Here is a 60,948-nt window from a genome sequence, read left to right as displayed (position 1 = left end):
GTGCTACAACTAAGACCAAGCACAGCCAAGTAAATAAATACATATTAGAAAGAAAGAAAGAAAGAAAGAAAGAAAGAAAGAAAGAAAGAAAGAAAGAAAGAAAGAAAGAAAGAAAGAAAGAAAGAAAGAAAGAAAGAAAGAAAGAAAGAAAGAAAGAAGGAAAGAAAGGAAGGAAGGAAGGAAGGAAGAAAAAGATATGAGAATTCCCTGTTGATTTAGCAGTTAGGTCTTGGTCTTGGTGCTTTCCCTGCCAATGGCCAGGGTTCCACACCTGGTTGTGGAACTAAGATACCACAGGCTCCGCGGCATGGCCATCATAAACCCAGAAAGATCATTGAGGAGGAAATAACTCGGAAAGTTTGAAAACTAAGCAACATAACTGGAAACACGCTGAGGATAGAGTAAGGATTGCTAGGAACCCAAAGTACAAAAGTGGAACCTCTGTAATTCACAAGACTATTTAATGTTGTGGTTCAGGCTCCTCCTACTCCTACTTCTGAACCTAAATAACTTGTAGCTCCTAAGAAACATTGTTATGGAAAAAAGAAAATATTTGAACTGAATGATATTGAAAATAGCATTTTTTTTTTTGAGACAGAGCTAAAGTAGTTTCATGTGTTACAGTGCATTACGTTTGAAAAGAAGAAAGGTTGGCTAAACAATGCTCTAAGTCAGTGCTATTCATGGAAGTTTCTACAGCAATAGAAATTTTTAAAATCATTACTACATGTATTTCTTAATAGGGACGATTGGCTTTTCTGAGAGATGACGTTTATATCCTTTATCTGATCTTTCAGATGGAGTGTTCACCTTGTAGGAAATTTTTTTTTTTTTTTTTGGCCATGCTGTGAGGCTTCTGCCAGACCTCACCACCATGACCCACCCATCTCGAGTGGCCCTACAGGGCATGGCTTAATTTCATTGAGTTAGACAAGGCTGCGGTCCTAAGTGTGATTAAATTGACTAGTTTTCTGTGATTATGGTTTCAGTATGTATGCCTTCTGATGCCCTCTTGCAACACTTACCATTTCACTTGGGGTGCTCTCACCTTGAATGTAGGGTATCCCTTCACGGCTGCTCCAGCAAAGTGCAGCCACTGCTTCTTACCTTGGATGAGGGGTATCTTCTCATCACTGCCCCTCCTGCCCTTGAACGTGGAGTAGCTCCTCTAGACCCTCCTGCGCCTGCACAGCCACTGGTCCTTGGACATAGGGTTGCTCCTCTCAGCTGCCGCCCCTGACTTCGGATGTGGGGTAGCTCCTCTCCGCTCCTCTGTCAGAGCTTCTCTCTGAAATAATGTGGTCCACTGAAGAAGGGAATGGCAAACCACTTCAGCATTTATGCCTTGAGAACCCCATGAACACTATGAACATGCAAAATGACAGAATACTAAAAGAGGAACTCTGCAGGTCTGTAGGTGCCCAATATGATACTGGAGATCAGTGGAGAAATAAATCAGGAAATAATGAAGTGATGGCATCAAAGCAAAAACAATACCCAGTAATGGATGTGACTGGTGAGAAAAGCAAGGTCCGATGCTGTAAAGAGCAATACTGCATGAGGACCTGGAATGTTAGGTCCATGAACCAAGGCAAAATGGAAGTGGTCAAACAGGAGATGGCAAGAGTGAACATCGACATTGTAGGAATCAGTGAAATGAAATGGAATGGAAATGGTGGATTTAACCAAGGTGACCATTATATCTGCTACTGTGGGGAGGAATCCTTTAGAAGAAATAGAGTGCCATCATGGTCAACAAAAGAGTCCAAAATGCAGTACTTGGATGCAATCTCAAAAATGATAAAATGAACTCAGTACGTTTCCAAGGCAAATCATTCAATCTCACAGTAATCCAAGTCTGTGCCCCAACCAGTAAAGCTGAAGAAGCTGAAGTTGAATGGTTCTATGAAAGTCTAAAAGAACTTTTAAAACTAACACCCAAAACAGATGTCCTTTTCATTATAGGGGACTGGAATGCAAAAGTAGGACGTCAAGAAACACCTGGAGTAACGGGAAAATTTGGCCTTGGAATACGGAATGAAGCAGGACAAAGACTAATAGAGTTTTGCCCAGAGAATGCACTGGTCATAACAAACACACTTTCCCAACAACACAAGTGAAGACTCTACACATGGACATCACCAGATGGTCAACACTGAAATCAGATTGATTAAATCCTTTGCAGACAAATATGGAGAAGCTCTATACAGTCAGCAGAAATAAAAGCTGGAACTGACTGTGGCTCAGTTACCAAATTCAGAGTTAAACTGAAGAAAGTAGGGAAAACCACTACACCATTCAGGTATGATGCAAATCAAACCCCTTATGATTATACAGTGGAAGTGAGAAACAGATTTAAGGGACTAGATCTGATACATAGAGTGCCTGGTAAACTATCGACTGAGGTTCATGACATTGTACAGGAGAAAGGGATCAAGACCATCCCCATGGAAAAGAAATGCCAAAAGCAAAGTGACTGCCTGGGAGACATTACAAATAGCTGTGAAAAGAATAGAAGTGAAAAGCAAAGGAGAAAATGAATGATATAAGCATCTGATTGCAGAGTTACAAAGAATAGCAAGAAGAGATAAGATAGCCTTCCTCAGCAATCGAAGCAAAACACACACACACAGACACACACACACACACACACACACACACACACACACACACAGGAAACATCAGAATGGAAAAGACTAGAGATCTCTTCAAGAAAATCAGATATACCAAGGGAATATTTCATGCAAAGATGGGCTCGATAAAGGACAGAAATGATATGGACCTAACAGAAGCAGAAGACATTAAGAAGAGGTGTCAAGAATACACAGAAGTACTGTACAAAAAATATCTTCATGACCAATTTAATCATGATGGTGTGGTCACTCACCCAGAGCCAGATATCCTGGAATGTGAAGTAAAGTGGGCCTTCGAAAGCATCAGTATGAACAAAGCTAGTGGAGGTGATGGAATTCCAGTTGATCTGTTTCAAATCCTGAAAGATGATGCTGTGAAAGTGCTGCACTCAATATGCCAGCAAATTTGGAAAACTTAGCAGTGGCCACAGGACTAGAAAAGGTCAGTTTTCATTCCAATCCCCAAGAAATGCAATGCCAAAGAATGTTCAAACTATTGTATAATTGCACTCAGCTAACAAGCTAGTAAAGGAATGTTCAAAATTCTCCAAGCCAGGCTTCAGCAGTACATGAACCATGAACTTCCAGATGTTCCAGCTGGTTTTAGAAAATGCAGAGGAACCAGAGATCAAATAACCAACATCCACTGAATCATGGAAAAAGCAAAAGAGTTCCAGAAAAATATGTATTTCTGCTTTATTGACTATGCCAAAGCCTTTGACTCTGTGGATCACAATAAACTGTAAAATTTTTAAAGAGATGGCAATACCAAACCACCTGACCTGCATCTTGAGGAACCTATATGCAGGTTAGGAAGCAACAGTTAGAACTGGATGCGGAACAACAGACTGATTCCAAACAGGAAAAGGAGTACATCAAGGCTGTATATTGTCACCGTGCTTATTTAACTTCTATGTAGAGTACATCCGAGAAACCCTGGACTGGAAGAGGCACAAGCTGGAATCAAGATTGCTGGGAGACATATCAATAATTTCAGATATTCAGATGACAACAATCTTAAGTCAGAAAGGGCAGAGGAATGAAAAATCCTCCTGATGAAAGTGCAAGAGGAGAGTAAAAAAGTTGGCTTAAAGCTCAGTTCAGTTCAGTTCAGTTCAGCTGCTCAGTCGTGTCCGAATCTTTGCGATCACAAGAATCGCAGCGCTCCAGGCCTCCATGTCCATCAACATCTCCCGGAGTTCACTCAGACTCACGTTCATCAAGTCCGTGATGCCATCCAGCCATCTCATCCTCGGTAATCCCCTTCTCCTCATGCTCCCAATTCCGCCCAGCATCAGAGTCTTTTCCAGTGAGTCAACTCTTCACATGAGGTGGCCAAAGTACTGGAGTTTCAGCTTTATCATCATTCTTTCCAAGGAAATCCCAGGGCTGATCTCCTTAAGAATGGATTGGTTGGATATCCTTGCAGTCCTAGGGACTCTCAAGAGTCTTATCCAGCACCACAGTTCAAAAGCATCAATTCGTTGGCCCTCAGCCTTCTTCACAGTCCAACTCTCACATCCATACATAACCACAAGAAAAACCATAGCCTTGACTAGACGGACTTTTGTTGGCAAAGTAATGTCTCTGCTTTTGAATATACTATCTAGGTTGTCATAACTTTTCTTCCAAGGACTAAGAGTCTTTTAATTTCATGGCTGCAGTCAACATCTGCAGTGATTTTGGAGCCCCCCCCCCCAAATAAAATCTGACACTGTTTCTACACTTACCCCTTCTATTTCCCATGAAGTGATGGGACCGGATGCCATGATCTTCGTTTTCTGAATGTTGAGCTTTAAGCCAACTTTTTCACTCTCCACTTTCACTTTCTTCAAGAGGCTTTTTAATTCCTCTTCATTTTCTGCCATAAGGGTGGTGTTATCTGCATATCTGAGGTGTATGATATTTCCCCCGGCAATCTTGATTCCAGCTTGTGTTTCTTCCAGTCCAGCGTTTCTCATGATGTACTCTAAATAGAAGTTAAATAAGCAAAGTAACAATATACAGCCTTGACTTAGTCCTTTTCCTATTTGGAGTCTGTTGTTCCATGTCCAGTTTTAACTGCTGCTTCCTAACCTGCATACACATTTCTCAACAGGCAAGTTAGGTGGTCTGATATTCCCATCTCTTTCAGAATTTTGCAGTTTATTGTGATCCACAGAGTCAAAGGCTTTGGCATAGTCAATAAAGCAGAAATACATATTTTTTTTCTGGAACTCTCTTGCTTTTTCCATGATCTAGTGGATGTTGGCAATTTGATCTCTGGTTCCTCTGCCTTTTCTAAAACCAGATTGAACATAAAGGAATTCACGGTTCACATATTGCTGATGCCTGGCTTGGAGAATTTGAGCATTATTTTACTAGCATGTGAGATGAGTGCAATTATGCGGTAGTTTGAACATTCTTTGGCATTGCCTTTCTTTGGAATTGGAATGAAAACTGACCTTTTCCAGTCCTGTGGCCACTGGTAAGTTTTCCAAATTTGCTGGCATATTGAGTGCAGCATTTTCACAGCATCATCTTTCAGGATTTGAAACAGATCAACTGGAATCCCATCACCTCCACTAGCTTTGTTCATAGTGATGCTTTCTAAGGGCCACTTGACTTCACATTCCAAGATGTGTGGCTCTAGGTGAGTGATCACACCATCATGATTATCTGGGTGGTGAAGATCTTTTTTGTACAATTATTGCGTGTATTCTTGCCATCTCTTCTTAATATTTTCAGCTTCTGTGAGGTCCACACCATTTCTGTCCTTTATCGAGCCCATCTTTGCATGAAATGTTCCCTTGGTATCTCTAATTTTCTTAAAGAGATCTCTCGTCTTTCCCATTCTGTTGTTTTAGATTTAAGGGCCGAGATGTGATAGAGTGCCTGATGAACTATGGAATGAGGTTCGTGACATTGTACACGAGAAAGGAATCAAGACCATCTCCATGGAAAAGAAATGCAAAAAAGCAAAATGGCTGTCTGGGGAGGCCTTACAAATAGCTCTGAAAAGAAGAGAGGCTAAAAGCAAAGAGAAAAGGAAAAATATAAGCACCTGAATACACAGTTCCAAGGAATAGCAAGAAGAGATAAGAAAGCCTTCTTCAGTGATCAATGCAAAGAAATAAAGGCTTAAAGCTCAACATTTAGAAAACGAAGATGATGGCATCCAGTCCCATCACTCCATGGGAAATAGATGGGGAAACCTTGGAAATAGTGTCAGACTTTATTTTGGGGGGGCTCCAAAATCATTGCAGATGATGACTACAGCCATGAAAATAAAATCCCTTAATCCTTGGAAGGAATGTTATGAGCAACCTAGATAGCATATTCAAACCAGAGACATTACTTAGCCAAAATAGGTCTGTCTAGTTAAGGCTATGCTTTATCCAGTGGTCATGTATGGATGTGAGAGTTGGACTGTGAAGAAAGCTGAGCACCAAAGAATTGATGATTTTGATCTGCGGTATTGGAGAAGACTCTTGAGAGTCCCTTGGACTGCAAGGAGATCCAACCAGTCCATTCTGAAGGAGATCAGCCCTGGGATTTCTTTGGAAGGAATGATGATAAAGCTGAAACTCCAGTACTTTGGCCATCTCACGTGAAGAGTTCACTCACTGGAAAAGTCTCTGATGCTGGGTGGGAAGAGGGCAGGAGGAGAAGCGGACAAGAGAGGATGAGATGACTGGATGGCACCACTGACTCATTGGACGTGAGTCTGAGTGAACTCCAGGAGTTGATGATGGACAAGGAAGCCTGGCGTGCTACAATTCATGGGGTCTCAGAGAGTCGGACACCGACGGAGCGACTGAACTGAACTGATGTGCTTGGAAAAGACTAAGCAAATAACACTCTCTGATTGCTGATCTGTTAACCAGAACATGATCATGAAAACTGGTTTCTATTGTATTCGATGTTATTTTATTTTGTTCTGTTTGATACAGCATCTCTGTATCAACCTAGAGGGGTGGGATGGGGAAGGAGATGGGAGGGAGGTTCAAAAGGCAGGTATGTATGTAGACCTATGGGTGATTCATATTGAGGGAAATACATAATTGATTTATTTTAATTGGAGGCTAATTACAGTATTGTGGTTGTTTTGCCATATATTGACATGAATCATCCATGGGTTTAAGTGTGCTCCGCATCCTGAAAATCCACCGCCCCCACCTCCCTCCCCATCCCATCCATCTGGGTCATCCCAGTGCACCAGCCCTGAGCACCCTGCCTCATGCTTTGAACCTGGACTGGTAATCTCTTTCACATTATGATGATATACATGCTTCAGTGTTATTCTCTTTGACCATCCCACCCTCACCCTTTCTCACAGAGTCCAAAATACTGTTCTATACATCTGTGTCTCTTTTGTGGTTTCATATATAGGGTCATTGTTATAATCTTTCTAAATTTCATATATATGTACTAGTATACTGTATTGAGGTTTTTCTTTCTGACTTACTTCACTCGGTATAATAGGCTCCAGTTTCATCCATCTCATTAAAACTGATTAAAATGTGTTATTTTTAATAGCTGAGTAATATCCCATTGTGTATATATGTACCACAGCTTTCTTATCCATTCATCTGCTGATTGACATCTAGGTTACTTCCATGTCCTGGCTATTGTAAACAGTGCTGTAATGAACATTGGGGTACATGTGTCACTTTCAATTCAAGATTCCTTGAGGTGTATGCCCTGTAGTGGGATTGCTGTGTCATATGGCAGATCTATTTCCACTTCTTGAAGGAATCTCCACACTGCTCTCCATAGTGCCTAAAGTAGTTTGCATTCCTCATATTCAGGTTGACAGAAAAGAACAAAATTCTGTAAAGCAATTATCCTTCAATAAAAAAAATTAACTTAAAAAATAAAGGAGGAACTTCCCTGGTGGTTCAGTGGTTAAAAAAATGACTTTGCCAGCGCCAGGGACATGGGTTCGATCTCTAGCCCAGGAAGATCTCATTTGCCTCGGGAGACGAAGCCCATTTCACAACAACTACTGAGCCAGGCTTAATCGCTAGTGAAGCCCACTCAGCCTAGAGCCCATGTTCCACCACAAGAGAAGCCACGACAGTGTGAATCCTGTGGGCTGCAACTAGAAAGCAGCCCCCACTCACCACAATTTAGAGAAAGCCAATGCACAGAAGTGAGGATACAGTGCAACCAAAACTAAAATGATTTTGCAAAATTAAGGAGCTGCCGTCTTAGTGAGCAGGTGGTGAAGAGGGAAACCAGGGAAGCTTCTTGCGTCCGAGGGCTCTTTCTTGGTCACGTGGAGCTGCACACGCCTTCTCTGGGAGGGGAGGAGAGCCCTTTTCTAAAAGCAACTGTGGAATAGACGCCCATCTATGTGGCACCAGGCACAGCTAGCGGGGAGCAAATGGAGAGCAGAGAGACCCTCTGCTCATCCTCTCAGACTCGCTGCCTCCCTGGAAGTGTGCCTGCGCTGAGTGGAGGTGGGATGCTGAGCTCCTTCTGGATCGTGGCAAAAATTGATTCTCGGTTGGTATGACCCCGCTGCTGAACTTATATTGACGATTTTACTTTACCTGGAAGCACATGAAAGAGCAGGCTCTTCTTGCTTTTTGGAGTGAAGACATCAGCATGTTAAATTTGGTACCACGAACTTGGTGGCCACTAAGGAAGTCATTCAGTCATGTGTAACTCTTTGTAAACCCATGGGCTGTAGCCTTTAAATTAGCTTAAAACCCAACATTCAGAAAACGAAGATCATGGCATCTGGTCCCATCACTTCATAGCAGATACATGGGGAAACAGTGACTTTATTTGGGGGGGCGGGGGCAGCTCTAAAATCACTGCAGGTGGTAATTTCAGCCATTAAATTAAGATGTTTACTTCTTGGATGAAACCTTATGGCCAACCTATAGAGCATATTAAAAAGCAAAGACATTACTTTGCCAACAATGGTCCATCTTGTCAAGGCTATAATTTTTCAGCTGGTCATGTATGGATCTGAGAGTTGGACTATAAATAAAGCTAAGCAGAGAATTGATGTTTTCGAACTATGGTGTTGGAGAAGACTCTTGAGAGTCCCTTGTACTGCAAGGAGATCCAGCCAGTTCAGTCTAAAGGAAATCAGTCCTGAATATTCATTGGAAAGGCTGATATTGAAGTTGAAACTCCAATCTTTGGCCACCTGTTGAGAAGAACTGAGTCATTTGAAAATACCCTAATGCTGGGAAAGATTGAAGGTGGGAGAAACAGATGACTCAGGATGAGATGGTTGGATGACATCACCGAGTCAATTGAAGTGAGTTTGAGTAAACTCTGGGAGTTGGTGATGGACAGGGAGGCCTGGATTGCTTCAGTCCATAGGGTCGCAAAGACTTGGACACGACTGAGCCACTGAAGTGAACTGGACTGTATCCAGAAAGACTCCTCTGTCCCTGGGATTTTCCAGGCAAGAATCCTGGATTGGGCTGCCATTTTCTTCTCCAGGGGATCTTAATAACCCAAGGCACTGCAGGAAGAGTCCTTATTGTCTGAGCCACCGGGGAAGTTGGTCAGTAATATGTGTTAAACAAACCCTTGTGAGATAGCTAAGCTTTAAACATGTCACATTCTTTCTCCCAACACAGGACAGCCTTGTAGAGCAGGGGTTCTCCAATCTCCAGGCTGACGACTCTGTAGGAATCTCCTAACCACCTCCCTTGGCCACACAACAGGAAGTCAAACAGAACAGGGGATGAGACAAGCAAAACTTTATCTGTATTCACAGCCCATCCTCATCATCTGCATTACTGCCTGAGATAGCAAACAGTGGAAAGCCTGAAAGGATGTTTGAGACAACTTCAAATATCTGTATATACTAGATTCAAGTCAAGGTGGAATATCCTGAGATTGCCACAAAAGGACTGAAGGGCCTGCTTCCATTTCCAACATCCTGGTCTTTGTGAAGTAGGGTTTTCTACAGTATGTTATGTGTGCTCAGTCATGTCTAACTCTTTGTGACCCCATGGACTGTAGCCCACCAGGTTCCCTCTGTCCATGGGATTCTCCAGGCAAGAATACTGAAATGAGTTGCCATACCCTCCTCCAGGGGATCTTCCTGACCCTAAAGTTGAACTGATGTTTCTCCTGCATTGGCAGGTAGATTCTTTATCAATGAAGAACCAATTGCAGCAAAGGAACATTATGGAGTGTGTGAGTGAAAGTCATTCAGTCATGTCTGACACTTTTTGACCCAATGGACTATACAGCCCATGGGATTCTCCAGGCAATAATACTGGAGTGGGTAGCCTTTCCCTTCTCCAGGGTATCTTCCCAACCCAGGAATCAAACCAGGATCTCCTGCATTGCATGCAGATTCTTTACCAGCTGAGCCACCAGGGAAGCCCAGTTATGGAGTAGACTGGACATAAGCAGCATCCTTCAGGTGTCTATGTCTCCCATCGTTCCCCCAGATGGGACCATCTAGATGCAGAGAGGTAAGCTCTTGGCTCCCACTGATTGGTACAAATATTTCCTTATATATCACAAGGAAATTTTATGGTACAAATATTTACTTTATTTATCACGTGGGATAATTACAGAAATAAAGTGCACCTTATATGCTGTGTGCTCGAATCAGCCAGAAACCATCCCCACACCCGCTCCCCTTCCCACACCCACTCCCATCCCCACCTTTTAGTATATTGAAAAAAATGTGGAGGACTGTGTTCTGGGAGGTTCTGCAGAGTATTATTGTGGGGTGGAGCCTGGTGCTGTAACCTCTGGCATCCTCCCAAATCCCAGCCTCCTCCTGGCCACCTCTGCCTCTGCTTGGAGGAGTTGCTGTCAGTTGGTTACTCTGACCTGCAAGCTTGTGTTTTGTTGGGACACATGGGAGAAGAAGGGGGGGGGTCATAGTGGAGACTTAAGAATGGATCCTTAATTCCAGTAACAGTCAGAAGGTGAAATCTGTTTGAAATCATGCTCTTTAGGTAAAAATGTGCTTCCATAGTAAATCCATGAACACTGTTAAGTCCAGCTGAGGGTCATCTCCCTGTACAACTTCCCCTGAGAGGTGGCATGGTGTTCAGAGCCTGATGTCAAGTCTTCTTTTTTTATTAATTAATTTTTACTGGAGTATATTTGCTTTACAATGTTGTGTTAGTTTCTGCTGTACAGCAAAGTGAATCAGCTATGTATACAGATGCAGATGGATATATGTGCTGTCTTTAAAAAATTTTCTTCTCATTTAGATCTCCACAAAGCACTGAGTTCCCCGTGCTATACAATAGGTTCTTAAGAATTACATATTTTATACATAGCATCAATAGTGTGGCTTCTCTTGCGGCTTAGCTGGTAAAGAATCTGCCTGCAATGCAGGAGACCTGGCTTGGGAAGATCTCCTGGAGAAGGGAAAGGCTACCCACTTCAGTCTTCTGGCCTGAGAATTACATGGAATGTCCATGGGGTTGTAAAGAGTTGGCCATGACTGAGTGACTTTTACTTTTCCATTAATACTGTATGGGCTTACCTTGTGGCTCAGAGGGTAAAGAATCTGCCTGCAACTTGGGAGACGCCGGCTCAGCCCATAGGCCACGAAGATACCCTGGAGAAAGGAATGCATACCCACTCTAGTATTCTTGCCAGGAGAATCCCATGGAAGGAGGAGCCTGGCAGGCTACAGTCCATGCGGTCACAATAAGATGCAACTGAGCAACTGCTTTCCCTATTTATTCAAGCTTTCTTCATCAATAGTATGTATGTGTCAATCTCAATCTCCCAGTTGCCCCCAGCCATAATTTTCCCGTTGGTGTTCATAAGTTTCTTCCATGCACAGGAGTGAGCTTGCATGCCCTCACAGGCTGCTTGCTCATCAGAAGGATTCATAATAGGAGAGTGTTCCAGCATCATGTGCTGCTTGCTTTTCTGGCCTGAATTCAGTGAGCTAAGGGGGAAGTTGAAGCTTTCCCTTCTGACTGCCTTGCAGAGTAAATAGGAAGTCACAGTGCGATGATCACAAGATGAAGGCCCAGTTTGAACTTTCCAGGGTGGAGTCCAGGTGGTGGAGTGTCTCCATGGAGCCTTGCTGACGGACCTCCGTGCTCCCTGAGATGAGGAGAAGCAGCCATGAGAAGGTCCTGGGCTCAACATGTGGTGCTGTTTATAACGTCTTCATTTGTAACTACATTTTCTACTCATGTTTAAAAGCTTGTACCCATTAAGAAATCTTCAAATTCTTACCAGGATGTTCTGGATGGTCACATGTTGTGTGTTTTTGGGTCACATTGTTGGAGGTGATGAGCTGAATGTCCCCAGCAGGGACAAAAGGTTGAGTCCAAGCTCACACAAGAACCCAGCTGTCTCCATACACAGGGAATGAGCCCTCAGTGTGCCTTGCCATCAGAACTGTAGCCCCTGTCCTTGCAGAGAGGAGCAGTGAGTCCTTATGTGACATGTGGAAACCCACGGCAACTTCACCTACATGATGTGGGGTGTCTGGGGCCAAGAGAATAACAGTTCATTCCCAGCAAAGCTGTTAAATAAACGTAGGCTGAATGTTTTTACTCTCATGTCACTTGTATATCAGTTTTATGTTTTATGGCTTCTCTGCTGGCTTAGATAGTATAGACTCTGTCTGCAGTGCAGGAGACACATGTTTGATTCCTGGGTTGGGAAGATGCCATGGAGAAAGGAATGGCAACCCACTCCAATAATCTTGCCTGGACATTCCCATGGACAGAAGATCCTGGCAGTCAACAATCTATGGGGTTACAGAGAGTTAGACACGATTGAGTGAATAAATCTTACTGTTTTATGTCTAACAGCTGTAAAAACGAGGGAACTAGACGTATTTAACAATATCGTAAAAAGCATCTTGTTGCATAATTCTGTGGATAGATACTGCCTAGAACAGGCAGATCCCTGGAGATACTGGAAAGGTGGGTGAAGGTTGGGAGGATGGCAGTCTTTCCCAGGTGTGTGGAGCTCTTTTGTGGGTGACGGAAATGTTGTGGAATGAGATAGTGGTGCTGTTAATTTACTAAAAGCTGCTAAACCAGACACTGCCAGAGGGTGAATTTTTGGGTATATGAGCTTAACTTCTGTTTTTCAAATCATATCAATGCTGGAAATGCACACAAGAATGTTTTGTTTTGGTTTTAATTTAAAATGAGGCTATGTGGAAACACATTTGTGGTTACAAAGGGGGTCGGTGGGGGAAAAGAAAACATTAGGGATTTGGGGTTAGCAGATGCAAGCTATTCTATATGGGATGAATAAAGAAAGTCCTATAGTAGAGCACATAAAGAAAGCTGAGCACTAAAGAATTAATGCTTTTGAACTTTGATGTTGGAGAAGACTCTGAGAGAGTCACTTGGACTGCAAGCAGATCCAAACAGTTCATCCTAAAAGAAATCAGTCCTGAAAATTCACTGGAAGGGCTGATGCTGAAGCTGAAGCTCCAATCCTTTAGACAACTTGCGCAAAGAATAGACTCACTGGAAAACATCCTGGTGCTGGGAAAGATTGAAGGCAGGAGGAGAAGAGGACGACAGAGGATGAGATGGTTGCATGGTATCAAGGATTTGATGGACATGAGTTTGAGGAAGCTCCAGGAGTTGAAGGTGGACAGGGAAGCCTGGCGTCCTGCAGTCCATGGGGGTCAAAAAAATTGGACACAGCTGAGCTACTGAACTGAATTGACTATATAACACAGAGAGGTACATTCAATATTCTGTGGTAAGCCATCATGGAAAATAATATGAGGGAATGTTTATTACGAATCAGTTTGCTGTACAGCAGATGTTAACACAACATTGTAAATCAGCTATCCTTGAAAACAGTTTTTAAAGAAAGACTGCAATAAAATTGCGGGTTTGTGCTCATTAAATTGTCACACATCTAACCCAGCTGACACCATGTGTTATGGGTAGATCAGTCGAATTTCTATATATTGATCATGAGAATGTAAATTAGTTAAACTCACTTTGGTATAAAATTTCTGTTGGGAGTTTGGAAACAAATTTTATTTTTTTATTAAAAAAAACCTTAAAGTTGGTTTATTTAAGTATAAAATCGACAATATTCTAAGATTTGGAAGAGTAGTACAAATGTATGTATAATTATACATATATAATTGTATATATCATTTCAGTGGATAAGAAAGTAATGACTTAGACCTACAGCTATTAAAAAGAAATAAAAAGATAATAAACTATATTTAAGGTAGTAAAATAGTGTTATGTATAATTTTATAACAATATATTCCCAAGAATGATACAGGCTGAGATTTAAAAGTTTATAGTAAAGATTTACATCTATTGAAATTGAAACAAACAAACAAAAAAAACACATTCTTTTTTTTTCTTTTTTTAAATAATATATTATTATTTTTTTTATTTTATTTTTTCTTTACAATACTGTATTGATTTTGCCATACATTGATATGAATCCACCAGGGGTGTACATGGGTTCCGAATCCTGAACCCCCCTCCCACCTCTCTCCCCATATCATCTCTCTGGGTCATCCCAGTGCACCAGCCCCAAGCCTCCTGTATCCTGTATCGAACCTAGACTAGTGATTCGTTTCTTACATGATAGTATATATGTTTCAAAGCCATTCTTTTAAATCATCCCACCCTCTCCCTCTCCCACAGAGTCCAAAAGTCTGTTCTTTACATCTGTGTCTCTTTTGCTGTCTCGCATATAGGGTTATCATTACCATCTTTCTAAATCCCATATATATGTGTTAGTATACTGTATACTATACAGTATATTATACCTACTTCACTCTGTATGATCGGCTCCAGTTTCATTCACCTCATTAGAACTGATTCAAATGTATTCTTTTTAATGGCTGAATAATGCTCCATTGTGTATATGTACTACAGCTTTCTTATCCGTTCTTCTGCTGATGGACATCTAGGTTGCTTCCATGTCCTGGCTATTATAAACAGTGCTGCGATGAACATTGGGGTACATGTGTATTTTTCAATTCTGGTTTCCTCGGTGTGTATACCCAGCAGTGGGATTGCTGGGTCATAAGGCAGTTCTATTTGTAGTTTTTAAGGAATCTCCACACTGTTCTCCATAGTGGCTGTACTAGTTTGCATTTCCACCAACAGTGTAGGACGGTTCCCTTTTCTCCACACTGTGTCCAGCATTTATTGCTTGTAGACTTTTGGATCACAGCCATTCTGACTGGTGTGAAATGGTACCTCATTATGGTCTTGATTTGCATTTCTCTGATAATGAGTGATGTTGAACATCTTTTCATGTGCTTGTTAGCCATCTGTATGTCTTCTTTGGAGAAATGTCTATTTAGCTCTTTAGCCCATTTTTTGATTGGGTCATTTATTTTTCTGGAATTGAGCTGCATAAATTGTTTGTATATTTTTGAGATTAGTTGTTTCTCAGTTGCTTGATTTGATATTATTTTCTCCTGTGGGGCCCTACGTGGGAAACCTTAAAAAAAAGGGGCTAGCTTTTGTGGTTGGAAGCCAAGACAGCATCCAGTAGAAGAGATAAGGGCGTGGTCTATGTTAAAGTTTTTGATTGGCTCTCTTGACTTCCGTACATGTGGACAGGGCATGATTACCATAGACTCCTGTTAAGCTCATGATGCCTTGACCTTATATGCATATTATAATTTGACCTTTAACGTGATTGGTGTAACTATGGCATATTATAATTTGATTCCTTAACGTGATTGGTGCAACTATGGGAAGTCCCTCGCAGAACCCCCTTGCTTGCCTATAAAAACCAAGATTTTGTGGCAATAAAGTGGAACTGCTCAGACGAAACCGCTGTTGCGTCTGATTGTCTCTCGCTCGCCGAGGGGCTGGGTTGGTGGACAGCAGGCTCACCTCTCCTCGGGACCCCTCGGCTTTGCGGAGAGAAGTCCCACTGCCTCTCTCTTTCTGTGGAGCGCCCCCCGCAGAAACTGGCGCCCAACGCGGGGCATGGGGATGGATGGAGATGGTGTCACCGTGCGGCTCTGAAAGAGGAGCGACGAAGGACCCTAGGCTGGTCACAGCGCGGAGCTCCCCTTTAGAGGAGTATCACCCAAGGTAATCCGGATTTCAAGGTGAGTCCCCCTCTGCTTTAAGGGAAGCAGCAAAAAACTCTCCTGACATTTTCTTTCTTTTTTCCTGATCTGTCCTTAATTCCTTTTTCTGGAGTTTCAGTGAACAGGTGAGCAGTTGTGGAAGCAATTGATAAGTCCTGGCTAAGGCCACTCTCTTGTGGACTTTGAAGGCCCCACAAAAAGTGAGCCTCAGTAACCAGAGCCCAACCAGGTGAAACTCCCCTTTAATCTTTTATAACTGAGGACATGGCCTAAAATCTTCCCTGTGGGCATGGGTCAGTCACTTAAAGGCCATTAGGGCGCCTGCCACTTGAAGACTCCCGTGACAGGATGAGGGGGTCACAGAACAGGCTAGAAACCTCTAGGGTGCCCGCCCACCACAAGAAAACTTCTGTGCAACAATGCAGGCACATAAACAGTTTCAAAAGCATACTACAAGCCCAGCTTTCTGGCCGCCACCTCTCCCATAGGATTTTTGGTTGTTGTCCTCAGTGACTTTTCTTTCTACTCTCTCTGCAGCATGGGAAATAATATTGGAAAATCTGATGAGCCCTCACTCAGGGCACTGAGATATATGCTCATAAGCAGGGGACTTGAGATTGCTGATGCTCAGGCCATTATGGTCTGGGGGACTATTGTACAGTTAGCCCCTGGGTTGCTTCGGCTAACCTGTTCTCTTGGGACACTTGGGATCGAGTACAAACACTTGCTAGGTGGCGAGAGGTTCAACACGGTGAGGAGACCCCCATAGGGTTCTGTTTGACCATTTTGGCCCTCAAGCTCTGCTTTCACGGAGCGAGGAGCATGTCACTGATAAGGGTACGCCCAATTCTAAATCAGAAAAACAATGGGAAAAGTTAGACGAGGAATGAGTCATGTCTGACCAAAATATAGCAAAAGAGACTGTAGGGGATAAAGACTCTAGAGCTAATAGTGGGCCATGGGAGCCTTTCGGGGATAATAAAGGGGTGGAAGAGAATAGAGACCCCTCTGATGTCTCGAGACCAGGAGCCCAGGGGAGAGACTTGTGCCTCTCCTTGCCTCCCCCATTTGAGGAAGTTTCAGGAGCACCTTGGGTGGGAAAGACAATGAGGGCTCTTGGAGAGGGAGAGCATATCCCAAGAACCCTTGGGGATCCTTGCTGCCCTTTACTGGCCCGACTCAAGCCTTTCCTGTAAACGTTAACCCGAGGGGGAATAAGCCGGCAGCCTGGTACCCCTGGGAGACCAGTGATTTAAAAGAGCTCAAAAAGGCAGTGGCAGAGGATGGCCCAAACTCCCTATGGGTGGAAACTATTTTCCAGGGCCTGGCTCATCAACCTTGTATGACCCAAGACTGGAAGATACTATGTAAGGCAGTGCTTCCCAGCAACACCTATATCAAATGGTGTGCCTTTCTCAAGGAAGAGTGTCATGCTCAGGCAAAAAGAAATCAAGCTGCCAACCCTGCTATCCCGGTGACTTTTGGGATGTTGTCAGGGATGGCAGATCAATGGAGTATGGGACCTCAACAGGCCACTATTCCTGCTCCTTATACAGATCAGGTACGGGCCATATGCCTAGCCACCTGGAAAAAGCTTGTGGAGGGCCCCAGTGAGCCCCCCTATATAGGGCATCACTCAAAAAAATAATGAAGACCTCTCCACCTTCATAGGTGGAAAAGAGTATTCAGAGAAAATTTCCTCCAGGGCCCCTGAGAGATCAATTTGTTAGGCTATTAGTCTGGGAAGGGATGAACTCAGACCATAAGTTGGCTTGCACAGGACAGAAAAACTGCTCTATGGAGCGATGGATTGTAGCCACCAAAGATTTGGGGACACAGAGCCATCAGACCTGCTCTATTTCAACTGCCCTTCAGGCTCAGACTGAAGCTCTTACCGAGGTGATGACCAAGGCCCTCTCCACTATGATGGCCTCTGGGGGGACCGTATCTAAGGGACCCCTAATCCCCCCAAAAGTTGGGTCGATGCATTGGCTGTGGACAGGAGGGACACTTTAAGTAGGAGTACCCTCAGGTCGGGGGAAGACCTACTGGTCAGAGACCCCCCGCTACTCCATGCCCGCGATGTAGGAAGGGATATCACTGGAGGGCAGAGTGCAAATCTAAGTATGATAATGATGGCTAGATTTTAAACTAGATGAGGGGCAACCCCCAGCCCCATCACCCAAAGGGGGACCTCATTTCTTACCAGATCATATTGAAAAGTTGCTTCAAAAACCCTTCCCTGGATGTGGCTTGCTCTGACCCCCTATAAGGCAAACGGGGATCACTAAGGCCAAAGAGCCCCCCAGAGCCAATTGGGCTGTGCCTATTGGACCTGGATTAAGGCCTAAAATGGATATTACCATAGGAGGAAAGAGATTTCGATGTCTGATCGACACAGGAGCTGATCGGGACGTCCTCAGGGCAGAGGAGGTCCAACCTAATTGGAAATTGGTCCCTGGGCCTCAATTATTGGGCATTGGGGGGAACACTCGATCTAAGGAGACTGCTGAGTGGGTCCCTTGGAAAGATGTTGATGGTTCTACAGGAGAGGTCTGGCCCCTGATAGCTTCTGGATTAAATGCAAATCTGCTTGGCCAGGATATTTTGGGACAAGCAAATGTATATATTACCACTAATCACAAGGGCCTTTATGATGACCTCGATGAGGAAAAATATCAACAACATTGTAAAAATTTTCCCATACCAAACTATAGGGAAGATTCTGGATTTGATAAACTTCATAAGGGAGAGCCTCTAACCCGATGGAAGGTGCTCCCCCCAATCCTAAGGGCTACTGCCCCCAGGTCCCTCCTATACAATGGAAACCCAGACCCCCAATACGGGTGGAGCAGTGGCCTCTTCCATCCACGAAGTTACAAGCCCTTATAGAAATCATCTCTGAACAACTAAATTTGGGACATATCTTCCCTTCTACTAGCCCTTGGAATACCCCAATATTTGTAATTAAAAAATCCTTGGGAAAATGGAGGATGTTACAAGATCTTAGAAAGATCAATGAGAGAATGATCATCCAAGGGACACCCCTAAGGGGGTTACCCTGGATACCAGCTATTCCTAGTAATCTATGTCTTACAGTAACAGATATTAAAGACTGTTTCTATTCTATACCTCTACAATCCCAAGATTGTGAAAAGTTTGCTTTTTTGGTAACCTCTACTAACTTTGAGGGGCCTGATGAGCGTTTTGAATGGACAGTTTTACCACAGGGAATGGCAAACAGCCCTGCCTATTGTCAAAAATATGTATAAGATCTTCTCCAGCCAGTTAGAGGTCTGACATATATTAAATTGTATGTTTATATGAATGATATCATCTTGGGTGCTCCTCCTGCTGAACAGCTGACAGAAACATATAAAATTTTACGAAAGTGTCTATCAAAAGGGAGACTCCATATATCCTCTGACAAAGTCCAGGTTGTCCCACCTTTTAAGATTCTGGGATCTCAGCTGTCCCTAGAAGGTGTGAGCCCCCTAAAACCCCAGCTATACATCCAAGATTCCTACTCCCTGACTGGCCTACAACGGGTCTTGGGAGAACTCAATTGGCTACGACGCTGGACCCCTGTTTCCACAGGTCAACTCTTGCCCCTCTTTGATCTATTAAAAGATAGACAGCCCAATGATGAGATAACACTTCTACCTTCCCATAAAAAGATCTTTCAAGACAAATGGCCCTCAATGTGGCCCAGCTTACCAGGTATACTCCTGAAGAGAGTCTACAATTGTGGGTCCTGCCTAGTCCGTCCTTAATTATGGCAGACTTGGTCCGGGGGGGAAAGCCTCTACAATGGGTTCACATATCCTTGGGGGGAACTCCCCGAGTCTATACCTGTATAGATCAAATGGCTGACTTAATACGGAAGGGAAGACATATTGCAGTCTGATGCCATGTGCATGAACCTGATAAGATTGTTATCCCACACAGACTATCAGATTTTGAATGGATCCAAAGAAACAATGGGAGAATAGCTTTAGCCCTGGAGGGGTACCTAGGCATCCTTGACTGTCATTATGGGCCACACAAATGGGTTACTTCTTTTGGTTGCCTAGATTGGAGGGCACCCCAATTATTTCTCTTTAAGCCTATACCAGATGCCTTCAATGTTTTTTCTGATGGAGGAAAGAATGGTGCAGCAGCCGTCGTGTTCCAGCCACCACAGCTATCACAACAGCCAGATGAACGTATACGAGAGTATTTTGGGCCTTGTGAGGGATCCGCACAGTTTAAATAATTATTTGCTGTTGTCATGGCACTCACAAAAGTCCCTGAACCCATGAATCTGTTTTCTGACCGTCTTTATGTAGTAAATTTGCTTCCAGGATTGCTAAATTCTCACATACGACTAGATAACAATCCTATTACTCCCCTTATGATACAAGTCCGTACCCTGTTACTTGAACGGGTTAACCCCATTTATGTACACCATCTTAGGGGTCATCAAAATTTACCCGGATTGCTTTCAATGGGAAATTCCCTGGCCAATAGAGCGGCCTCCCTTACAATTCAAGCTTATAACTTACAAGATGCTTATGATCTTCACGATCTTACTCATATAAATTGGAGAGGGCTACATAAAAGATTTCCACAGATCTCTATTAGAAAATTAAATAAAATTATACATACTTGTAAATCCTGTCTTCCTTATTTACAAGTACAGCTTTTACAGCCCCCAGCAGTAAACCCTCGAGGGCTAAGACCCAATGTGCTGTGGCAAACTGATGTGACCTATTATTCTCCTTTTGGAAAACTTAAGTATGTTTTTGTGTATATTGGCACTTACTCTTATGCCTGTTGGGCTACTGCCCACACAGGAGAAAAAGCAAAACATGCTAAAAGCCAATTTTTACAATGTTTTGCGACATTGGGCCTTCCCCATCAAATAAAAACAGAAAATGGCCCTTCCCTTGCTTCATCAGCCAGAGCTTACAGAAATTCTTCTGACAATGGCACATTCTTCATAACACCAGAATCTCACATAACCCCCAGGGACAAGCCATAATTGAGCGCCACCATCAAAATTTAAAGGCTCAATTACAAAAACAAAAAGGGGGAATAAGCCCTCACCAGCAACTTGGAATGGCACTCTTTATGCTAAACATTTTAAATTTTTCAAAAAATGAACTGATACCATGTTTTCAAAAACATTGGTCTAACCAAGAAATAAAACCTGAAATACAAGTGAGATGGAAAGACCCCATCACTGGCCAGTGGAAGGGGCCAGATCCACTCCTTACAATGGGAAGAGGATTCGGATGTGTATTCCCCATTGGGGTTCCCAGCCCTATTTGGGTTCCATCAAGGAATCTTAAATTTACACCACAACAGAGAGGTCAAATCTCAAAGTGTGACACAGATTAAAGAGACACTCACATATTGAGCCCAAGAACAAAAAGTTCTTGAGGAGATCATTTCTTTCATTTCAGATCATCAATGTGGCAATCCTGGTGGACACTGCTCCTGGCTATTGTCGGATTACCTATCCTCTCCTTACTGACCTTCATCATTGCCATGGCTGTGCAACAGTTTTTAGAATCTTTAAAGTCGAAACCAATACAGTATTGTAAAGTAAAATAACGTAAAAATAAATAAATAAATAAAATTTTAAAAAAAGAAAAAATAAATAAAGTCTGGGTTTAACGACACACAAAACCATCAACCATGAGGGTACAACAGTGTCAGCATCCGTGCTGAGAGTTCAACACGCTCAGACCATCAAGGTTATAAACAACATATCCACTGTCTCTGCTCAAGGATTTCAAACCAGCTCAAACACCTGAGATTCGCCATAACGGGACTCCAACAACAGCTTGATCTCCACTCCAGAGTGATCGAGACGTTGAGTGTCTTGGCGTGCATAGACTGCGATGTGAGATACCCCAGCTTTTGTCTGACAGTTTTTGCAGTGTTAAATGAGACTCTAACAGGTGAAAAAGGGAGCAATGGACCTATGGGACTGGGTACAAAGTCCATTTACCTGGTTTAAAAAATGCCTTCTATTTGCTTGTTTTTGTTATTCTGTTTGTTGAATGTTAAAGGTAAAAAATCTCACAGCCCACAATAGGTGCTTACAGTAAAAAAATCATTATGCTTGCCCAGGTCATGGAAAAGGAGTCCCACTTTAGGCATCCACAAAACCCCTGGATTAATTTAGCCCTTCTAGAGATTAACTGGGACAGATAAATAGAGTTCTAGATACCCATAATCTAGAAAGATTCCGCCTACCCCCCCAGAGGTGGCTGGATAGCTAATGATGGGTAAGACCCTCAGAGGAGGGCAACCTAAGACAGGCACAGCCGTGACAGGGGCTGGCGAGGCTGGAGTTTGGCCACCTATAGCTCAATGCCTTGCTCTACAGAACATCAATACAAATGTCATGAGGGCTTAAATAAAATAAAAAAGGGGGAGATGTGGAGCCCTACATGGAAACCTTAAAAAAAGGGGGGGGGCTAGCTTTTGTGGTTGGAAGCCAAGACGGCATCCGTCGGAAGAGATAGGGACGTGGTCTATGTTAAAGTTTTTGATCGGCTCTCTTGACTTCCATACACGTGGACAGTGCGTGATTACCATAGACTCCTGCTAAGCTCATGACGACTTGACCTTATATGCATATTATAATTTGATCTTTAACGTGATTGGTGCAACTAAGGGAGGTCTCTCGCAGAACCCCCTTGCTTGCCTATATAAACCAAGATTTTGTGGCAATAAAGCGGAACTGCTCAGATGGAACCCCTGTTGCGTCTGATTGTCTCTCACTTGCCGAGGGGCTGGGTTGGTGGACAGTAGGCCCACCTCTCCTCAGGACCCCTCGGCTTTGCTGAGGGAAGTTCCACTGCCTCTCTCTTTCTGCGGAGTGCCCCCCCCCTCATTCGCCCATTCCGAAGGCAGTCTTTTCACCTTGCTTATAGTTTCCTTTGTTGTGCAGAAGCTTTTAATTTTAATTAGATCCCATTTATTTATTTTTTATTTTACTTCCAGTATTCTGGGAGGTGGATCATAGAGGATCCTGCTGTGAGTTATGTCAGAGTGTTTTGCCTATGTTCTTCTCTAGGAGTTTTAAAGTTTCTGGTCTTACATTATATCTTTAATCCATTTTGAGTTTATTTTTGTGAACAGTGTTAGAAAGTGTTCTAGTTTCATTCTTTTAAATGTGGTTGACCAGTTTTCCCAGCACCACTTGTTAAAGAGATTGTCTTTAATCCACTGTATATTCTTGCCTCCTTTGTCGAAGATGAGGTGTCCATAGGTGTGTGTATTTATCTCTGGGCTTTCTGTTTTGTTCCATTGACCTATATTTCTGTCTTTGTGCCAGTACCATACTATCTGGACGACTGTGGCTTTGTATTAGAGATGGTAGTCAGGCAGGTTGATTCCTCCAGTTCCATTCTTCTTTCTCAAGATTGCTTTGGCTTTTTGAGTTTTTTTTTGTATTTCCATACAAATTGTAAAATTATTTGTTCTAGCTCTGTGAAAAATACCACTGGTAGCTTGATAGGGATTGCATTGCATCTGTAGATTGCTTTGGGTAGTATACTGATTTTCACTATATTGATTCTTCTGATCTATTAACATGGTATATTTCTCCATCTATTAGTGTCTTCTTTGATTTCTTTCATCAGTGTTTTATAGTTTTCTATATATAGGTCTTTAGTTTTTAGGTAGATATATTCCTAAGTATTTTATTCTTTTCGTTGCAATGGTGAATGGAATTGTTTCCTTAATTTCTTTTTCTACTTTCTCATTATTAGTGTATAGGAATGCAAGGGATTTCTTTGTGTTGTTTTTATATCCTGCAACTTTACTGTATTCATTGTTTAGCTCTAGTAATTTTCTGATGGAGTCTTTAGGGTTTTCTATGCAGAGGATCATGTTATCTACAAACAATGAGTGTTTACTTCTTCTTTTCCAAATTGGATTCCTTTTATTTCTTTTTCTGCTCTGATTGCTGTGGCCAAAACTTCCAGAACTATGTTGAATAGTGGCGGAGAAAGTGGACATCCTTGTCTTGTTCCTGACTTTAGGGAAATTCTTTCAATTTTTCACCACTGAGGATAATGTTTGCTGTGGGTTTTTCATATATAGCTTTTATGTTAAGGTATGTTCCTTCTATTCCTGCTTTCTGGAGAGCTTTTATCATAAATGAATGTTGAATTTTATCAAAGGCTTTCTCTGCATCTATTGAGATAGTCATATGGCTTTTATTTTTCAATTTGTTAATGTGGTGAATTACATTGATTGATTTGTGGATATTCAAGAGTCCTTGCACCCCTGAGATAAAGCCCATTTGGTCATGGTGTATGATCTTTCTAATGTGTTGCTGGATTCTGATTGCTAAAATTTTGTGAAGCAGTTGCAAAGTCTTTGGATCAGGAAGAAATGGAATTTGCTTAAGGAAAAGCAATGCCAGTGCACCAGTGGGGAAAATAGAGTAGAATGACAGAGAATGGAAAAGAGGAGGTGGTCAGGGACCATATCACTGGAACCTTTTTAGTTGGCAATAAATAACAATGTATACTCCTTAGGAGCATACTTCAGAGCAAACAACAGTATTACTATTACTATAGTAATAGAATAAAGGAGATACGTATACAAAAGTCTGCACATTTATTTATACATAGAAGTTTTCACCTGACGCCAGAATACACACACACACACACTCTTTCTACACCTAAAGAAAGTAGTTTAAGCTGACACTTAGCAAAGTGCTTTGGCCTAAGCAAACTAACTGAAAAGGCCTAGTAAAATAATCAAAGTGCAAATCAATCAATGAAGCATTGAGTAAATAAATACAATATAACTTACACTCAGGCAATCACCTAAAATGCAGACAATAGACTCTCTACAGCTTAGTTATCTGTAGTCCTTCCTCTTCAGTTCTAGGAGGGATGCTAACACCTTGGTGATTACCACTTTCAAGCATTTTGTGAAAGTTTAGAGAATTTAAATAAATTGAGGAGTCGGGGGGGGGGGAATAAGAATGGGGAGAAATAAAGAGGACAAGAAAGGAAGAGGAAATGGAGAGATTTCTCCTGACATAGGTCTACAGCCAGGATCCCAGCTTCCTTGAATGGTGCACAGAGATTGCTAGGTAACTGTGCCAGAAGTGGAGAAGGGATGACATTCATCTCCAGGAGGAGACTCAACTCCAGGAACCCACGGAGGCAGCCAAGTGTGCTGATGTTCAGGAACCAATTCTTAGAGGGTACCCCACAGGTCTGTGAAAGAGCCCTTGGAGAATGCAAGAAAAAAGATTTCCACAAGTATAATCACAGATTAGATAGTTGGATAGATAAGAGGAAACAAAATAATTCTATGACCTGATTATTACTGAAATAAATTAGGCAATTCCTGCATATCAGACTGTGTCAGGTAAGACCAAAACTCAGTATTAGTTTGATAAAATGGGAAATTACACACACAAAGAATTAACAGTTAACTGTAATACATTCAAGTCCAAGGCAAGAGAAGATATACAACTGAAATCTTCACATGTTCAACTAGGGTAAGACACATGTAACTGGAAAAAAAGTTTTATAAAGGGTTTAATCACCCTGGACCATTTTTATCCACTACATTTACTATTCTCAGACAACTCCACTGTAGCTTAAGGGTAAGAGAATTAAATTCTGCCCAATTCATAAACTGAACAGATTCCCCATGTTTGATCATTTCAGTTAAAACTATGGGTCTAGGACAAATCAAATTGGACCTCAAGGCATTTTTCCTTGGGAATCTTAACTTGCTTTACTACTGAGACTGAGACAGATATGGCTACTTCACTCTGACTGCTGCTGCTGCTGCTGCTAATTTGCTTCAGTCATGTCCGATTCTGTGTGACTCCACAGACGTCAGCCCACCAGGTTCCCCAGTCCCTGGGATTATCCAGGCAAGAACACTGGAGTGGATTGCCATTTCCTTCTCCAATGCATGAAAGTGAAAAATGAAAGTGAAGTAGCTCAGTTGTGTCTGACTCTTTGTGACCCCATGGAGTGCAGCCCACCAGGCTTCTTTTTCCTTGGGATTTTCCAGGCAAAAGTACTGGAGTGGGGTGCCATCGCCTTCGCCTAAAGGCCAGTCAAATGGGAAAGGGAACAGAATGAATATAATTCCCCTTCTGATCACTCAACAACGAGGTCCACGGGCACCAGGCCTCATTCTATTAACTATCTCTGCTTCTCCAACTACAGTCAATGATACACAGGGCCTCCTTGATGCTTGTAGGGGCCACTCACCAAACATAGGCATTTTAATAGTTGTCTTCCTTTAGATGTCCCTGGGCTAGATAAAGACTCTGAGACAGTGTTCCTTCTGCCATGGCTCCATGACTGGAGCGAATGTGTGCCTCTTCCTCAACTGGAACAAGAAACCACAGCTCTCCACTGACCAACTCCCATGTCTGCTCCAAACTCACATCACAGCTTCTCTATCAACTTCTCCACATCAGGCTTTCGGAGCCAGGTTATCTTAGATCAGCCCAACAAAGGCACTTTGGAGAGTTCAGCACCACATGGGACCATACCATAACAAAGCCATTCCTATCTGGCTATATTAATACTGAGATCTTCAAGACATGAAAACAATTGAAAATTACATTGCTAAAACATTCTACAGATTATATGTATAATACTAGAGCTTTCAAACTTACAAATGACATGAAATATCAGTATGGGTTGTTACTTTTCCTCTCTTCCCCTCTCTCATTCTCTCTCAACACACACACACACACACACACACACACACACACACACATCAGTATGGGTTGTTACTTTTCCTGTCTCCTCCTCTCTCATTCTCTCTCAACACACACACACACACTCACACACACATACTTTTTACGTGTTAAGACAATTATATGAAAACCAGATAATATATTTTTAAATAACATCTCAACTTTCAGATCAAACAAAACATATACAGATAGTGATGCATCTGTGTGGATGGCACTAATTGACAGTTTTACAGCAAAACTTGAGCTCCACATGCATGCATACTTGCTGCCTTCTCACCTGGATAAAAACACATCTGCCAGTACTGACAGGCCAAGTACAGACCATGGTTTCTCCAGGACCCTGCCCCTCATCTCTTATCACCTCTCCTCAGAGCTCTCTTCCTGTGGTTGGCAAATCCCCCTGAAGCAGCACCAGGATCTACTCAAGCGAGGTGAGGTTCCTTTAGACCCTTCACAGGTACTACCTACACCTGTTTCTTTGCCCGAGCCCTTCCTTTGCTGTACAGGACAGGATGCCAAGGCTTTCTGGAGTACTTTGCCAGGTTATTATGGGTTGTATTTGTTAGATGTTGGAATTCCCATCCCTCCTTCACATCTCTCTATTCTCTCTCTTTTATTTTTTTAAGGAAACAGGATTCTAAACCATATGTTTCTCTCTCTCTCTTTTTTAAATTGAAGTCTATTTGCTCTAAAATGTGCTACCCATCTATGCTGTACAGCAAACTGACTCAGTGATACACACAAAGACATTCTTATTTTATAGCCTTCTACACTTTGTCACAGGATACTAAGTATAGCTCTGTGCATTCTGCAATAGGACCTTGTTGTTTATTCTAAATGTAGTAGCTTGTATCTACCAGTCCCCAACACAGATGAAACTTCATGAATTAAAAAGAAAAGAAACATAAATTACCCATTGGTTTCACTATATTTAATACTATTGAATAATGCTATAATTGGATTTTTTGTTTGTTTTTAATGTTTTTTTTTTTAACTTCGACTGAAATACTTGCTTCAGACTTACTGAAAGTAGAATTAACTTCTTTTTTTTTTTTGACCTCCTACTTTTAGATTTGAGGGGTGATGATTCAAAATCAGATGTGTTCACAGTAATGGATTCTATTTCCACCAATCCTGGCTGAAGGGGTTCCAGTGATACCTGAATAACAGTTTTTGTTTCAGGAGACAATCCTTCTAGCTGCTTAGGCTTCTTAAACATTTGATGACACTGGGTCTTGTGCTCCCTTTCCTCTTTGGAAGTTAAAAACTGTAGCCAACATTTGGAACACTGGTGAAAACTCTTTTCCCAGTGCCCTCTATGATGGCGTCTGTATGCTGTTGCAGTTTTAAAAATTTTGAGACAAAACGGGCAAAGTAAATTCTTAGTGTTACCATGGTATGCTCTGAAATGTGCATCCACATCTGCAAAAAATGATGATCTGTAACTGCAAACCTGGCATACATAGGGCATTTCACCAGGCTTAAGATTGTTTTTCATGTGCTCTAAGAGAACCTGATCTGTCTCAAAGGATAACTCACAGATTTGACAGACTGCGGAGGGCTCCTGGGGCGTGTGGACACTTTCAGTGTGACACTGCCGCTGGAAGGGAATAGGAAACTGATGGTGGCAATGCTGGCAGGTGGGTGGTTTTTCCAGCTGTCACCTCTCTGCCTCTCAAGTTCTAAATGGTGCTTCATGTGACTCATAAACTTGACATTTTTTAGAACTTTCAAGTAGCTGAGGCATTTATTTTTTTTAATTTTTTTTTAGTTTTTTATTTTTTAAATTTTAAAATCTTTAATTCATACATGCATTTCCAAACATGAACCCCCCTCCCACCTCCCTCCCCATAACATCTTTCTGGGTCATTTAAAGGCTGTGTGAGTCTTCGGTTCTGGCTGCCCGTCTCCTCTATGTTGTCCATAGCAGAACTCATGAAGTAACACAATCAGATTTCCTTCTGTGGGATCAACAATATTGTTTGGACTTGCTAAACTTGGAAAGTCAGTTTTTGTCAGTGCATTTTCCCCTAAAGGACTTACAGGCTTGCAATGAATATTGTCCTTTGGAAAAACTGTTGGACAAGGTTCTCCATTCTGAACATGGCTTGGTGAGGTATGGACACTGTCTGGTGTGCTTTGCTGAGTAGTCACTGTATGAAAAATACCTGAAGGGGACAAAGCTATAGAATGTTCCCTTATAATTCCATCACAGAGTTTAGGCCTTTTGGGATTTGTGCTATTTGTTTCAGAAGTGGAAAGTCTCTCAGGTACACAAGGACTTTTATTCATATCTCCTCATAAACTGCTGTTTCTACTGGATGCTGCAATGAACGTGTGAAGGTAATCAAAGAAGAACGTAACTCTGAAAAGCTGTTAGGCACTATCTGTGGAGAAATATTTTTATAATCAGCTTTAGGCAAAGGCTCAATAATAATAGGACTAGCTGTTGATCTTGATTCAGTGTCAGAAACTGGCAAGACAGTCTTTGCTTCTGATGTTGGAGTCACATGACTAACAGGCTGTAATTTGTAAGCATTATCTTTCCTGAAGTGACCATACCTTTTTCTCCTTGAACATGAACCTGGGGTAACTGTTCAATATGTTTGAAACAACTGGTTCTGAATTTGAGGTCATCCCAACAAAGATCACATCAGCATCTTCATTTACATGTTCCACTCCAACAAAGATCAGTTCAGTGTCTTCATCATCTACTTGTTTGGTTTCTCACAGTTTTCTGTGGTTCTGGCTCTTGTTCTTCACATAACGTACGTGGCTCTTCCACATTTTAAATACATTTTTATTATTGGAGGGTGTGGCCACAAGTCCCATTGCTTCCTTTATATAAACTGCCTAAGTATACCTAAGTATAAACATACTACATATTAATTAAGTACAGAAAATGCACTATTTGATTATCTCTAAACTCTAGGGTAGTTATAAACACCCTTATTTTACAGATAAAGACACTGAGCTTCAAAGAGACTAAATGACAGTTGAAAAACATATGACTACAAGTCTACATGACTCTAGAATCATAGCTTTGTCCCATGTTGATTTTAATCTCTTCTATTTAAAAAAAGAAAAAAAAAAACACCACTGATCATTTGGTGAAATCACATGTAAAGGATGAGTAGTTTTACAAAAGCAGTATTGTACAATGTTTAGAAACAAGGACTTCGGAGTCAAAGAAGATTAAGCTGGAATTCTAAGTTAGCCACTCACAAGCTGCATGTTTTGCGGCAAATTTATAACTTTTAAATGTGATTTGGTATCTTAAAAACAAACATGCTTATTTCTTAGACTTAAGGCTAACAGCTCTTTTTAATATCCATCAGCTATTCAATGGCATCTTGTTTTGTAGTAAAATTGGAAGAAAACATATCTTAAATGCACATTACAACTGATTCACAAATACTAATTTAATAAATGTTAATAGAGAAAATAGGTAGCAAATTCAAAGTATAAAGTATCTATACATAGTTAACAAACAGCATAATTAAATGTCAAGCACCTAACACAGGCCTAGCAAATTAAGAATGAACTCTCTTCATAATCTCACCCCAATTCCACACTGATATATCCTAAATTTCTCTCTCTAATCCTTACTAAACTTAAATCCAACAATGCTTCATCCTTCACTCCACATTTCTCTCCCCCACATAGCAGGCAAAGTGATGCCAGTATTTCTCTAATACCAATATCAGACAGAGACATCACACACACACACACACACACACACACACACACACACACACACACACACACACATATACACGATATCCCTTATGAATATAGAGGAAAGAGTCCTCAACAGAATACTGGCCAACAAAATCTAACAACATTTTAAAATGATTATATACCATGATCATGTGGGATTTACAGAGGCAAGCAAAGTTGGTTCATTATATGAAAGTCAATCAACATTATGACATTTTAATAGAATAAAGGACAAAAAACACTTCTGCCTGCAGAAAAAGCATTTCCCTGAATCTAGCATCTTTTCATAATAGGGGTTAAAAAAAAACACTTAATAACTAAGAACAGAAGAGAACTTTCTGAATCAAAAGACCTGTAAAAGATCCACAGCTAACATCATACTTAATAATGAAAAACTGAAAGCTTTCCCTCTAACATTGGGAACAACACAAGGATGTTTATTTTGCACTTTGGCTCAATATTACACTGGCAGTTCTATAATCAGGGCAATTAGGTAAGAAAAAGGAGTTGCTATTGTTGTTGTTGTTGTTGTTGTTGTTTAAGAAAAACAACATTCAGACTGGAAAGGAAGAAGTCAAAGTATATTGGAGATAACATACTTTTGTACATATAAAATCCTGAAGAAACCACAAGTATTACAACTAACAAAAAGCTTGCAGAATACAAGATAACTAAAAAATCTATCATATTTCTATACAGTAGCAACAAATATTCTGAAAATCAAGTTAAGTAAACACTTGAATCTATACTAGCATTAAAAAGAATGCTTAGGAAATCAGAAAGAGAAAGATAAATATCATATAGTATCACTTACATTTGGACTCTAAAATATGACATAAATGAACTTATCTATGAAACAGAAATAGACTCACAGACATAGAGAGCAGACTATGTAATTACAAAGAGGGGAAGGGTTAGATTGGGAGCTGGTGGTTAGCAGATGCAAACTATAATATTAATATATAGAATGGATAAACAAGATCCTACTGTATAGTACAAGGAATTATATTCATATCTTGTGATAAATAATAATGGAAAAGAATATGAAAAAGTTGTGCATGTGTGTGTGTGTGTAAACATATGAAGGAAGGGAAAGGTAAAGGGAAGGAAAGGAAAGGACAACCATCAGCAAGCATGTACAGAAACTGGATCCTTGTGCGTTATAGATAGATTTGAAAATGATGCAACTGCAACAAAAACACAGTATAAAGGCTCCTCAAAAAATAAAAAAAATAGAATTACCACATGATTTAGCAATTCCACTTCTGGATATAAATTCAAAAGAAGTTAACATGGGGTCTTGAGATATTTGCACAGCCATGCTCACAGCAGCACTAATCATAACAAGCAAGAGGTGGAAGCATCTAAATGTCCGTCAAATGTGATATATACATACAATAAAACATTATTTAGCCATAGATAATGAAATTCTGCCTCATGCTACAGCATGCATGATCCTTTAAGACATCAAACTAAATTAAATAAGCCAGTCATAAAAAAAGATAAATATTGTATGTTTCCACTTATATGAAATATCTAATATAGTCAAGCAATAGAAAGGAAACAAAGGATAACAATGGACTCCAGGGTCTAGGGAAACAAGGGAGAAAACAGGAGTTGTTGTTTAATGGGACAAGTGATGCATACAGAGTTTCCATTTTGCAAGATGAAAACGTGTAGAGATCTGTTTCATAACAATGTGATAAGGATTTCCCTGGTAGTTCAGAAGTTAGGACTCCACACTTTCCTATCAGCGTATGATCCCCAACCAGGGAACTATCATGCAGCCTGAATAGCACAGCTAAAACAATGACAACAACAAAACAACACTGTGACTCTGTGTGTGTGTGTGTGTGTGTGTGTGTGTGTGAGTCACTCAGTTGTATCCAACTATTTGCATCCCCATGGACTGTAGTCCACCAGGCTCCTTTGTCCATGGGATTCTCCAGGCAAGACTACTGGAGTGGGTTGCCCTTTCCTCCTCCAAAAAGGCTGATGAAAGTGTGTGAAATACTTAGCATGTAAAAATGGTTAAAATGGTGAAATTTAAGTTACATGTTTTTTACAAAAAAAAAATAATAACAATCAGGAAAATAATTTGAATAGACTTATCACCAAAGATGATATATAGATGGCCAACAATCACAAAAAATACTGCTTAACATGATTGCTGCTGCTGCTGCTGCTAAGTCGCTTCAGTCGTGTCCAACTCTGTGCAACCCCATAGATGGCAGCCCAAAACGTTCCAACGTCCCTGGGATTCTCCAGACAAAAACACTGGAGTGGGTTGCCATTTCCTTCTTCAATGCATGAAAGTGAAAAATGAAAGTGAAGTCACTGAGTTGTGTCCGACTCTCATTGACCCCATGGTCTGTAGCCCACCAGGCTCCTCTGTCCATGGGATTTTCCAGGCAAGAGTACTGGACTAGGGTGCTAGGAAAACATAAATCAGTCTCAGTGAGATACTACTTCACACACATTCGGTTGGCTCTAATCAAAAAGAGGAATAATAACAAGTGCTGCAGAGGATGCGGAGAAAATGTACCTTCATATATAGTTGATGTAATTGCTGTAAAATGGCACAGCCACTTTAAAGTGGTTTGTCAGTACTTCAAAAATTAAATATAGAGTAGCCATATGATCCAGCAATTTCACTGTTTATACCAATAAAAACTGAAAATGTTAAGTCCATGCAAAAACAGTGTTCACAGCAACATTACTCACAATAGCCACAAAGAATACACCATCCAAATATTATCAATTAATTGATGAATGGATAATTAAACTGTGGTATATGCTCACAATGAACTACACATAAGCCATATACCATATTCATATACCATATTCAGCCATAAAAAAAAAAACATGCACTGCTATACATCCATGAAATTGATGAATCTTGAAAATACACAAACTTGAGGACTTCCCTGGAGATCCAGTGTTTATGACTCTGCACAGGTTCTATCCCTGGGCTGGGAACTAAGATCCCACATGCCACATAGCTAAATAAATAAATATTTAAAGTGAAAATATAATCTGTGAATAAAGCCAGACACAAAGGTCACACATTGTATACAGGAGAACTGTAGGTGGAAGAGAAGCAGGAAAGAGAAGCATTCTGTAATCCAAATAACATATTTTTTGAGGGGAGGAGGAAATGAACTACTCTGATAAAGGATGCCAATAAATTAAATAAAATAACAACTAAAAATTGACCACTTAGTTAAACATTTGTAATTCACAGGTGACCTTGATAAGAGTGGATTTAAAGGAAACTGAGAGAATTGGAGATAACAAATTCAACAAACAACTGTGTAAGAGTTTATAATAAGCAAATATGAAATAAAAGAAGCAGAAGCAGGATGCGTCACCAAAGATGGATTTTTAATGAGAGGTGACTTTACAGTCAGTCTGTTTTCTGATGGAAACCATCCAGAGAAACAGAAAATTTAATCTAGGACAAAGAAGAGACTTGCTAGAATATCACTGAATAAACAAGAATTGAGTAGAACTAGCACATAAGAAGTGTGCAGAAGCAAATGGATCACAGTAACAGAACTGAGATCATATGAAGAAAGGTTGGAATGGTGGATTAATGGGCATGGTAGCCAGCCTTCAAGACGACCCCAACTGAATCATCTCTCCTGATATTCCCACCCCTGTGTAGTTCTCTCTCAAACTATCACAGGGTTGACCTGTGACAGTAAGCAAATACACAAGTGAAGATGTGTAACATCTGAAAAAAGACTCCGCACTCTATCTTGTGTGCAAGTGCTTTCCTGAATCACTCAGTCTGGGAAAAGACAGTAGCCTCCACACAAGCAGCCCCTTGCAGAGGCCCACAGAGGGAGGAACTGAGGCATCATGAGTACAGCCAAGTGAGAGAGCTTAGATTCAACAAGCCAAGTCTTCAGAGGTTGCCAAACCAGAGAAAATCTTGACTACAACCTCAGCTAACCCTGAGGCTAAACTACCCAACTGGATTCTAGACCAAGAGATAACAAATATAAGTTTTTTCAAACTATTCAATTTTGAGGTAATATGTACAACACAAACTTTTCTAATTATAATATCTTTCACATTATACTTACACACAGAAGAGTTCTCCTATAAATATAGCAAAAATTAAAAAAAAAAAAACACACACATAAAACAAACTAAAAAACCTAAAAACAGGAGTTGCCTGGCAGTCTAGTGGTTAGGACTCAGCCCTCTCACTGCCAGGATCCTGTGTTCGATCCCTGGTTGGGGAACTAATATCCTACAAAACGATATGGTGTGACCAAAACAAAACACGACAACATTGATATGCTGCAAAACAAAACACGGCAACATTGATATGCTGCAAAACAAAACACGGCAACATTGATATGCTGTGAAGTTCAAAGCTGTACCAGCAATAGGTAACTATAAACAGCCATAGGCACAAGTTACTGGGTGTAGAGGTACCTATGATTTTGTTTACTGGCATGAAATGAACTCAGATGGTCCCCCAACCCCATCCAGTGGAGTTCAATTACTTCATGATATAAAGTCCTTAAGGGTACAGAAATGAGCAGATAATCCCATTAAACATGATTTATCACAACACATTGTCTCTTCATTTGGCCATGCTGCTTGGCTTGTAGAATCCCAGCTTCCTGACCAGAGACTGAACCCAGACCACTGCAGTGAAAGCCCAGAATCCTAACCACCAGGCCATCAGGGAACTCTCACAACTTCATTACTTTGATTTTGTCGCTAAAACCTTAGGATATGTGTATTGCCCCATTTTAGCCTCACCAAGTGGTAGGAGTCAGCTCTATACAGCTTAAAATCAATGGTGCTGTTATTTATTTATTTGTGTGTTCAAGAAGGCAGGAGAAAGCAAGCCACCAGCCTCCCTGCCGGTTCTTAAGGCTGCAACTCAGATAGCTTCAGAGTGACCTGAAAACATGATTGCCCTGAAGTCACCACCCACAATCAGGGTCACCTAATCCCCAATCAGAAGAATTCTCTCACAACAGCAACCTGTCAGCCCATGAAATGGAAGGCAAGAAAGACACAACTTTGTTCCTTATTGTAAAGATGTCTGTCACCTTACCTCAGGGGCACACTGAAAACCTGAGCACTTGAGACTTCCCAGGCAGGAGAAGGTCACATGCTGAGGGCGGGCAGAGGGAAAGGTCAGGGTGAGTCACGTGTTCTGGGAATGCTCTATCCCCCAGGCCCTACCTGGTCCTACCCTACCAGAGCAAGTGATTGAACTCCTCTTCCCTGAGCTTCTTCTTCCCACCTCCCTTCTCTCAGGGAAGGAACAAATACCTCATCTGCCATCTTCCCGAACCTAGGGCCTAAATCTCGGCCCGCAGGGACAGGAGCAGCCCTGGAGTCTGAGGAGAGGCAGTGGAAATAGGAAAACGACCAAGGCGCCTTGGCAGTGAAGAGGCCACCAGATCGATTTTCTTTTTTCCGTTGTGCTGGCCTGACTGCGCCTGGGTACAGAACCAGGTCGGGCTAGAGTCACAAACCCGCCGTGAAGGGAGTGTGTGTTTGTGTGTGTGTGTGTGTGTGTGTGTGTGTGTGTGTGTGTCCCTGTGTGTGTGTGTCCGTGTGTGTGTGTGTGTGTGTGTGTGTGTGCATGTGTCTGTTTAAACATATTAGGTGCCACAGGAGACCTGGGTCCTTCTCCCGAGCTGGCTCATCCCACCCTCCCAGCGCAGGAAGGCTGCTGGAGTGCAGCCCCCACACAGACTAGAGAGGGGAGAGGGCAAAAAGGACCTGGGGCCTGTAGGCCCGGCCGCAGGCTCCCTCCTGAGGGCCCGCAGGCCCTCACAGGCCGCCCCGCCAAACAAGGCCTTAGCTCGTGGGGACCCAAGAAAGCTTCCCTTTGGCCCTCAGGCACCGCTTTGGCCGCACCACGCCCCAGTCCTTACCGGTCCCAGTTGGTGGCAGCTCCAGAACTGCCCGGAGCTCACCTGCCCCTAGGCGGGCCGGGGTTAAGCCTGAGCTGCCCTGCCCCTACAGGCACGCCGGCTGCCACCGATGATTGGGTGCCAGGTGTTGACTCCTGTAATCTGATTGGCCGGGCAGCCCAGTTGGACACATGCGCCTGCTGTGGCATCTCTGGAGGCAACTGCTGGGGGCGACATCAGGCTGAACCTGAATCTCAAGGGTCTTGGGTCTGTCAAGATTGCTCAGCACACCAAAGGAGGACGGAGGGTGGAAACAGATTGCACAGTCGCCAGCGCACAGGGCTGAGAGCAAGCATCGGAATCTACCAGGGGAGTCCAGCAATAGTGGCCAGCACTCAGGGCCCTCAGAAGTAACCTGCCCCTTGCTTAAGGAACTTGACCATACACCTGGATCTTGAAGCCGCTTCTCTCGGAATTCCATTTGGATCGATGCAGGGCAAACTGCCCCTGTGTTTACACAGCCTATAGTGAGCTGAGAATGAGCCTTACTTCTTTGTTTAAATATTAGAGCCTTACACTTTTTAATGACTGAGGAAAACCAGAAAGAATATTATTTTCTGACTTGAAAATTGTGTGGAATTCAATTTTCAGAGTCCTTAAAGTTGGAACAGGGACTTGCAAGTTCCTTTGGTTATTGTGTATGGCTGCAAACTTTATTAATCACCAAAGATAATATTCCCAAAGCCTCAAGTATTTATTATTATTTTTTGGGGGGGCCCTTTACAGAGTCTTTTAAATGTCCTGTTCTGCTGGAAGTCTCCTAGTAGTCATATGGGGAAATAAAGTTTTGGTTTGTTACAATATTTTCTTCTCTATTATATTCATTTTTCATTCTTTATAAATTTTGTTCCTTCTTATCTCTATGTTTGTTCTGTTGCTCATCTTTACAACTTTTTGAGATAGTTTTTGGTAACTCTCATTTCTCTTATGTCTAATGCTATAAATTTACCTTGATTTGTTGTTGTTGTTCAGTCCCTCAGTCATGTAGACTCCTTGCAAACCCATGGACTGCATGCAGCACAACAGGCTTCCCTGTCCTTCACTCTCTCCTGGAGTTTGCTCAAACTCATGTCCATTGAGTTGGTGATACTATCCAACCATCTCATCCGTCTCTCTTGCCCTGAAACTTTCTCAGCTTCAAGGTATTTTCCAATGAGTTGGCTTTTCACATCAGGTGGCCAAAGTATTGGATCTTCAGCTTCAGCATCAGCCCTTCCAGTGAATATTCGCAGTTGACTTCCCTTAGGATTGACTGGTTGGATCTCCTTGCTGTCCAAGGGACTCATAGCTTTGACTAGACAGACTTTGTCAGCAAAGTAATGTCTCTGCTTTTTATGCAAAGTTTCTCATAGCTTTCTTCGAAGGAGCAGGTATCTTTTAATGGCTGCAGTCACCATCCACAATCATTTTGGACCCCAAGAAAATAAAAAGTCTGTCACTGTTTCCATCGTTTCCCCATACAAATTTAACTGTGCCCCCACAATTTTTGCTAAATAGTATATGCATTATCGTTCACTTCCAAGTATATCCTAATATTATCTTAAGACAAATATATATTATATGGGCTTCCCTGGTCACTCAACTGGTAAAGAACTTTCCAGCCAATGCAGGAGACACAAGAGGCCCAGGTTTGATCCTGGGTCAGGAAGATCACCTGGAGAAAATAATGGCAATCTGCTCCAGTAGAGTGGCCTGAAAATTCCATGGAGATATATATTATGTATTAATACAGTTATTGATATTTTCCAAATGAATGGCATTTTAAAAGATGTTTCTTTGTCAATTTCTCATTGTTGCATTATGGTCAAATCACACAGTCTAAATATTATTGACCATTTTGTATTTGAAGATTTCCATTCAGTTAAGTATATCATAGTTTAGAGTTCCATTCCAGTGAAGTCAAAATGAAGTGGATGTGATGTAGAGAAAATAGTTGCAATGTCTAAAATTATATCTGTGAAATTACCTCCTTTAAGCCTCTCAATTATTCCAGCATCTTTCAGTAGGGTATCTTTAACTGAGTTCCAAGTTTTATTCAAATTTTGCCACTTTTTCCACAAATGTTCTTTTCCAGTGTCATAGTCCCATGTAGGATACCAAACTGCATGAGGATATATAGTGAAAAGCTACAGATACCTCCCTTAGCTTACTCTATAAGTAAACTATATCTATACTTGGTCTATAGCAGTTTCTTAAACTTTCCTTGCTTTTCATGACTTTTGAAAATTTTAAGGAGTCCTTCAGGGACAGGTATTTTACAGAATGACTCTCAATACAGGTTTTATATATTTCTTCTGGTTGCACTGCAGTTTATATATTTTTAGAACTATACCTCCAAGGCAATATATTTTTCTGGTCACTTCCCATCAAAGGTTAATACTATTAATATGACTTACCACTAGGTTCTCTGCTATAAACTTATCTCCTTCCCCCTGACATATTCTGTTCTTTGGAAACAAGTCATTAAACTCAGCCTACACTTAGGGAGGGGCATGGACTCTCATCCTGAGGAAAATATTTAAGAGATACACAAATTTCTGAGTATTCAAATTAATTGAAACTCATTTATAAGGAGATCTTGTTCTTCTAGTTATATCTTTTAATTTTAAATTAATTAATTAAATAAAAGTAAAGATTTAATATGTTTCCCATGAGGTGCTAGTGGTAAAGAACCTGCCTGCCAATGCAGGAGATTTAAAAGATGTGGATTCAATCCCTGGGTCAGGAAGAACCCCTGGAAAGGGAAATGGCAACCCACTTCAGTATTATTGCCTGGAGAATCCCATGGAGAGAGGAGCCTGGAGGGCTATAGTCCATGGGGACACAAAGAGTTGGAAAGGACTGAAGCGACTGAGCACATGCAAAGATTTAATACCTCATTCACACTAGCTACATTTTAACATCTCCAAAGTGGCATATTAGACAAGATAGAAAACATTTTCATTGAGAATTCTCTAGTGATCTGCTGGTTAGGGCTTTGTGCTTCCACTGCAGGGGGCAAATATTCGATCCCTGGTTGAAGATCTAAGATACATTAAGCCTCACAGTTCAGTTCAGTTCAGTTCAGTCACTCAGTCATGTCTGACTTTTTGTGATCCCATGAAGGGCAGCATGCCAGGCCTCGCTGTCCATCACCAACTCCCGGAGTTCACTCAAACTCATGTCCATGAAGTCAGTGACATCAACTGGCCATCTCATCCTCTGTTGTCCCCTTTTCCTCCTTCCCCTAAACCCTCCCAGCATCACAGTCTTTTCCAAAGAGTCAACTCTTCTCATCAGGTAGCCAAAGTACTGGAGTTTCAACTTTAGCATCATTCCTTCCAAAGAACACCCAGGGCTGATCTCCTTTAGAATGGACTGGTTGGATCTCCTTGCAGTCCAAGGGACTCTAAGGAATCTTCTCCAACACCACAGTTCAAAAGCACCAGTTCTTCAGTGCTCAGCCTTCTTTGCAATCCACCTCTCACATCCATACATGACCACCGGAAAAAGCATAGCCTTGACTAGACAGGCCTATGTTGGCAAAGTAATCTCTTTGCTTTTGAATATGTTATCTATGTTGGTCATAACTTTCCTTCCAAGGAGTAAGCATCTTTTATTTTCATGGCTGCAGTCATCATCTGCCGTGATTTTGGAGCCCCCAAAAATAAAGTCTGACACTGTTTCCACTGTTTCCCCTTCTATTTCCCATGGACTGATGGGACCGGATGCCATGATCTTCGTTTTCTAAATGTTGAGCTTTAAGCAAATTTTTTTCACTCTCCTCTTTCATTTTCATCAGGAGGATTTTTCATTCCTCTTCTCTTTCTTCCATAAAGTGGGTGTTATCTGCATACCTGAGGTTATTGATATGTCTCCCAGCAATCTTGATTCCAGCTTGTGCTTCTTCCCACCCAGAGTTTCTCTTGATATACTGTACATAGAAGTTAAATAAGCAGCATGACAGTATACAGCCTTGATGTACACCTTTTCCTGTTTGGGACCAGTTTGTTGTTCCACGTCCACTTCAAACTGTTGCTTCCTAACCTGCATATATGTTTTTCAAGAGGAAAGTCAGGTGGTTTGATATTCCCATCTCTTTCAGAATTTTCCACAGTTTATTGTGATCCACACTGTCAAAGTCTTTGGCATAGTCAATAAAGCAGAAATATATGTTTTTCTGGAACTCTTTTGCTTTTTCAATGATCCACCGGATGTTGGCTATTTGATCTCTGATTCCTCTGCCTTTTCTAAAACCAGCTGGAACATCAGGAAGTTCATGGTTCACATATTGCTGAAGCCTGGTTTGGAGAATTTTAAGCATTACTTTACTAGCTTGGGAACAGATTGCAATAGTATGGTAGTTTGAGTATTCTTTGGCATTGCCTTTCTTTGGGATTGGAATGAAAACTGACCTTTTACAGTCCTGTGGCCACTGCTAAGTTTTCCAAATTTGCCGGCATATTGAGTCCAGCACTTTTACAGCATCATCTTCCAGGATTTGAAATAGCTCAACTGGAATTCCATCACCTCCAATAGCTTTGTTCATGGTGATGCTTTCTAAGGCCCACTTGACTTCACATTCCAGGATGTCTGGCTCTAGATGCGTGAGCACACCATCATATTTATCTTGATCATGAAGATGTTTTTGTATAGTTCTTCTGTGTATTCTTGCCATTTCTTCTTAATTTCTTCTGCTTCTCTTAGGTCCATATCATTTCTGTTCTTTATCGAGCCTACCTTTGCATGAAATATTCCCTTGATAGCTCTAATTTTCTTGAAGAGATCTCCAGTCTTTCCCATTCTGTTGTTTCCTGTATTTCTTTGCTTTGATCACTGAGGAAATCTATCTTATCTCTTCTTGCTATTCTTTGGAACTCTGCAATCAGATGTTTATGTCTTTCCTTTTCTCCTTTGCTTTTCATGTTTCTTCTTTTCACAACTATTTGTAACGCCTCCCCAGACAGCCATTTTGCTTTCTTGCTTTTCTTTTCCCTGGGGATGCTCTTGATCCCTGTCTCCTGTACAATGTCATGAACCTCATTCCATAGTTCATCAGGCACTGTATCTATCAGATCTAGGCCCTTAAATCTATTTCTCACTTCCACTGTATAATCATAAGGGATTTGATTTTGGGCATACCTGAATGATGTAGTGGTTTTCCCTACTTTCTTCAATTGAAGTCTGAATTTGGTAATAAGAAGCTCTGAGCCACAGCCAGCTCCCAGTCTTATTTCTGCTGACTGTATAGAGCTTCTCTATCTTTGGCTGCAAATATTATAATCAATCTGATTGCGGTGTTGACCGTGTGGTGGTATCCATGTGTAGAGTCTTCTCTTGTGTGGTTGGAAGAGGGTGTTTGCTATGACCAGTGCGTTCTCTGTGCAAAACTCTATTAGTTTTTGCCCTGCTTCATTCCATATTCAAAGGCCAAATTTGCCTGTTATTCCAGGTGTTTCTTGACTTCCTACTTTTGCATTCTAGTCCCCTATAATGAAAAGGACATATTTTGGGGGGTGTTAGTTCTAAAAGGTCTTGTAGTTCTTCATAGAACCGTTTAACTTCAGCTTCTTCAGTGTTACTGGTTGGGACATAGACTTGGATTACTGTGACACTGAATGGTTTGCCTTGGAAATGAACAGAGTTCATTCTGTCATTTTTGAGATTGCATCCAATTACTGAATTTTGGACTCTTTCGTTGACCGTGATGGCTACTCCATTTCTTCTAAGGGATTCTTCCCCACAGTAGTAAATATAATGGTCACCTGAGTTAAATCCACTCATTCCAATCCATTTTAGTTCGCTGATTCCTAAAATGTCAATGTTCACTCTTGCCAACTCCTGCTTGACCACTTCCAATTTGCCTTGGTTCTTGGACCTAACATTCCAGGTCCTTATGCAATATTGCTCTTTACAGCATCGAACCTTGCTTCTCTCTTTTGCTTTGACTTCATCCCTTCATTCTTTCTGGAGTTATTTTTCCACTGATCTCCAGTAGCATATTGGGCACCTACAGACTTGGGGGAGTTCCTCCTTCAGTATCCTATCATTTTGCCTTTTCATACTGTTCATGGGGTTCTCAAGGCAAGAATACTGAAGTGATTTGCCATTCCCTTCAGTGGACCACATTCTGTCACAGAGGGGCTCTGATAGAGGGGCCAAGAGGAGCTAGCCCACATCTGAGGGGAGACATACTGAAACCATAATCACAGAAAACTAGTCAATCTCATCACACTAGGACCACAGCCTTGTCTAACTCAATGAAACTAAGCCATGCCCTGTAGGGCAGTGAACACAAGGAGCTACCCGATGCCTGAGGTCAGGGGCAGTGGCCGAGATGAGAAACCCAACATCCAAGGAGCAGTGGCTGTGCAGGCACAGGAATGCCTAGAGGAGCTACTCCACGTTCAAGGTCAGGAGAGGTGGTGGTGAGAAGATACCCCTCATCCAAGGTAAGGAGTAGTGGCTGCACTTTGCTGGAGCAGCCGTGAAGAGATACCCTATGTCCAAGGTAAGAGAACCCCAAGTAAAATGGTAGGTGTTGCAAGAGCACATCAGAGGGCAGACATACTGAAACCATAAACACAGAAATCTAGTCAATCTAATCACACTAGGACCACAGCCTTGTCTAACTCAATGAAGCTAAGCCATGCCCTGTAGGGCCACCCAATTAGGTGGGTTATGGTGGATAGGTCTGGCAGAAGGCTCACAATAAGGCCAAAAAAAAAAAATCCTACAAGATGAACACTCCATCTGAAAAATCAGATAAAAGCTATAAACAGGTCACCTCTCAGAAAAGCCAATCGTCCTTATTAAGGAATACATGTAGCAATGATTTTTATTTTTTTATTTTAAATTTTACTTTATTTTACTTTACAATACTGTATTGGTTTTGCCATACATTGACATGAATCCACCATGGGTGTACATGCGTTCCCAAACATGAACCACCTCCCACCTCCCTCCTCATAACATCTCTTTGGGTCATCCCCGTGCACCAGTCCCAAGCATGCTGCACCCTGCATCAGACATAGACTGGCGATTCATTTCTTACATGATAGGATACATGTTTCAGTGCCATTCTCCCAAATTATCCCACCCTCTCCCTCTCCCTCTGAGTCCAAAATTCCTCTCTACACATCTGTGTCTCTTTTGCTGTCTTGCATACAGGGTTATCATTGCCATCTTTCTAAATTCCATATATATGTGTTAGTATACTGTACTGGTGTTTTTCTTTCTGGCTTACTTCACTCTGTATAATCGGCTCCAGCTTCATCCATCTCATTAGAACTGATTCAAATGTACTCTTTTTAAAGGCTGAGTAATACTCCATTGTGTATATGTACCACAGCTTTCTTATCCATTCATCTGCTGATGGACATCTAGGTTGTTTCCATGTCCTGGCTATTATAAACAGTGCTGTGATGAACATTGGGGTACACGTGTCTCTTTCAATTCTGGTTTCCTCGGTGTGTATGCCCAGCAGTGGGATTGCTGGATCAAAGCCACAGTCATCAAGAGAGTATGGTACTGGCACAAAGACAGAAATATAGATCATTGGAACAAAATAGAAAACCCAGAGATAAACCCACACACATATGTACACCTTATCTTTGACAAAGGAGAATATACAATGGAGCAAAGACAATCTCTTTAACAAGTGGTGCTGGGGGGAAAAAAAAAAAAGAAGTGGTGCTGGGAAAACTGGTCAACCCCTTGTAAAAGAATGAAACTAGATTACTTTCTAACACCACACACAAAAATAAACTCAAAATGGACTAAAAATCTAAATGTAAGACCAGAAACTATAAAACTCCTAGAGGAGAATATAGGCAAAACAGTCTCCGACATAAATCACAGCAGTATCCTCTGTGATCCACCCCCCAGAATTCTGGAAATAAAAGCAAAAATAAACAAATGGGATCTAATTAAAATTAAAATCTTCTGCACAACCAAGGAAAATATAAGCAAAGTGAAAAGACAGCCTTCTGAATGGGAGAAAATTATAGAAAATGAACCAACTGACAAACAACTAATCTGAAAAATATACAAGCAACTTATGCAACTCAATTCCTGATTTTTTAAATTTCTATTGCTGCAGAAACTTCCGTGAACCTCACTGATTTAGATCATTGTTTTGCTAACCTTTCTTCTTTTCAAATGTAATGCACTGTAACACATGAAACTACCTTAGCTCTTTCAAAAAAATTGCTATTTTCAATATCATTCGGTTCAAAATTTTCTTTTTTTCCTAACAATTTCTCTTAGGAGCTACAAGTTATTTAATTTCAGAAGCAGAAGTAGGAGGAGCCTAAACCACAACATTAAATAGGCTTGTGAAATACAGAGGTTCCACTTTTTTACTTTGGATTCCTAGCAATCCTTACTCTAGCCTCAGGCTGTTTCCACTTATACTGCTTAGTTTTCAAACCTTCCGAGTTATTTCCTCCTCAATAATCTTTCTAGGGTTTTGTTTGGCCATGCCACGGAACCTGTGATATCTTAGTTCCACAACCAGGTGTGGAACCCTGGCCATTGGCAATGAAAGCATCAAGTCCTAACTGCTGAATCAACAGGGAATTCTCATACTTTTTTCTTTCTTTATTTCAAATATGCATTTATTTACTTGGCTGTGCTTGGCCTTAGCTGCAGTACAAGGGCTCTTCAGTCTTCATTGTAGCATGTGGAATGCAGGATTTTTAATCGTCACATGTGGCATTTTTAGTTGCACTATGTGGGATCAAATATCCCTACCAGGAAATGAACTTGGACTCCCTAATTTGGGAGCACAGAGTCTTACACTGGACTACAGGGATGTCCTTCCCATTATTAAAACCAGGTTTCCCACATTGCAAGTGAATTCCTTACTGTCTGAGCCACCATAGCTTTGACTATAAGAACTTTGGTCAGCAGCTTTTTATATCCTGTCTAGGTTTGTCATAGCTTTTCTTCCAAGGAGCAAGCTGATTTTAGTTTTGTGGCTACATTGACCCTCCACAGTGATTTTGGAGCCCATGAAAATAAGATCTCCTATTGTTTTCACTTTTTTTTTTTCCATGTTTGCCATGAAGAGATGGGACCAGATGTCACAATCTTCATTTTTTGAATGTTAAGCTTTAAGCAAGCCTTTTCACTCTCCTCTTTTGCCCTCATCAAGAGGCTCTTTGTTTTCTGTCATTAGGGTGGCATCATCTGCATATCGGAGGAGGCAATGGCACCCCACTCCAGTGCTCTTACCTGGAAAATCCCATGGATGGACGAGACTGGTAGGCTGCAGTCCATGGGGTCGCTAAGAGTCGGATACGACTGAGCAACTTCACTTTGACTTTTCACCTTCATGCACTGGAGAAGGAAGTGGCAACCCACTCCAGTGTTCCTGCTGGGAGAATCCCAGGAACGGTGGAGCCTGGTGGGCTGCCGTCTATGGGGTCGCACAGAGTCGAATACAACTGAAGTGACTTAGCAGCAGCATCTGCATATCTGAGGTTGTTGATATTTCTCCCAGAAATCTTGATTCCAGATTGTGCTTCATCCAGCCCAGTGTTTTTCATGATGTACTCTGCATATAGGTTAAATAAGCAGAGTGACTATATATATATATATATATTTTACTTTATTTTACTTTACAATACTGTATTGGTTTTGCCAAACATTGATATGAATCCACCACAGGTGTATACAAGCTCCCAATCCTGAATCCCCCTCCCACCTCCCACCCCATATCATCTCTCTGGATCATCCCCATGCAATATACAATATACTATTTTGATGTATTCCTTTCCTATTTGGAACCAGTCTGTTGTTCCATGTCCAGTTCTAACTGTTGCTTCTTGACCTGCATACAGATTTCTCTGTATGGTCAGGTGGTCTAGTATTTCCATCTCTTTAAGAATTTTCCAGAGTTTGTTGTGGGCCACACAGTCAAAGGTCTCATCACTTCAAGGCAAATAGCTGAGGATACAATGGAAACAGTGACAGACTTTATTTTCTTGAGCTCCAAAATCACTGCAGATGGTGGGTACAGCCACGAAATTAAAAGATGCTTGCTCTTTGGAAGAAAAGCTGTGACAAACCTAAATGGCATATTAAAAAGCAGAGACATTACTTTGCTATCATTTTCTCCCATTCGGGAGCCTGTCTTTTCACCCTGGTTATAGTTTCATTTGTTGGGCAGAAGCTTTTAAGTTTAATTAGGTCATATTTGTTTATTTTTGCTTTTATTTCCAATATTCTGGGAGGTGCGTCATAGAGGACCCTGCTGTGATTTATGTCAGAGTGTTTTTCTTATGTTCTCCTCTAGGAGTTCTATATTTTCCGGTCTTACATTTAGATCTTTAATCCATTTTGAGTTTATTTTTGTGTGTGGTGTCAGAAAGTGTTCTAGTTTTATTCTTTCCAAATGGTTGACCAGGTTTCCCAGCACCACTTGTTAAAGAGGTTGTCTTTACTCCATTGTATATTCTTGCCTCCTTTGTCAAAGATAAGGTGTCCATAGGTGTGTGGATTTATCTCTGGGCTTTCTATTTTGTCCCATTGATCTATATTTCTGTCTTTGTGCCATACTCTCTTGATGACTGTGGCTTTATAGTAGAGTGTGACAGCCTTCAGAATGGGAGAAAATAATAACAAATGAAGCAACTGACAAACAACTAATCTCAAAAATATACAAGCAACTCATGCAGCTCAATTCCAGAAAAATACATGATCCAATAAAACAATGGGCCAAGGAACTAAATAGATATTTCTCCAAAGAAGACAGATGGCTAATAAACACATGAAAAGATGTTCAACATCACTCATTGTCAGAGAAATGCAAATCAAGACCACAATGAGGTACCATTTCACACCAGTCAGAATGGCTGTGGTCCAAAAGTCTACAAGCAATAAATGCTGGAGAGGGTGTGGAGAAAAGTGAACCCTCTTACACTGTTGGTAGGAATGCAAACTAGTACAGCCACTTTGCAGAACAGTGTGGAGATTCCTTAAAAAAATGGAAATGGAACTTCCTTATGACCCAGAATTCCACTGCTGGGCATACATACCAAGGAAATGAGAATTGAAAGAGACACATGTATCCCAATGTTCATCGCAGCACTGTTTATAATAGCCAGGACATGGAAGCAACCTAGATGTCCATCAGCAGATGAATGGATAAGAAAGCAGTGGTACATATACACAATGGAGTATTACTCAGCCTTTAAAAAGTATACATTTGAATCAGTTCTAATTTGATGGATGAAGCTGGAGCCAGATTATACAGAGCTGAGCTGGATTATACAGAATGAAGTAAGCCAGAAAGAAGAACACCAATAAAGTATACTAACACATATATATATGGAATTTAGAAAGATGATAACGATGACCCTGTATGTGAGACAGCAAAAGAGATGCAGATTTACAGAACAGACTTTTTGACTCTGCGGGAGAGGGAGAGGGTGGAATGAGTTGGGAGAATGGCATTGAAACACGTATAATATCATATAAGAAATGAATCGCCAGTCCAGATTGATGCAGGGTACAGGATGCTTGGGGCTGAGGCACTGGGATAACTCAGAGGTATGGTATAGGGAGGTAGATGGGTGGGGGGTTCAAGAGTGGGAACTTCTGTATATCCGTGGTGGATTCATGCTGATGTATGGCAAAACCAATACAGTATTGTAAAGTAAAAAATAAATAAATAAAGCAGAATTTAAATGCAAGAAAAAGGGGGGAGGGGACATATGTATAGATATGTCTGAATCATGTAGAGGTTTGACAGAAAACCACAATATTCTGTAAAGCAATTATCCTTCATTAAAAAAAAAAATGCTTTTAAAAAAAACAGAAAGAAACAGGGTATATTGGTGGCAGGTTGGGGGGTGGGTGGTCCGTCCCTGGGAAAGCCCTGCAGGGTCCTGCTCAGTTATATAATGAAACAGACTGACAGTGCCAAGTGTCTGGTAGAAATGGAAATGCCAATAGTGTTGGTGGAAATACACATTGCTTTCATCATTTTGAAAAAGCATTTCACTGTACCTGCATATTAGAATGGCTCAGTTCAGTTCAGTTCAGTTGCTCAGTCGTGTCCAACTCTTTGCAACCCCATGAATCACAGCACGCCAGGCCTCCCTACCATCACCAACTCTAGTTCACTCAAACTCACATCCATTGAGTCAGTGATGCCATCTAGCCATCTCATCCTCAGTCGTCCCCTTCTTTTCCTGGCCTCATTCACCCCCAGCATCAAAGTATTTTCCAATGAGTCTACTCTTCGCATGAGGTGGCCAAAGTACTGGAATTTCAGATTTAGCATCATTCCTTCCAAAGAAATCCCAGGGCTGATCTCCTTCAAAATGGACTGGTTGGATCTCCTTGCAGTCCAAAGGACTCTCAAGAGGCTTCTCCAACACCACAGTTCAAAAGCATCAATTATTTAGTGCTCAGCCTTCTTCACAGTCCAACTCTCACAACCATACATGACAACAGGAAAAAAACATAGCCTTGACTAGATGGACCTTAGTTGGCAAAGTAATGTCTCTGCTTTTAACTATGCTATCTACGTTGGTCATAACTTTTCTTCCAAGGAGTAAGTGTCTTTTAATTTCATGGCTGCAATCACCATCTGCAGTGATTTTGCAGCCCACCTCCCCCCCCCCATATAAAGTCTGACACTGTTTCCACTGTTTCCCCATCTATTTCCCATGAAGTGATGGGACCGGATTTCATGATCTTTTTCTGAACGTTGAGCTTTCCTCTTTCACTTTCATCAAGAAGGCTCTTTAGTCCCTCTTCACTTTCTGCTATATGGGTTTTGCCATCTGTGTATCTGAGGTTATTGATATTTCTCCCAGCAATCTTGATTCAGGCGTGTGTTTCATCCAGTCCAGCATTTCTCGTGATGTACTCTGCATATTTTTCATGGGGTTCTCAAGGCAAGAATACTGAAGTGGTTTGCCATTTCCTTCTCCAGTGGACAACATTGTGTCAGACCTCTCCACCATGACCCGCCCATCTTGGGTTTCCCGCAGGCATGGCTGAGTTTCATTGAGTTGGACGAGACTGTGGTCCTAGTGTCATTAGATCCAACCAGTCCATTCTGAAGGAGATCAGCTCTGGGATTTCTTTGGAAGGAATGGTGCTAAGGCTGAAACTCCAGTACTTTGGTCACCTCATGCAAAGAATTGACTCATTGGAAAAGACTCTGATGCTGGGAGGGATTGGTGACAGGAGGAGAAGGGGATGACAGAGGATGAGATGGCTGGATGGCATCACTGACTCGATGGATGTGAGCCTGAGTGAACTCCAGGAGTTGGTGATGGACAGGGAGGCCTGGCGTGCTGCGGTTCATGGGATCGTAGAGAGTCGGACATGACTGAGCGACTCGACTGATCTGAACTGAACTCTATATATAAGTTAAATAAGCTCAGTCAGTAACAAATCCGTCTACAATGCAGGAGACCCAGGTTTGAACCCTGGGTCAGGAAAATCGTCTGGAGAAGGAAATGCCAACCTATTGTGGTATTCTTGCCTGGGAAATCCCAAGGACAATGGAGCCTGGTAGGATAGAGCTTATGGGGTTGCAAGAGTCAAATACCACTTAGTAACAAAACCACTACCACATGCATTATCAGAAAATCTCATATCTAGACATACAGATACAGCTATCCTAGATAAATTAGTATGAAAGACAAACACAGGTTCAAAGGAAGATTATTCAGAAAGGCAAAATAAGAGAGTCAAATTTCAGGCAGAGTAAAATGGACATATAAGACTATGCCCATTCATCCAAGGGAATTCTACCCAGAAAAAAAAAGAAGAAGAAGAAGAATGTTCCACAGCTACATACAATGAAAATGCATCTCACTTATTTAAAAGAAAACCAAGTCCAGGGGAACAGAAACTCTATTGTATGATTATATTTATTTAAAGTTTGAAACAAAGAAAAATTAATCCCTGGTGCTAGAGGTCAGAGAACTGATTACTTTGGGGAGCAGAGAGTAGCCATTAAGGAACATGGAGATTTCAAAGCTACTTGATGATAGTGAGATGAAGCAAGTACAATTTCTGTTACAGTAAAGCCAGACTTTATTTTCTTGCTCTCCAAAATAACTGTGGATGGTTACTGAGGGCGTGAAATTAAAAGACACTCACTCCTTGGAAGAAAAGCTGTGACAAACCTAGACAGCGTATTAAAAGACAGAGACATTACTTTGCCAACAAATGTCCATAAAGAAAAAGCTATGGTTTTCTCAACAGTCAGATACAAATGGAAGAGCTGGACCATAAAGAAGGCTGCATGCTGAGAAATGATCTTTTCCAACTGTGGTGCTGGAGAATGAAGATTGTTGAGAGTCCCTTGGACTGCAGGGAGATCCAACCAGTAAATCCTAAGGGAAATCAACCCTGAATATTCAGTGGAAGAATGGATGCTAAGCTCCAATACTTTGGCCACCTGATGGGAAGAGTCAACTCATTTGAAAACAAAACAAAACAAAACAAAACCTGATCCTGGGAAATATTGAAGGCAGGAGCAGAAGTGATGGCACACAACAAGCTGGTTGGATGGCTTCAGCAACCCAATGTAATGAGTTTGAGCAAGCTTCAGGAGATGGTGATGGACAGGGAAGCCTGGCATACTGAAGTTCATAGGGTCATGGGAACTCAGACATGACTGAGCAACTGAAAAACAAAAGCCAGGCAGGATCTTTATGTACAGCTGGCTGAACATCCATGAGGCTTTTTCGAATTTCTGGAGGTAGGCAGAACACAATTTTTAGCCAAATCCCTTGCTGCAACACGTCTGGAATATTTCGTGTTTGTAGTCAGTCTTCTTTGTAGATTTTCTGGGTGGCACTTGGGAGTCAGTGTTCCTCACAATGATGGATGCTGTCTCTCTCAGTCCCAGCTGAGGTGTAGTTCAGATCATGATTTCTGTTTCAGGAGGCAACCCTCGCAAGTGCTCTGGCTGTTTGAATGACTGATCATTCTTGGTTTAGTGCTCTGTCTTTTCCTTCATGTTCAAACTTTGTAGCCAGCACTTGCAACATGGAAAGACCCTCCTGTTCCAGGTCCTCCAAGCATGATTTACAAAGGATGTCACCTGTTTGAAAATTTTGAGGCAAAACAGACAAACAAATTGCTCACATTCCCATGCCATGTTCTAAAATACGCCTCTACATTGGCAAAGGTTGACAATCTGTAATTGCAAACACGGCAGACATAGGGCATTTTACCAGGTTTGTGACTGTCCTTCATGTGCTGTAAGAGAACCTGATCTGTTTTGAAGGACAATTCACAGATATTACAGAGTGTGGAGGGCTCCCAGGAAGCGTGGACACTTTCCGTGTGACACTGCAGCTGGAACGAGGTGGGAAACTGGTGGTGGCAGTGCTGGCAGATAGTGTGGATTTCCCAGCTGTCACCCTTCTGCCTCTCAAGCTCCAGACGGTTCACAAACTTGGGTCAGGTGGGTCATAAACTTGACATATTTTAGAACACTCAGGCAGCTGAGGCATTTAAAAGCTGTGTGAGTCTTCTGTTCTGGCTGCCCATCTCTTGTATGCTGTCCATAGTAAAAGTCAACAAGTAAAATGATCAGATCTCCCTTCACAGGATCAACAGTCTTGCTCTAATTTGGTAGAATCCAAAAGTCTGTTTTCTCCAGCCCATCCAAACTACATGTTCTGTCTGGATCCATAAGACTGAAGCATGACTGGTCATTTGTGTGAGTCCATGAAAATGATGCCCCATCATGAACATGGCTCTGTGAGGCGGGGAGATCTTCCAAGGTCATAATCATGTTCTTTGTAGGAAAGATTCCTGGAGGGGCCATGGTGGAGGCAAGTCCCCCTGGGATTCCATTGCTGAATTTAGGCCTTTTGGGATTCTCATTGTTAAAATTTAAATCTGAAGTGGGGCATCTCTGAATTAAGAGGACTTTCATCCTTGCCTCCTAATAAGAGAACAGCTCCAGATAGACAGTGAGGCCATGGAGACAGCAATTCTGAATTCTGAATCATGGCTTGCAGAGAGCTTATTTTATAATCAGGTTTAGACAAAGACTTGAAAATAATAGGAGTGTCTCTTCCTCCCCATTCAGACTGAGAAGCTGGACCAGACTAACACTGGCTCTGATACTGGGGTCCTGAGAATTGCAGGTTGTAACATACAGGAGGGGTCTGGACTCACATGGCCCTTCTTTCTTCTTGAAGATGAGTCCATGGTCACTCTATTCAAAATGTTAGAAATGAGTGGCTTTGAACTTGAAATCACTCTGGGAAAAAGGGTTTTAGCATCCTCATTGATGTGCTCCACTCCAACAAAGATGCCCTCAGCATTGTCATTGTCCTCATCTCCGGATTTGGACCCTCTGGTCTTTTTCTGGGGTTGTGGTGGTGCTTGTGCTTCCTCACATGGGAAGAGATGGGCCATTTTACAATCACTTTTGGCTTCAAGTAGCCCCTTCTTCTAGTGTTCTTTTTTTTTCACCCACCTAAAGGCAAACACAGGACAAGATCATCCCCTCTGATCTCAGGTGTCACTCTCTGTGGTTTCAGCACTCAGTTTTCACCAAAAATATTAAATGGAAAATTCCAGAAATAAATACCTCATAAGTTTTAAATTGCATGCCATTCTGAGTAATGTGATTGGAATGTCACACCATCCTGCTTCCTCCTGCTCAGAATGTTAATTGTTCTTTAGTCCTGCACATCCAACCCATTTGTCATTCACTTACCACCATGACGGTTGAGATGTCACAGGGCTTGTGACCAAGTCACACTTATTTTACTCAATAATTGCCCCTAATAATAACTGGAATGATGCTGGCCTTTTAGATATGCCAAAGAGAATCCATTCAGTGCAGCCAATAAGTGAAAAGATTGAAGGTCTCAATTTGATAGAAAAAGAGAAAAAATTGTATGCTGAGGTTGCTAAGCTCTGTGGTGAATGTGAAGAAGAGAAAAGGAATCTAGGTTAGTTTTGCTGTCAAAACTCAAACTGCAAAGGTTATAGCCACAGAGCTTAGAAAATGCTTAAATAGGGTGGAAAAAAAATCCCTAAATTAGTACAGTAATATTTTTTAAATAGAGACTACATTCACAAAACTTTTATAAAAGTATACTGTTATAATTGTTCTATGTTATTATTACACCTTCCCTGGTGGCTCGCATGGTAAAGTGTCTGCCTACAATTCAGGAGACCCTGATTCAGTCCCTGGGTTGGGAAGATCCTCTGGAGAATGAAATGACCACCCATTCCAGAATTCTTCTCTGGCAAATCCCACGGACAGAGGAGGCTAGTAAGCTACAGTCCATGAGGTCACAAAGAGTGAGACACAACTGAGCGACTTTACTTTCACTTTCCTGGTACTACTCCTTAGTTGCCAATCTCTTACTGTGCTTTGATCAAATAAACTGCATCACAGGTATGTCTGTATAGAAAAAACATTCTGTAGATGGGGTTTGTTACTATATGAGGTTACAGATATCCGCTGTGGGTCTTGGTACTTATTCTCTGCAGATAAGTGGTGATGATTACATTTCTCTCACAAGACAAAATTAGTCCCTGAATTACTCATCAAAAGGAGAAGGCAAGGACACCCCACACCACTACTCTTGCCTGGAAAGTCCCATGGGCAGAGGAGCCAGCCTGGTAGGCTGCAGTCAATTGGGTAGCTGAAGATTAGACTTGACTGAGTAACTTCACTTTCACTTTTCACTTTCATGCATTAGAAAAGAAAATGGAAACACACTCCAGTGTTCTTACCTGGAGAATCCCAGGGACGGGGGAGCCTGGTGGACTGCCATCAATGGGGTTGAATAGAGTCGAACACAACTGAAGCGACTTAGCACCAGCAGCTACTCATCAGCTGAAACATTCAGATAAGTTTTCACACCCTTATTTTATACATAAGGAAATATCTCAAACTCAGTTAAGTGACATGAGAGTTTTAAACTTCCTTCTCCAGTCCCCACTTTTGCCTTTTCTCTTCATGGTGGCCCAAATGTTCCTGTTAAACTCTACAGGAGAGCTGCTAGGCACCATTTTGCTTATAGATCTCCAATCTTCCTCAGAAACGCTGACCAACATAAAATGTCCAAAAGAGCCCCCAGCTGTACCTTGGGGGTGCCCCTCACTCCCTCTACTCTCTGAGTCCAGAAGGCACCAGACTCTATACATGGATCAGAAAAATTTTTGAAAAACATTCCAGAAAGATCTAATAGCAAAACTGGAACCTACCTCATGGTTGCAATTATATATATTTAGCATTCACACTATAGTTGAAACTATTTACACAGCATCGACATTGCATTAGGTCTTACAAGGAATGTGGAGATGATTGAAAGCATGCAATTTGCTGAATTTACATGCAAAGACTATGCCATTTTATATAAAGGAGTTGAGCACCCATGGATTTTGGTATCTGCGGGTGCAGGGTGCCTGGACCCAGTCTCCCAAGGATACCGAGCAGAGAGGATGGGGCCTTCTCAGGACTTCTGCTGCTTCCCCTGCCTTGGATGCTGTCTCAAGTACCTCCACCCAGCTCCTGACTTGCCTCAGGCCACAGTTTCTCTTCCAGTCTTCCCTGACCAGGATATCAGAAATCACAGCCTCCCCCAACTCACATGCCATATTCACCTCCAGAGCTATTGGGTTACTGTATTTTCGTTTTTAAAACCACATGTGGCATCTGTCAGTTCTATATCCATGCTGAATAAGCAATCAGAAAGTGTTATTAACACAATCATTTATCTGAACCCCAGGTTCGACACAATAATTCCTGGCTCCCCAGGTACTTACACTTGAACTTAGCCAGGAGGCTGAGAAACGATTTCTCCAAGCATTTCATAAAATCCAAATCTTAATGATTTAAAACTAGCATGCAAGGGAGAAAGTCAGCCTGTATGTACCTGGATGCTGACAGAGGTGGCGGTGGTCATTGAAATAAAATGTTTGTAACACAATTTCTCTCCCTATAGCTTCCATGCCATTAACACATTTCCCTGACATTAAAAGACATTCTAAAATTTACCTGTGAACATTTCTGATACCAGATCACGTTTCATCAGTAGCATATCATAGTTTGTTTGGCTGTGCATAAATGATGGCCCTAGCGGTAAAGGACCCTCCTGCCAATGCAGAAGACACTAGACGCAGGTTCCATCCGTGGGTCAGGAAGACCTCCTGCAGGAGAGCATGGCAACCCACTCTATATTCCTGCCTGAAGAATCCTATTGACAGAGGAGCCTGGTGGGCTACAGTCCATAGGGTTACAAAGAGTTCAACATAACTGAATCAACTGAGCTCACATTCATACATATATGTATAAGTATATATTTTATAGTGGCATGAAAAACAATGCTGTGAGGCTTCCCTGATGATTCAGTATTTAAGGCTCCTCACTTCCATTCTAGTGGGCACGGGTTCAAACCTATGATCATACAGGCCACAATGTGTGGCCAAGAAAAAAAAAATGATGTTGTCTCTTACAGCTGATGTTATGTTAGATTTATGAAAATTTGTGGTGTTCATAAGAAGAATCCAGCTTACTAAATGCATGTGGCAATTCACTAATGGGATGCTAGCTGCATTATATAGGCAAATGGTTTACGCAGGGACTGACAAATTGGCATGCCTCCAGATTTGTGATTTTTTTTCCTTCCCACCATAAAGTTAAGAATGATTTCCATGTTTTACTATTTTTTTAACTTTTAAAAATATGTTTCATATTTTTACATATTTTTAATTTGGGGAAATGGAATATTTTGTGACATGGGAAAATTACATGATATCTAAATTTCTGTGTCACAAGTAAAGTTCTATTGGAACAGAGCTGTGAACATTTCCCACTGCCTGAGGCTGTTTCACACTGCTAATGGCAGAGACCTTATGGTCCTTAAGGCCTGGTTACTCTCTAGCCCATTACAGAGAAATTTTGCAGACTCATGGCTGCAGAGAACAAAATAAAGCATTCCAAATCCCATGGCTCATCAGTCCACTTGACTCAGTGCAGCTAAACATTTCCCACTCTGAGCCTCAGCGGAGGGTGAAGCTGGAGTGTCTATGTCTCCATATCCCAGAGAGATTTCTCTGGAAATACCAGCACCACATCCTGTGTCCTGTGTCTGTGCAAGTCCTACCTGGCTCTCCAAAAGCCCTTTCTCAGTGAGGCTGGATCAGGAGACTCCAAGCATTTTAAAGCCCATTTGAATCCAATCCATAGTATTCAAACTGGGCTCCAATCAAGATTCTGAAGCAGTTTTTCCCCATAGGATCTGTCAACTAGAAACATTTCTACCAAGTTGCTAGAGACAGGAAAGAACATGGGTGGGGTTTCAGGGCCCCACCTAGGGGCTGTTTACAGGTCTCAGTGTGGTGAGAGTCCCTACTTCCCTCTCTGGCATCCAGTGGCGCACCTCCTTGTCTGAGTATCATGAAGCAGATGGATAATGCCATGAGGACCTGCAGATGGCACATGGAGGAGGATACTGAGAAAAACCTGCAATCTGGCCACATGGTGTACATGACACCTCATGGAGGTGGGGGGTGGGGGCAGGGAGCACAGAGAGGGGGTCCACCAGCCAGGGACACCCACATCTGGTCCAGGCAAGATGGGGAGGGCCTCTGAGGGGATGAGCACATGTCCACTCAGATGGACATAGGGTCACTCCAGGCAGGAGAGGCTGACCTTTAAGGGGACAACACAGGTCCACTTCCATTAAAAGACACTGACCTCTAAGGGGTCAACTCCAGGCAGGAGAGGGCTGACCTCTGGCATCAGTCACTCAGAATTCCCAACCAACGTGCATTTCTGAACTCATACGTGTACCCTTGGCCTCTGCAGAATTTGGCTATTCCAGGTCCCTGACATATCTTTTCCTATGTCCAATTTTGGGATGTCCAATCCATTCTCTCAGCTGCTAGCCAAGTCACTTAATGTCTCACTCTGGCCTTGGCCCCCAGTGCCCCCACCACAGAACCTAATGACCCTTGGGGTAGGGAGGTTCTGTCCTGGGCCTCAGTGTGCATGTACTCTGCTGGCCTTGCATGCTCCCTGGAGTACAGACTTCACACAATATTATAAGCACTGATCTCTGCTGCTGTGCACACACACATGCATATCCGTGTACACACAGACCCTGAACATATGCACACCTGCGTGTGCACCTGTACCTACTGGAGCATGTACACACACACACACACACGCACACACACACACACACACACACACGCCAGCATACCAGAGCAAAGCCACGGCTCCCCACTGCCTCTTAGGAGAAGCTGGGTCCCTTGTGAACAGGTGCCATGCTTTACGTCTTTGTGTGTCAGGACCACCCCGCCCCCCCCCCCCACCAACCTATCTGTATAGTGGCTGTGATGAGGGAAGTCTCCACCCATGCCCCTCTGTCTCTCACTACAAGGCGCTTCTCCACCCCCACCCAGAACACCCTCATGGAGATCGCAGAGAGGCTGGAGAACCACCCTCAGGAGGTGGTTATCCTGGTGTGCAGGAACTTTGATGGCATAATGGAGGACCTCCACAAGTACCTGATGGGCTGCATCAAGAACATCTCTGGGGACATGTTGTGTCCCTGTGAGGTAAGCAGGGGCCACAGGCTTCCCATGCTCATGGCAATGGGGGCAATGGGAGCACTAGGCATCACTGTAATCAAACTATCTGCTCGGTGTATGAGGATGGTTCAGGCACTGGGCGACGCCACTCACAGAACCCCAGTAATCCACCCACTACTCTCTCCACACAAACACCCCATTAACCAGCCCATCACTGTTCACAGGCAACCCCAATAATTCACCCTGCCCAGTCTCTATTCAGACACCCCCAAATCCATCAGTCATGCCTCAAGATGCCCCAGTAATTCACCCACCATTCCCTATCAGAAACCCCAATAATCCACCCACCTCTTTCCACTCAGGCACCACAATAATTGACCCACCACTGCTCAAGTAATCTATCCACCACTGTCTCCACTCAAACACCCCCAAAATCTACTAATCACTGCTTCAGACACCCCAGTAACCCACCCATCACCATCTCCACCCAGACACCCCAGTAATCTACCCACTAGTGTCTCTACTCACTTATGCCAATAACCCACCCATGACTGTCTCTTCTCACAGAGAACCCAATAACCAGCTCATCACTGCTCATAGACACCCTAATAATATACACATCACTGCAGATTCTCGGACTCCCCCAGTAACTGACACATCATGTCACAAGGCATCCCAGTAACTCTGTGCACATGTCTCATGGGCACCCGGATGATTCTCCCCACAGCCCGAGGTGCTGACTCTGCACCAGCTGTGGTCCCAGGGACTGCAGGTCATCCTGTTGTACAAGGACAAGGCATCCATGAGTCAGCATGCAGAACTGTGCCCCAGTATCCCCTACTGATGGGGGAATCAGGTGAAGCCCAGAGACCTCATCCACCACCTGGAGCACGTGAAGAGCTGCAGCCACCCAGATGAGTGCTGCCTTCACACAAGGATACCTGGTCACAAGCATGTCCTAGAACATGGGGCTGGATTTGGGTCAAGTGGAGAAATGGAACATGACATATTCAGTTCAGTTCAGTTCAGTTCATTTCAGTCACTCAGTCGTGTCCAACTCTTTGTGACCCCATGAATCACAGCATTCCAGGCCTCCCTGTCCATCACCAACTCCCAGAGTTCTCTCAGACTCAGGTCCATTGAGTCCGTGATGCCATCTAGCCATCTCATCCTCGGTTGTCCCCTTCTTCTCCTGCCCCTAATCCTCCCAGCAACAAAGTCTTTTCCAATGAGTCAACTCTTCGCATGAGGTGGCCAAAGTACCAGAGTTTCAGCTTTAGCATCATTCCTTCCAAAGAGATCCCAGTGATGATCTCCTTCAGAATGGACTGGTTGGATGTCCTTGTAGTCCAAGGGACTCTCAAGAGTCTTCTCCAGCACCACAGTTCAAAAGCATCAATTCTTTGGCACTCAGCCTTCTTCACAGTCCAACTCTTACATCCATACATGACCACAGGAAAAAGCATAGCCTTGACTAGATGGACCTTAGTCAACAAAGTAATGTCTCTGGTTTTGAATATGCTATCTAGGTTGGCCATAACTTTTCTTCCCAGGAGTAAGCGTCTTTTAATTTCATGGCTGCAACACCATCTGCAGTGATTTTGAAGCCCATAAAAATAAAGTCTGACGCTGTTTCCACTGTTTCTCCCTCTATTTCCCATGAAGTGATGGGACCGGATGCCATGCTCTTCATTTTCTGAATGTTGAGCTTTAAGCCAACTTTTTCACTCTCCTTTCACTTTCATCAGGAGGCTTTTTAGTTCCTCTTCCCTTTCTTCCATAAGATTGGTGTCATCAGCATATCTGAGGTTATTGATATTTCTCCTGGCAATCTTGATTCCATCTTGTGTTTCTTACAGTCCAGTGTTTCTAGTGATATACTCTGCATAGAAGCTAAATAAGCAGGGTGACAATATACAGCCTTGACGTCCTCCTTTTCCTATTTGGAACCAGTCTGTTGTTCCTTTTCCAGTTCAAACTGTTGCTTCCTTGCCTGCATACAGATTTCTCAAAAGGCAGGTTATGTGGTCTGGTATTCCCATCTGTTTCAGAATTTTCAACAGTTTATTGTGATCCACACATGACGTATTAGGGGACATTATTCTATTCACCACATGGGGAGCAGGGCGTGGACATCCTTAAGGACATTACTGTGTCCAACACAGGGGGTCAGGATATAGACAGGTCGTGAACATCCATGTAGACATTATTGTATCCCCAGCACGAGGCCTGGAAGTGGACATCTTTGGGGTCACTGTCCAGCCCTCCTGCCTTCTGTAACAGGAGAAATTCGTGCATCAATACACCTGTGAGCCAATGATTCTGAACTTTGGTCTGTCGGACATGTGAATCTCTGAACACTGTGGAGGCCAGAGTCTGGTTGGGTGATGGCACAGCTTGGTGACTGCATAGGCAGGTGACCCCATGGGTTACTGGACACATGGGCAGGAAGCCATATGGGTTGGTGACTGTATGGGTGGGTGACCGTGTGGGTGGGTGACCAGCTTGAGTTGCTGACTGCAGGGTGGGTTACCATGTGAGCTGCTGACCCAGTAAGTGGATGACCACTTAGGCGAGCGATGGTATAAGTGGTTAATCATGTGGAGAGGTGACTGTATGACCTCGGAGGTTAGTGACCACTTGGGTTGGTGACCATGTGAGTTAGTGACCATGCAGAGGTTTCACCACATGGGGTAGTGACCCCATGGGTGGGTGACCATGTGCGTCGGTGACCACATGGTTTGGTTGGCACATAACTCCATGGGTTAGTGACTGCACACGTGGGTAGCTGACCCCACAGCCAGCAGCAGGAAAAGCAGCCCCTCTGTCCTAGGCATGCTGTTCCTGGCCTGCATCAACCTCACTGAGAACCTGAAGTCTGTTGGCATCCACCCGGCCTGCCGCTGGAGAAACTGACGCAGTTGGGGCTCCCATACCTTTGTGCATTGGTGTGTGGCCAGTACCCAGGATTGGCCCCCAGCTATACCAACACCATCGCCGGCAAATTCATCTGGGCCCACAGGTTTCTTGGCAATGTCATCAGGTTGAACCAGAAGCTACTTTGGCGCTGATTGACGGTGCTTGTGTGGAGTTGGGCATCACAAAGGCTGCTTCTCAGTCACATTCTGTGACATTACAGGCCTGAACTGGATGACACCTGGGGGCTGATGGCCTGCTCACTGCGAATCTGAGCATTGCCGAGGCCACTCCTCGTTTGCATCCCATGACGTCACTGTGTTCAACCAGAACGTGCTTCAGGTCTGCTAAGTCACTTCAGTAGTGTCCAACTCTGTGTGACCCCATAGACAGCAGCCCACCAGGCTCCCCCATCCCTGGGATTCTCCAGGCAAGAAC

At 42.3% G+C, this 60,948-nt stretch overlaps 3 pseudogenes; 1 reads left to right on the top strand and 2 right to left on the bottom strand.

Moving 5' to 3' along the window:
• Window positions 1–11,306: 11,306 nt before the first annotated feature.
• Window positions 11,307–29,177, bottom strand: LOC132658907 (zinc finger protein 280B-like; annotated as a pseudogene).
• Window positions 29,178–50,794: 21,617 nt separating this feature from the next.
• LOC132658906 (zinc finger protein 280A-like) lies at window positions 50,795–52,452 on the bottom strand (annotated as a pseudogene).
• A 4,947-nt stretch (window positions 52,453–57,399) lies between these two features.
• LOC132658905 (PI-PLC X domain-containing protein 1-like) lies at window positions 57,400–60,665 on the top strand (annotated as a pseudogene).
• Window positions 60,666–60,948: the final 283 nt, after the last annotated feature.

Source organism: Ovis aries, chromosome Y (assembly GCF_016772045.2).
Source record: "Ovis aries strain OAR_USU_Benz2616 breed Rambouillet chromosome Y, ARS-UI_Ramb_v3.0, whole genome shotgun sequence".
Classification (NCBI taxonomy): Eukaryota; Metazoa; Chordata; class Mammalia; order Artiodactyla; family Bovidae; genus Ovis; species Ovis aries.
Note: the sequence above shows the minus strand (reverse complement) of the source record. Positions and strands in the feature narration are given on the sequence as shown.